The 72,089-nt window shown below is 35.0% G+C and overlaps 4 protein-coding genes across 4 annotated transcripts; 3 read left to right on the forward strand and 1 right to left on the reverse strand.

Moving 5' to 3' along the window:
- Nucleotides 1-679: 679 nt before the first annotated feature.
- On the reverse strand, nt 680-9,915 carry LOC147404356 (putative serine/threonine-protein kinase At1g54610). Its single transcript, XM_086440276.1, has 8 exons — nt 8,551-9,915; nt 7,249-7,533; nt 5,833-6,150; nt 4,555-4,782; nt 4,139-4,239; nt 3,125-3,230; nt 2,696-3,043; nt 680-1,378 (listed from the first exon to the last, which is right to left on the reverse strand). The coding sequence occupies exons 1-8, from the start codon at nt 9,013-9,015 to the stop codon at nt 1,232-1,234; spliced, it is 1,998 nt and encodes a 665-aa protein (XP_086296402.1). The 5' UTR covers nt 9,016-9,915; the 3' UTR covers nt 680-1,231.
- Nucleotides 9,916-11,922: 2,007 nt separating this feature from the next.
- LOC147404357 (uncharacterized) lies at nt 11,923-25,358 on the forward strand. The gene is made up of 5 exons (XM_086440277.1): nt 11,923-12,098; nt 12,216-12,317; nt 24,497-24,567; nt 24,661-24,726; nt 24,806-25,358. The coding sequence occupies exons 1-5, from the start codon at nt 12,029-12,031 to the stop codon at nt 25,097-25,099; spliced, it is 603 nt and encodes a 200-aa protein (XP_086296403.1). The 5' UTR covers nt 11,923-12,028; the 3' UTR covers nt 25,100-25,358.
- Nucleotides 25,359-30,332: 4,974 nt separating this feature from the next.
- Nucleotides 30,333-47,114, forward strand: LINC4 (crowded nuclei-like protein). Its single transcript, XM_086440278.1, has 8 exons — nt 30,333-30,686; nt 36,705-36,914; nt 36,999-37,252; nt 38,197-38,467; nt 38,685-38,768; nt 39,002-40,860; nt 40,995-41,349; nt 46,741-47,114. The coding sequence occupies exons 1-8, from the start codon at nt 30,447-30,449 to the stop codon at nt 46,756-46,758; spliced, it is 3,291 nt and encodes a 1,096-aa protein (XP_086296404.1). The 5' UTR covers nt 30,333-30,446; the 3' UTR covers nt 46,759-47,114.
- A 13,087-nt stretch (nt 47,115-60,201) lies between these two features.
- On the forward strand, nt 60,202-61,761 carry LOC147404359 (transcription factor RAX3-like). The gene is made up of 3 exons (XM_086437732.1): nt 60,202-60,441; nt 60,531-60,660; nt 60,788-61,761. Exons 1-3 carry the CDS (start codon nt 60,306-60,308, stop codon nt 61,551-61,553), a joined length of 1,032 nt encoding a protein of 343 aa, XP_086293858.1. The 5' UTR covers nt 60,202-60,305; the 3' UTR covers nt 61,554-61,761.
- Nucleotides 61,762-72,089: the final 10,328 nt, after the last annotated feature.

The following is a 72,089-nucleotide window of genomic DNA, read 5'->3' on the forward strand; positions in this document are numbered from 1 at the left end:
TTGTCCTTGGCATTTGAATGTTGAAGAAAATAAAGTTTTGAGGATGAAGAATAAAATTATTCACATTTCATGATTAGTCGATAAATCGACAATTAATTCCTTGGTTCGCTGATTGATTTAATTGTTAATTTGCACCCTAGACAGCATTAACCAAGACTTTGTTATGTATGTGTTGCCTTATGCTTTAAAAGACCCTAATAATCCATTATGAAAATGGTTACGAGACGACCCCTTGTATAATACATCCTTGACCTGGTATGGAAAAGTTCGTCTCCCTCTCTTAGTATGTTACAATTTCATGGACACTTGGATCATTGAACGAAAAATGCCACACGCCCACCCCATGTTTGACTCATCATCAACATCAAAGCTTTATACTAAAGATTTGGTATTGGTTGAACGAATTTTGTTACTCCATTCAATTATGTCCATAACATGTTGGACGTTCCAAAACTCGTCTCTTTTTTTAGCATTCTCATTATGGATCAGGATGGAACACCAGAGCTTGACCTGATCCGAACTGTAGTGGTACACCCCTATCACAGTAACTAGAAGTCGAAGTAGTGAACTATTGGATATTTCGACCTGATCCGACATGCAAATTGTTGTTTTTGCTGGTGCTTGTTCCCTAACTAATGCTCAACTTATTGATATATAATAGGACTCTTAGCACATGCAATTGTAGGAACTTCACCTATTTCTATATACTATAGTGAAGCTCTATAGGCTTCTGGAAATGTAGCACCTATGAAGCAGTTTGAGAAAGAAAATATGAAGTTTCTTGTTGTTGATAATATATATACATATAGATAGATGCTTAGGCTAATAAATTCATTGGAATTTGGGGAATGGCTTTCTTACATTACTTTGGTGAGATTGATCCCCCCATTGTTGGCTGTACAAAATAAATCCTCGGCTGCCCACAATGCACAAACCTACATGTTGTCACATAGGCTCTTCCTTTCATGAAATCTTGCAGACGTAACAAACTCAAAGCCTTCCCCCACAAATTGAATAGTAGATGATCATGGATTTTTTTCATTTACATCTGAGCCACGCCTGCCTCTCCGAAGCACACCTTTCCTTACATTACAAGCTAAACCCAAAGATGAGAATTGTGCACTTGTGTCGGAGCATTTGAAGTAGAGACATTGAGGCAGCACCAACTTGTGTGTCAAAGATCACCTGACATTGCTAGTGGTGTGAAGTGGGGGCATCAGAGTGGGCATTGTCACCAGGGATTGGACTTGTCAAGACGAGCTTTGCGGACAGCCTGTCGAATTTGCCTCTCATGCTCTTTGAGCATTTCCTCCATGTTTCCGCCCAGAGGCATTAGAGGTCCAGAGTAATGAATTCTATTCTTCTTGGGACCATAGCCCTGAAAACATAAACCAAGGCAAGTTTTTAAGTATATAATATAATTCTTCTAAATTGAAGATTTAACGGAAATTTATTTATTTATTTATTATGATTTGTACTATCAAAAAGTTTTTACAGGTTCCAACCACATTGTTTTAGCTGTGTGATGTATAGCCAAATTCATTTTAGATACTACCGACTCCTAATCATAGAAACTGAAATATTTCCTACTCAGTAATTTTGTGATGGATAAGATGTTTTCCTTTGTATTGAAATTCATGGTTTATGTTTTAGGTTGAATTTCAAAACTTATAGTGGGAAATTTTCCTGCAGGGTTTTTATAAGTGAGATTATATTGCCACACCAACTTTTGTTTATGCCACCCCAATGCATATGTAAATCAGCAAAGAATTAGCACACATCTTCAGGTGGCATTAGCAAAAGTTGGTGTGGCAATTGAAACTTTCTTTTATAACTAATGTTAAGAACATAGATATTTAAAACAAGGGAACAAGATACCAGAAGCAGCAGCAATGGAAAACATACAAATTTAACCAATGAAGAAAATTTAGTAAAAAATAAATAAATAAAAGTTACTTTGATAGAAAGAAATACTAAAACATGAAAAATAGAATATAGACAAGGGCAAGGTTTTCTTGAGTGTCACTCTAAAGTTCTATTCTTTATAGGCAGAGCTCTTAGAGAAACATGGCTGATGAAGCAAATCTAGATAGTCCATCCTCTGTATTGGTCAAGTGGGTCCCCTTCTCCAACCAAATTTTTTTTTTTGTTGCTAAACAGTCCCCTTCTCCAACTCATTCCTAACAGTTAGTGTACTCTTGTCCTCGATCCTACAAATGACAGCGATTGAATTTCTTATATTTTGACATAGAAAAAAGACAAACAAAACATGCCCCTTTTTGCCACATGAAGGCATCTTATTGGGGCCAGAATCTTGCCATATAGCAAGAAGAGGTTGAAGTGGCAAAAAAATTGTGGACAAATTGGAGAAATATGTAAGAAAATTTTCAAAGAGTTTTTTTTTTTTTTTTAAATAACTGTTCAGATTACACAACTATTCTTTGGTTGGAATCAACCAATCACTAGGATATGGTTTAAAGTCATATAAATTGACTTTCGAAAGAAACTTTTATTTCTTCCAGATAAAATTTTGAAATTTACCTCCCATTTCACTGGAAAAATCAATTTCCTAAGTTATAGCATTTGTATGCATATATTAGAAATCAAATATTTCAAATTCATGATTTAAAAAAAATTCAAAAGAGTTACCTAATTTGCCAACGAAAATAACCATTGTAGATTTCTTGCCACATACCTTATCACCCTTCTTGTGAGAAGAGGTTGGCCTATCAAGCGAATGGTGGTTCCATTCCTGCTTTTCAGTTGGCTCAGCATCGTCCAACTGATTGTATCTGGCATCGAATAACTGCTGCTCTGGCCAATGTGAATGAACGCTCCTCGATCTATGGCTGTCCAACTGTTTACTGCTTCTTGCCGCTACCAAACCAGAATAGTTAGACCTGTCGGTGGCCCTCTGAGGTATGTGAGATCGTTGTGTCCTCAATTCTGAGCCATTCTTTGAAGAACCAAATGTACTCGGGTGTATTATACTATTCTCTTGTGGATTGTATTTCTCACTATTGCTTTTTGGGTTTGCATGACCCTGCCACCACGAAAGTAAGGATTGAGCTGTAAATAGGAAAAAGCACAACAAACATATAAACCTTATATGGGTTGGACATACTTGTTGTAGTTCGGCATTTGCATCTTGTGCTGGTATTGCTTTGGAATCTCTTGAACCCCTTTTCCCTGATTCGGTTCCATGACCTTTAATAGCCGCTGCTCTTTGCCTGGCATCAATATTATAAAGGCATCATTTTTTGGAAATAAAAATCTATATTACCTTTCGTAGGTTCGCTCAGTTTGAATTAGGGTTTGTGTTTCAGAACTCTAGAACGAACCCGGTTGATAGGGGTAGACAAAGATGAGGGAATTTTAAGGTTGAAACTAAAAGTAGGGTAAAAAAGATGTTGAAGATGGTAGGTTTTGGAAAGAAAAAGATCAATTGTTTTTTAATTTTAGATGAAGATGAGGGTATTTGGTCATTCTTCATTAATCTATTAAATAAAGACAAAGGTCAAAGGGGCATGACATTCTTTAAAAGTTTAAGGGGTTATCTAAAAAATTATCAATATGGGGAGGGGTATATAAAATATTACAGTAAATTAATGGAATACACTGAGTTTGTTGCATTTCATGAACCCAGTGTGAAACATACCACAAATTGGTTTGATTTGAACAGGTTCGCATTTCGTTACCTCAATAACGAATTGGGTAACCCTGCTCTAAATCATACACAGCCTTACCATCTATTTTGGTGCACTATGTATCATGTTTGCATGGGAATGCACAGAGAGAAAAATCCAATATCTCACTTGCAGTACTAGAATAAGACCAGAAATAAATATTTGGTCACTTAAAGATTTTTATCAAAATTTCTTAAAAAATAAAAATAAAAATAAGTTTTTTTTTTTTTTTTACTTTGCTTCAAGCAAGGTGCATGCAGTAAGACATCAGAGATGTTGCTTTTAAATTATTCCATGAAGTACAATTTTATAGTGGAGCTAATATTAATTTCTAGTTAAATGATGTTTTGCCGATGATAGTAACAACCACATAAAAGTATTTTTTTCCAAAGCAAAGTGATTAACAAAGAAGGTACCTATAAGAAAATGTTAGAAAATCTACAATTACGTACCTTCTAGCTTCCTCATTTCGAAGCTTAGCATCAATCTCCTTGCTCGGTGGATATTTGGGCAAACTCAATGGATCGCATGGGTGAGGCTTGGTTGTGAAGAACTGGAAACGATTACTTAAGATTTAGAATAAAATAAATTGCAGAAAGAAAATCAAAGAAAACCTGAACTTTCTGTAGTTCACTTCTAACCAAAAATGCAGTTATATATAAATGTTGTACAACACATGTTTCTCATATCTACTGCCAAGCGGAGCACTCTACCTAGTATTTTTTGTTATGAACAACATTATCAACTTGGACAGAAATCATAGATTGGGCTCAAAACCTATTGGAAGCATTATCAACTTTGAGATTTCCAAATTTCCTAATGGCAAAACATAATTGCAATAAAGCTGACCAGCAAAATCCAAACTTACATCACTTTTAAGTGCTAAAGTAGCTGATCCTCGGTCTTCAGGTTCAATTGCAAGAAGGACATCCATGATGGACAAAGCCGAAGAAGGGAAGTCCTTGAAGGTCTCAGCAACACACCGCCTATAAGGATGTTGAGGCTTGAAAATTGTTGCGTGTGGCAATCTTGATTTCCTCCAGTAGCCCTCAGAGGGTGAACCACAGAGCTTAAAGATCTTATGCAGTTGCTCCACCTAAGAATGGCAAATAGGAAGATGTTGACGATCAACCAAATAAAAATCACACTACGGGTAGAAATTAATGCCTATATATATATATATATATATATATATATATATTGGAACCTAGTCAATTAATTCTAAGATCTAAATATATGTGGTTCACATGCCAATCAAATTCGGACCAGTTTAAGTTAACCCACCAACTACTCCAAGAGACCGATCTGTTGGGAGGGGGAGAAGTACGAATATAAGAGGGGCACGGGGCTTAACGGGGGTATGATTATGAATATAAGAGGGTCACAGGGCTTAACTGGGGTATGACACACCCGAGAGTGGAGGAAAATATACAGTCAACAGTTTAACCATTGAGCCATCTTTTTTGTAGGACATTAATGAAAATCAGACCAAGATATTCTTAAACTGATTTTATGTACTTTATAACAAACTGTTAGATGTCAATTTTGGCTTAGCTTTAGTAGTATGGTTGACAGCCACTATGAAGTCTCTTGTTCATCTTATTTTTTTCAGATTACAATCCATCCAAGATAAGGTCCACAAATCTGAATGGTTTCAAACAGGGCTACCCAATTCATTAGAAAGGAACCGATCCCCAAACCAGTTCGTTGTACGGTTTGCTGTGGGTTCGTGAAATGTAGCGACTTTAACAACTCCATTTTACTTTTTTTTAAATACCCTTCCACATGTTTGATAATATTTGAAATATCCCCCTAAAATTTCAAACTAATAGCACACCCCTTGACCTTGATCTTTACTAATAGACTAATGAAAAATGACTAAATACCCTCATGTTCAATATATAAATAAAAAAAGCTTGATTTTTTCTTCCCAAAATCTGCCATCTTCAATCTTTTTTTAAACCGACGTATTACTTCAACCTTCAAATGTCCTTATCTCTATCTACCCCTACGAACCAGGTTCATTCTCAAGTGGCAAACCATGAACCGCAAACTCAAATTCGAACTAAGCGAACCCACAAATTAGGTAACATAGGTTTTGAATTGATAAGTCGGTTGCCCATTCCAAGAAATGATGAGAGAGTACCTCCGTTCTCCCTGGCATGATAGGCTTCCCGGCAAGCAATTCAGCAAGGATGCAACCAGTACTCCAAAGATCCACTCCAACCCCATATTGTGTAGCACCGAGTAAAAGCTCAGGAGGGCGATACCAGAGTGTTACAACACGGCTCGTAAGTGGATGTTTTTGGTTAGGCTGGAAAAAGGTAGCCAGACCAAAGTCAGCTATCTTGAGAATTCCATTATTGTCGATCAAAAGATTTGAACCCTTGATGTCTCTATGTAGGATCCCACGACTATGGCAGTGTTCCAGCCCACGAAGTAGTTGCTGCATATAACATTTAATCTGCAATCCCAGCACATGTACCCCAAATGAGATCATATACGAACTGCAAGAGATGTAAATAAATGGATTCATTTACATTGGAAAGAAATACATAAAGGAAAGTTAAGGAACCTATCAGGTGTCCATGGATATTCTATCAATTGGTCTTAGCCATCTTTAAAAGTTTTGATTGAGTTGTAACAGTTTCAGGTGCTACAGACTCTAAAATGACTTTCTCAAATCATAATAAAAAAAATATAAATGTGATTGTGCCAACTAAGTCATCAGTTTTGAGGTTGATATGAACCAAGTGAAAATTCTTTTGATCCCACCAAAGAGAACTCATAGCTAAAATCAATTCAACTGGATCAGTCAGCTCTATAACAATTTTTTCTCTGATTAGTCTATTTTTAATGCTCTTTTTAGGGGTTAAAAAAGTTTAATAATCTTCTTTATTTAAAAAATAATAATAATAAAAATATTCTTACAACAAGTAAGAAGAAAAATGGCAAATGATCTACGAAAAAGTTAGAGAGCTGCTATTGGCACTCCAACATTTACTTATTACAACCCAATTTATTAAATTATTTATCATACCCCTATTAAAGATTAAAACACACTCTTCAAACATTACAAAGGTTTGGCTCAAATTATCTTCTCAACGTTACAAAACATTATAACACTCGTTCAAATTATTTCTGTTGCTGTTTACAGTTATGATTAGGCTCATACAAAAACCAAAACCCTAAAAATATAAATCTAGCAAAAAGAAAACAAAGTCATAGTTTCTATTGGCACCCCAACTTATACTTATTCTCAACCATTCACTTTTTCTTTATTTTTATTTGGGGTGTAATAAGTAAAGTTGGGGTGCGAATAGCATCCCTCAAAAGTTAATAAATGGGATAATTATACTCATCCAATTGATCAAATATTGACATAGGAGATCTCGTATGGGTGACCAATTGGGATAGTGGGCCCCACAACTGGCACATCAAGCATAATGCACCATCGATGACACCTCTTTCTTTTCCAACCCCACCTCCTACAAACACTTTTTTATATTCTACCCAATGGATATATTAGATTTCCCAAAACTAATAAAGGAGTAGCAAGCACCTGAGGTTCAGTGAACTTGACGTCAGGTGATGCCGCCAGCCCTGCAAGATCATGCTCCATGTATTCAAATACAAGGTACAAATTATCGGACATCCGTGAAGTGACTATACCCTCAAGCTTCACAATATTCGGGTGATCAAGCCTACGAAGGATGTAGATTTCTCTTGCCATAAAACGAACGCTCTCAGGATCCATATTTATAAAACGCACTTTCTTCATTGCGACAATTTTTCCAGTTTCAAGGTCACGGGCTCTGTACACATGACTATAAGTTCCTTGTCCAATCTGCATAAATTGCATGCCATTTGAAAAACAAAATAAATTATGGTGAGTGAAGAGAATCATTTAGACCAACCAATATTTTCCCCATGATAATATCATTCAAAAGTGAGAACCAAATCTCAGATATAAAGAATCTCAAATAAGTTTTACTTCAATTCGCACAATACACCTTAGTTTTCATGGCTTGAAAACTAGGAAGCTCGGGACAAGAATGCACTTCTAGTTGAAACTTATTTGAGTTTTAAGAGCTTATATTATAGTTGACTAATTAAATGAAAAAAAAAAAAAAAAAGAGAATGGAGCATGCATTGTTGTCTTAACTTTGAAAAGTTGCTAAATTCAATTTATCATGCCAAGTTCTTCAAGCACTTGTAATTCTTTTGAGTTTGAGAAAACTACACTAGCTAAAATCATATATATATATATTAAACAGAGATTAGATCATACCAATTACCATGTTCTCTCATGGTTAAATGACCTTTCAAAAGATAAGAATCGCAACTAAATCGGCTCTAAAATTGAAATCTATTTAAAATTTAATCATGGGTGTTATTTGAAATAAAGGCCAGAAATCACTACACGATAATTAGTTTCCAACTATTTGAAGAACACAAGAAACCAAACAAACAAACAAAAATCCTAAACTTTGGACTAAATATGTATACAATGACAAGGAATCGCCAATAGTTAGTTACCTCAAAACCTGCTTTAGGGTTACAGAAAGGGCAATTATGTAATACTTTCTTAAGGGTTTTCTATTTTTGGGAGAGAAACTTGTTTTTGTGCTCCTATTTTTCTAGAGATCTCTAGGGATGTAAAACTCGAAAGAAAATAGTGATTGGATTTCTAATCTAATCCGTGGACGTGGACACATTGCCAAACCACGTAAATCCCAGTGTTTTGTGTGCAAATTTCTGTTCTCTTTGCTGCTCCGTTTTTCACAGTTCGCAAGAAAAAGGAGTAAAAGAAACTTTTTTTTTTTTAAAAGGAAGGTTAAAGATTAAAAAAAACATAACTCACTTTGTCTAATTTCTCAAATGAATCTGCCCTTCTAGGCAACCACCCTTTGATCGCTTCTCCCGCTACTGATGTGAGCCACGATGGCCACCCAGGCTGCTCTCCCTCAACACCATGGGGCATACTAACTATCCTAGAGATCGCCCGCTCTCCTTCTCCATTCACCCCAATATCCATCATTGCCCGTCTTTGATGAAGGGCTTGTGTGTGCTTCCCACTAACCACGGGCTTCGTTTCCCTCTCATTCATCGGAGTGGGAACTACATTCCCTTGTGATGGTGGCTTTGATACCATCCTACTTGTTCCGATGCTTCCACCATTATTACTACCACCACCGGCCTCCACCATGATTTTCTCCCTACCCGAAGGAGCAACCAATGGTTTTGCAGACTTGCTAAATTCCTTCTCTCTTTGGCTATCAACATACTCATTTGCATCCGACACCCCTTTTGAGCAAATGCAGCCCATAATCCACCTCAATCCCCTAATACTACACAAGTAACTTCCCTGAAGATCTATAATTTTCTGCCAAATGCGTTACGATTGATTGTGCCTCATAGTGCATTTAAGCTATAAATTGACAAAAACATTCCTCTTGAAACTCAGAATTCCCCAAATTTGAAAGGCTGTTATAAACAATTCAACTGTACCATTCAGCAATGTTCCTGAAAATTAAATTTCTCTCGAAAAACTCAAATACAATAGTTTTCAATCAACCAGTACTGTGTTCCTTAAAACCTAAACATTATAAAATGAATTCCATCCACGAACACCGAACCTCAATTTCCTCTCCCATAAATCAGAAATTTCAAAAACCCAGATTCTCAAATCCAATAAAATTGATCCAATTAAGGGGAAAAAGACTGAATTTCCAAAATCCACTATGAAACACAAACAATTTAATAAATGAAACACGCGAACCCAAGGACCCCGTCGAAAACCCAGACCAGAAATCCAGAAAAAAAATACAGGATTTCAATCTAAATCCAAGCTTGAAGATGTCTATATTGGATTCTGGCTGAGAGGGAATTCTTACGGAATATTGGGGTTCACCATTTTCTCTTTCCTCAATCGATGAACAAAACTTCAATTAAACGAAAGAAAAAAAAACCTCTTTTTCTTGTATTTTCTAGAAATAGAGAAAAATAGCTGATTGACAACTCAAAATGTAAGATAAAAACCGTATCTTTTTTTCTTGTTCCTTGGGATTTGTTTGAGATTTGGGTTGATGAGCTGTGTGTGAGCGAAAGAGAGAGATAGAGATGAAGAGAGGGTTTTTCGGATCTAGAAATGCGAGTGAAGAGAAAAGCACGACCATCCCGTGAGGGAAGGAAAGAACGAATGGAAACTGCAACGATCTCAGACAGAGATCCTGCATTTCATTCGCACGTGTGATATTTGAAACACGCACGCTCTTTGTCAATCTCAAACAACGTTGGACGAACAAAGTCAAACATTTGACGAAGATAAGGTGAGTTTTGATAACTGCTATTGGCACCCCAACTTTACTTATTACAACTCAATTAAAAATAAATGAAAAATTTGAATGGCTGATAATAAATAAAAGTTGGGGGTGCTTTAACAAATCTTTCTCTCTCTCTCTCTCTCTCTCTCTCTCTCTCTCTCTCTCTCTTACTGAGAAATTTCCTAAAATTATGATATATTGTTCATTTTAATACCCAAAACATGTTTTTCCGGTGAATTCATTACTTTTATAATCAACGAATTTGTTGATAACTTATCAGCAAAATTTTAGGTAACAACAAGTTCTCTAATATTTTATTAGTGAATTTGTTGATTTTTTAGTTATGAATTCACTATATAAAAAAAAAAAACATGTTTTGGGAATTAAAATGAACTATAATAGAATAAAAAAATTTCATATTTAGCACACAAAACCATAACGTATCTTTTTTTGCTAAATTTCTATTTTTTGGATTTAGGATTTCATATGAGTTTAATCATAATTGTAAACAACTACTGAAATTGTTTGAGCAAGTGTTATAATGCTTTGTAATGTTGAGATTATATTTGAGTCAAACCTTTGTCATATTTGAAGAATGTGTTTTAATATTTAATTGGGATGTGACAATAAATTTAAAAAATTGGGTGGTAATAAGTGAATGTTGGGTTTTTCAATGGAAGCACATTTTGTTAAGAAAAAAGAGAGCTTCTATTAACACTTTACTTACACAACAAATTATATGTAATGAACCACTCAATTTCATTAAAGTTGGTGTATTACAAGTAAAAATTGGTGTACCAATAGAATCTCTCAAAGAAAAACTCATTGATCAAGAAACACTTGATAGAATTACTTGGAATCTCCATTTCATAACTGGTTCAAAAACCTCAAAAAGATTTGCACCATTAAGGCCATTTACCAATAACATAGAATTTATTTCAATCTCTATTTGTTTTCCCAACCAGGTGTATCAATTCAAGGCCTCTTGTAAGATTGTTTGAATCTTTTGAAACTGATTTTCCATCATCTCTAATGATGTACCCTTTTGATCCAAACAATTATTCAAAGAAAGGATTAATAATATAAAAGGGGATCAATCGTTAGGGTTAGAGTCAAGTTCGATTCCTCCATCTTTCTCCTCTTCTTCTCTCTTCTTTAAATCCTAAAACTGTAAACATGGTATCAAACCCACACACGTAATTGGATTTTTATTTTAGGTTTTGTTAGACAAGCGAAGGGTTAGTGGCTAATGGAGGTAAAGATGGGTTTACGAGAATTAAACCTAGGTCATATTCTAGAATAATATTCATGTAAGAAAAATGCTGAAGTAACATTGAAATTAATATCGTTTCACACATGGCTGATGTGGATGTGTGTACAGAACCATAGATATTTTTCTTCGAGATACAAGTTAGACGCATCTATGGTTCTATGCACACCATTGTGTGAAATGATGTCAATTTCAATGTCCCTACAACTCGACTTTTCATTTAATATTGATTTAATTTTATAAATATTTAAAACCATCATCATTAATAAACCCTATTAACATTTTTTATCCTTTTAATTGAACATAAGGTATATAATAGTAGCTAATCCAAAAATTAATAGCACTTCCTTCCTATATGTTTAAAATTTATTTTTCATTATAAAACAAATAATTTAAGAAATTGTAAACAACAACTAAAATTGATTAATAATTTCAGCCAAATCTTTGTAATGTTTTAACCTTTAATTGGGGTTTAATAAATAAATTTAAGAAATTGGAGTGTAATAAGTAAGAGTTCGGGTGCCAATAGCAGCTCTCTAAAAAACCACAATTAATTAGGTGAACCAACTTTAATAATAAAAAACCCGGTCAGACCACTAGTTCGGTTCGGCTTTAAAAACACTGACCGGAATGAATAACTCGAGTCACCCAAACTCAAGAAGCAAAGCCCATCAAAACATTCAAAACTGCAAAACCCTAAACTCTAAAACCCTTTCACTGCAAAGTTCAAACCCCAATTCCCTCCAATGGAACCTGCAACTACAAGCAAAGATTTGTTGGAGTTGGAGCAAACCAATTCCAAGTCCTCATCTTTAGGTATAAATTTCTTTCTCCTTTGATTGTTCCAATTATTTGTTGCTTCTTCTTCTTCTTCTTCTTCTTCTTCTTCTTCTTCTTCTTGAAGTTTAATTTCTTAAACTTTTGATTTTGTAGAATCAGCACTTCTTGTTTGCAAAAAGGACCCAATCTCACAAACCCTAAAACCCAACACTTGTGGTGGAAAGCTCGTCACAACATCCGTTCCAACAAGCCAATGTACAGTTTAATCTCAATCTTAATGTGCTTGTTTTGATTATTGTCGTTTTTTTTTCCAAATAAACTTGCCAATTTAGAGATTTATATATATGGGGAAGAATTATTTTATTTTATTTTATTTATTATTGTTGAATTATCTCCACGTCAAGGTTTTAAAACCCAGTTTTTTTTATCTGGCCTGGGTACCCACTGTAATTATATATTTATATAATAATTGATTTATATTATAAATTGGATTAATTGATGCTTAATCACAAAACATATGATTTAAATTCCTAAAAATCAATTATATTTAGATTTTCTTTTTAAAAAGGGCAAAACCGGTTGATGAGCGAGTTAAAGTGGATATCTCACTCGGATGCCTCAGACCGAGATGACTCATCCTACTCTTTCATCCTGTTTTCCACCCAAAGTATCCCACTTGTCCTCTTCCTCATTCTTTATTACCAGTTCATTGCTTCTTTCTTGAGGTGAATGTTGCCAAGGTAACCCTTTATTTACTAGAAAACCAAAATTTATTAAGAGAGGATGAGAGTACAAAGTTATGTAATAAAGTGAAGAGAGAAACTTCGACACAAATATAAAAAAAGGAAAAGATCAACTTCACATAAAGGACGATGTCTGTCTACTTGGAAATGGAAACCAAGTCTTTAAAGCAAGGATACTTTCCATATCACGATTCTTTATTGACCATCATAACAAAGTAGCCATTACCACAAATATCGAACTTTGAAGGTTGGGTCCTCTGGCTTCTAAGAACTTGTTGTTATGTTAGCTTCATAAATACCAATACATAGTAAAAGGGGGTTAAATTTCTGAAGGAACTAACAAGGAGAGAAAGTTTTGGAATACTAGCCTTTTATCAACTTGGATACATTGTTATGCATCACCCATCTAGTTTCCTAAGCTTGAAGAAAGAAAAGTCACACTTCTTAAGAGAATAAATCATGAAGGAGGTGGTCAAATGACTTTTCTTTGCCTTGCAAAGTGCAGATGTATTCACAATGGGCTAACATATACTTCTAAGATAATCAACCATAACAATCTTGTCAACCATAGTGGTCCAAATAAAGAAAGCACTTTTATATGGAATGCGTTGATCCCATACCAATTTTTTATGAAAAAGGAAATAGGATGAGATTCACATTTTGGATTGACGAGATCACTGATGAAAAGAATGGATTGGAAAAATACCTATAGAAATTCATTTTTGTCCCCCCCCCCCCCCCCCCTTCAAGGAAAAAAAATCCACCCAGCTAAGATTATCAAGAACGAACCCAATATCATTGATGTCCCAATTATTATTATTTTTCTATGACTCAAATCCCAAGAGCCATTGCTCCATTTTTTGTTAATCTCACTCTTACTAATCACAAAGCTAATACCTTATTTAGAATGTCAAAAGGATTTTGAGTCCTTTTGACATTCCAAACACTGGTTCCATAAGAAGATCTCGGTTCCAAAAGACTACTGAAAAAGATCATGCACGTCGTAATTGGCTTTAATCACCCTCCTACATAAAAATTCTTCTTTTCCATCGAACCTCCAAGGCATCACTTTCCAAAGAGCGCTTCATTCATATGTTTGAAGTGTCTAAAACTCAGCCACCCATATTCTTGAAAGGTGCCCTTTGCTCCGATCAACTTGGTGGTATTTAGATAAATCTTTCTTTTCATCCTAAAGAAAATCTCCAACCATCTTTTCAATCATGTTAGACTTGCTTATATGCATAATGAACAAAGATAAGCAATAAACTAAGAAGGTTTGATAACTTACTTATGGCTCCAATTGGGGGTGAGCTTCCGCCTTTCAAAAAGATTGATTTGGAACATGACTACTTTTGCGGTTAGTTGGGGTACTTGGAATGAAAGAAAAGCTAGAAATTTTGAGGGAAAAGTGCAATCTAGCCAAGAGATTCTCTTATCAGTTGTTGGGCTCTTATTCTTCTAGTGTAAGATCTTCAAGGAGTTCAAAGGGTTTTTCTTCGAGGATTTCCTTTTTTCGTTGGGAAAGTGTTTGTTCTATTTCTGGGCCTTAGCTCTTTCTTTTTCTATTTTCTGTTTTCTTTTTCTGGGCCAGTCATCTCGACCTTCCCTTTTGTCCATTGTAATTCCCCTTTTATCAATAAAAAAAAAGAGTGCTTTTGACAACTTTGGATGGTAAGATCCATTTCCAAGTTGTCAATCTCCCACTAAACTTCTCAATTATTGCGCCCCATGTACCTTTAGATCTGTAGTTAGCACCTGAAAGAAGGCCCTGTTACAACTTTAGAGTTATTCAATTTTCCACCCCAAGCAATTCCTTATATGAGGTAATTGAATCTCAGAGATAGCTTGGAAACACAATATAAAACCTCAATATGGTTAACTGATTGGATGGGACTTCTTTAAAGAATATAACGTCATAGATGAATCTGGTTGGACCCTTCAATGATTTTGAATTCCTCATCCGTATGAGATTTCTTTTATTTTCTTTAATGTCTATTTACTCATAGCTCTAGTAATGATAATTATTGGAAATAATTTAGTTAGTTGCTATAGTTGCTTTCCAGTCTCAGTTACTTATTAGTGATAGTATTTTATTTATAAGGACTTTTCTGTAATTTAACATTTGTTATTAATATAAATTCCTGCCAAGCTCTCATAAGAGACTTGACACAATTATTCTCAAATTCTTCTTGGTATCAGAGCCAAAGAATTTGTCTCCTTCATCTCTTTCTTCTCTTCACTTGCTAAACCCTAATTTAGAGTAAATTTCATTCGATCCTCTCCCCTTCGGGGGTCTTTAAATTTTTTTGTTGTTTTCGTTTCATCACATGCTGCAATAATGCGCTGTGCTTCCATCCTATTTTAGGGTTTGTCTTTACATAACAGAAATTGCTCTGTTTTTGGGTGTACGAAAGCAACTAGTGGCTGTTTTTGGTGCTCAGCCACAATTATCGAACCCTGCGACAACCTGAAATAAGACGACAGAAGTTCTTGTGTCGTTTTGGTCCAGCGAACAAACCTAAGTACTTCGTTTTGGTCCTACGACAGCCCTAATGGCTTTGTTTTGGTTTTGCGACAGACGTAGCTGCTTCGTTTTGATCCCACGACACCCCTAATACCTTCGTTTTGGTTCTGTGATAAGAGTAGCTGCTTTGTTTTACTACGACGACACCCTAAGATCATCTGGATCTACAGGCGACTGTTCTTTTGGTTTCGTTTTGGTTCTGCGACAGCAGTGGGTGCCTCGTTTTGGTTCCACGATAGTTCTATTGGACCTTGTGGAGAAGTACGACAGGAGTTAGCCTCTCTGTGAGCCTTGCGACAGTCTGTTTTTGGATTTTTTGGTTCGTTTTTTGGTCCAACGACAAATCTGGTGAACCATGCGACAGTGTTGCTTGGTTTTTTGATTCCTATTTTGGTCCAGTTACAGTTCTGGTAGACCTGCAACAGTGTTTCTTGTTTTGGGTTTCATCTTGATTCTTTTGTGATCCTGCGATAGGCCTGGTTGACCTTGTGGAGGAGTACAGAACTAGTTGGACTTATTTTTTTGCGACTTGCAATAGTAACAGTGGGCTATTGGTAGAGTTCGATTACAGTTTGGCCATTGCTCTACTCTTTGGGCCGCTATTTTTTCCCAAATAATTAATTAAGTTCTAATAATTAATTAAGTTTCGATCTCCCTTCAAACCAAATCAATGTCTTCGGCACAAGGAATTCCACCTTCCGCAACAGTCCTTGGATCTAATTCCTCAGCTCAACGTATTACCACTGCTCTTCTCGATGGTCGGAATTTTCAGTCATGGTCTCGATCTGTGCGTCTCTTTATAGGGAGTAGAGGAAAATCTGGATGGCTTTCTGGGACTGTTACTAAACCACCTCTAACTGATCCTAAATTTGAATCATGGGAGATCGACAATTGCACTATCCTTGGGTGGCTGTTTAACTCCATGGAGCAGCGTATTTATACCATGTTCATGTACCATGAGACAGTTCCATCTTTATAGTCAGCACTTACTCGGACATACGCACATTCCAGGAATGACTCAAGGATTTATGAACTTTATCGAGACATTGCTCAGGCTACCCAAGGGACTCAGACTGTAGCCGATTACTTTGGATACCTTCAATCACGTTGGGAAGAACTTTCTCACTATGAGTCTATGACTGAATTGTCTTCAGAGGTAGCTGATTATGTGGTCAAGCGGATTGCCCGACATCAAACCTATCAGTTTCTTATGGGTCTACGTCCAGAATTTGAGGCACTTCGAACACAGATCCTCAACACCACTCCTTTACCCTCTTTATTTGAGATATTTGCGACCATTGACAGTGATGAGCGTCGTCGCCGTATTCCTCTTCCTCAGACTCAGGTCCCTGGTATTCTTTCTGCTCCAGCTACAGATCAGATGGCATTAGCTACCAACTCGAGTTTCTCCGATCTCCGTACCTCTGGACCAGGGAATCGTGGTCGGGGTAACCGTGGTGGGGTTAAAGGGAGTGGCCTTATTTGCAATCATTGTGGGAAGACTGATCATGAAAAGGCTCGCTGTTTTCAGCTCTATCCTCATCTGATACCACGATCTTCTTCCACTTCATCTTTGGGACATTCTGCTCCTCGTGCTGCTACAGTGGAGTCATCATCTACTGATCCTCCTTCACTTGGCACGATTGACTTGCAACATCTACAGACTCAGATTGCCACTATTGTCCGGGATCAGATTCAAGCTCACACTAAAACTTCATCGACTGCGGCTTCAGGTATTACGCCTCCAGGTACATCTTCTACATTCACTGTCACTCAGTCTAGCTCTACTCCACTGACATGGGTTATTGATTCTGGTGCCTCTGATCACATGACCGGTGAGTCTAGCCACTTTATTTCTTCTTTATCTTCCACCACCCATGGGGAGGTTCGCCTTGCTGATGGCTCTCTTACACCTATTCACAGCAAGGGTATCATCCCTTTATCCTCTGGGATTTCTCTAGATTCTGTGCTTCATGTCCCTCACCTATCTCTTAATCTTTTGTTTGTTAGCAGTATTACTAAGTCTCATAATTGCTCAGTTACCTTTTTTCCTACTCATTGCATTTTTCAGGACCTGACTTCGAAGATGATTTTTGGCAAGGGGTATGAGAGGGATGGGCTGTACGTGTTTGGATCTCAGCCTACTGCTGCTCCGGCTTCCGTGCTTCCATCATCTGGCAGTCACATTTTTACTTCTCAGACTCTAGATTTATGGCATGCTCGCTTAGGACATGCCAATTTTCAACACTTGTGTTCTTTATTTCCTGTTTTAAAAACTGCTTGTAAAGGACATAAATTTCAATGTTCTGTGTGTGAACTTTCTAAACACACACGTACTTCTTATATTCCTCGTATGCATAGGTTTAATGCGATATTTGATTTAGTTCATTCTGATGTGTGGGGGCCTTCCCCTGTTACTGCCTTTAATGGTCATCGTTATTATGTTACATTTATAGATGACTACTCTCGTTGCACTTGGGTTTATTTGATGCATTCGCGTTCTGAAGTGCTTCCAATTTTTGTTAATTTTCTTAAAATGATTCAGACTCAGTACAATATTACTGTTAAATCCCTTAGGTCTGATAATGGGGGGGAATATATATCTGATGGTATTCGCACCCATCTTCATGAAAAGGGTATGCTTCACCAGTTGACTTGTCCTTATACTCCTGAACAGAACGGGGTGGCGGAACGCAAGAACCGCCACCTCATGAACATTGTCCGCTGTCTTCTTCGCGGAATGCATGTTCCAAAGACTTTTTGGAATATGGCTGTCCTTACTACGACTTTTCTTCTTAATCGGGTTCCAAGTCGCACACTTGAAGGGCAGGTGCCCCTTCATGTCCTTCAACCTGATAGCATTCTCTTTCCTATTACACCTCGTGTCTTCGGATGCATGTGTTTCGTTCAAGACAAGACCCCCAATCGGACGAAATTGGATGATAAAGCTATTCGATGCATTTTTTTGGGTTACTCCTCTATGTCCAAGGGGTATAGGTGTTATGATCCAGTTTCTCACCGTGTCATCCGCACTCTTGATGTTACCTTTTTTGAAAATGTTTCATACTATCATGCTACATCTACTTTGCAGGATTCTCTTACTTTGTAGGACTCATCTCCTATTGCGCTACCTTCTCTAGTTTTTCCTCCGTCTCCGTCGCCGCTTCAGGTCTACACTCGTCGCACTCACCCCTCTCCACCCCTACCAACCTCCTCCTTGGATTCAGGTATACCCTCTTCTACCTCCACACATATACCCGCTCTTATTCCGTCTATTTCTGACTCTCACTTACCTATTGCCCTACGCAAAGGTAAGCGGGGGTGTGTTACTGATCATCCTATTGCCCAGTTTGTTTCCTATCAGGGTCTTTCTTCCTCTTATCAGGCCTACCTTGCCGCAACTGATTCCATTCGAATTCCTCGGTCTGTCTCAGAGGCACTACGAGATCCTCAGTGGACAAAAGCTATGACTACTGAAATGGATGCTTTGCAAACCAATAATACCTGGGAACTTGTTCCTCTTCCGTCTGGGGTGCGGACTGTTGGTTGTAAATGGGTCTTCACAGTGAAATATCTCGCCGATGGTACTATTGATCGGTATAAGGCACGACTAGTTGCTAAGGGATTTACACAGACCCCGGGAAAAGATTTTGGTGCCACGTTTGCTCCTGTCGCCAAACTCTCCACTGTTCGCCTTCTTATCTCCCTAGCTGCGTGTAACTCCTGGCCCCTTCACCAACTTGATGTGAAGAATGCCTTTCTGAATGGTGATTTGACTGAGGTTATTTATATGGACCATCCTCCAGGGTTTCGTCTTCAGGGGGAGTATTCTGGGAAGGTATGTCGCCTTCTTAAGTCTTTATATGGCTTGAAGCAGTCCCCGCGAGCCTGGTTTCAGCGATTTTCTGAGGTTATTCTTTCTATGGAGTTTTCTAGATGTCACTCAGATCATACTTGCTTTGTTCGTCGAGGAGTGGATGGTCGTTGCACAATTGTTTTGGTCTATGTGGATGATATCATTGTGACTGGAGATGATACACAGTGGATTGATAAGGTTAAGATGCTATTAGGTCGTGTCTTTGAGGTTAAAGACTTAGGCCCACTCAAGTACTTCTTGGGGATAGAAGTGGCTCGCTCTAGACGTGGTATATCACTATCTCAGCGAAAATACACATTGGATCTTCTTCAGGACACTGGGATGCTTGGTTGTCGTCCTGCTTCCTCTCCTATGGATCCGAATCATCGTCTTCAAGCTGATTCTGGTGACCTTTTATCAGATCCCTCTTCTTATCAGAGACTTGTAGGCCGTTTGATTTATCTGACTAACACTAGACCGGATTTGTCCTTTGCGGTCAGCGTGGTCAGCCAGTTCATGCATACTCCGCGTACATCTCATCTTGAGGCAGTTTATCGCATTCTTCGCTACTTGAAGTCACGTCCTGGACTTGGGCTTTTCTACTCTTCCACTGCTAAGTCACATTTGTCTTGTTTTACAGATGCTGATTATGCTGGCTCTCTTACAGATAGGAGATCTACCTCTGGTTTTTGTACCTTTTATGGTAATAATCTTATCTCGTGGAAAAGTAAGAAACAGAATGTGGTATCTCGTTCTTTTGCTGAAGCTGAGTATCGTGCTATGGCCCTTGGTACATGTGAAATAATTTGGCTTCGGTCTTTATTAACCGAGTTGGGCTTTCCTGTTTCTGGTTCTTCTACTCTGCTCTGTGATAACAAGTCTGCTATTATGCTTGCTTCTGACTCAGTTCTTCATGAAAGAACTAAGCACATTGAGGTTGATATTCACTTTCTTAGGGAGAAAGTTCGATCTGGTGACCTTCAGACAGTCTTCGTTCCTTCTTCAGAACAGCTTGCCGATATGCTTACGAAGTCTGTTGGTCCATCTATCACTAATTCTCACATTGTCAAGCTGGGTTTAGTTGATATATTCTCCCCAGCTTGAGGGGGAGTATTGGAAATAATTTAGTTAGTTGCTATAGTTGCTTTCCAGTCTCAGTTACTTATTAGTGATAGTATTTTATTTATAAGGACTTTTCTGTAATTTAACATTTGTTATTAATATAAATTCCTGCCAAGCTCTCATAAGAGACTTGACACAATTATTCTCAAATTCTTCTGAACAAAAGTGTGCATGAGAGAGAGAGAGAGAGGATCCCTTGTTGAATCCCTCTAGAGCTTTTTTGGAAACCAATGAGAGATCTAGATGAGAATAAAAAAAGCAGTTGTTGTAATGCAAGTTTTGAATCTTCTTTTTCACCTATTACCATAACCCTCTTTTTTACAGCATGTAGTCCAAGAAGCTGCTACCATAGTTACTAAGTCAAGTCTGGGATTCAACCGACAAGGGGAAATTCGGAAAAAAAAAATGGGGCTAAAGTTAGGATTGTGTACTTGTTCCTACTAGCTGGTGTTCCAATATTATATCATCAAATCCTATATTAAACTATAATAATGAATCACCAAACCCCGTATTGATATCATCCAACAGCCACAAAAAGTGACCACAGGTGCATCACACATTTAAGGTTTATATTGTTCAAAATATAAAATGATTACAATCACAATCTAGGTTAGGATTCATCAACTAACAAGAATCACTTCAATGTCATCCTCAGTCTTTGACGCTTACATCTGTAAAATGGTCTCCACCATCTTCATCAAGGTCATCTCCTCTCACTAGTTCATCATCTGGGACTGGTCATCCCCTTTTTCATGTTTCCAGGTTTAATTGCAAAGTTCATAAAAATTGTGATTTATTGAAAATGTCTCAATCAAATTGCCAATAAATCAAAAGGAAAATATCACGATTTATTTGCGACTTTTTCAATATGTCATAGAATGTAGTGACTATGGCTGCAACTAACATGGTTGCAAGCTTTTTACAATATGACTATGTTCCCTTAATTGAATTGATGCACTCATTCTCTATGAGAAAATCCTATTCTAGATCTTTCTCCCCTTCATAAAAACTCCTTCAAAGAGGAAATTATTGCGGTCATTGCCTCTTCCATCCTTGTAGTGGGAGCCTTTGAAATAATTTTGCACCTATTAAACTTATTGCATGTTATATTTGAAGGACTCAATACCATCTTCTTTAGAACGAGGTGCTTACCGATAGTGTGCCAATAATCCTTGTCAAAAGCCAAAGGGCATTGGCTTTAAGGGACATTCTAATCCCCAGCTCCCTCATAGCAGCAACTATTTCCTCATCAAAATCCTTGCCTAGCCATTGTCTTTGGGTACTAAGATAATCCAAGTCAATTCCGTTAATTGTCGGTCTCCATTATATAATATGTAGTCGGGCCTCTGTATATTCTTGATTTTTTTTTCCACTATTCCAACAAGATTAATCATTTGTTATTCTCTTTGCATCATCTATTTTGTGAATTAATCTAGTTTTCCTTCTTTTTTTTTGAAAAGTTTTTTACACCTCTTAGCCCTTGTCTCTGTTTCTACCTTATTTCTTCAAGCTTCATGTGTTTTTGCTACTCCATCTTGAGCTCTACTTTTGTCTTTTCTTCTTCCTCTAAAATCCTCCCTTCTTTGGAATGATCAGTGTTATTTCATTCATGATTTTGTCAATTTTAAAATGAACTCTACCAGGCCTTGTTCCATTCTCATATATTTTCGTTTAGATCTTTTAAGTTTTTTTTTTTTTTTTAAACTTTCCATTAAGCATAGCTAGCTTGCCATTGTGGGGAGAACAGTCTCCACCATTCCTCAAAATTTGTCTATGAGACTAAGTCTTAGAACCATATCTTTTTCAAAGTAAAAGGGATTTCAATATGCGTGTGCCGTCAACATCCAATATTATGGGGATGTGATCTGAAGCTGGCTTGGGAAGGGATTCTTGTGATACATCCATGAAGTTGGTTTCCCAAATCGAAGATATCAATTATGTATCTAATTGGCACATAAATGGGTTTCCTTGAAAGAGTTCTTCTCGCAAAGTTTCTCATGGTCCAAAGTGTTCTACAGCTTTCGTTTTTTTCTTTTTTCATGGCTGAATCTAATGGCATTCAATTAGCCCCTGAGCACCACAGAGGATCCCACAAACCTGTCACACGTCCAACTCCACCCAAAGATGCTTTCTCATATATTTTTTGTTGGAACCATAAACCCCGGAGACATCCCATCCAAATGAGTTATTTCTATTAGAACGCAGAAGAGATAAAGGGTAAGCTAGATTGGAGAATCATTAACCTTAACCAATTCCTTGTCCCATGCTGAAAGGATCCCTCCGGAAGCACTAAGGAGGGTAAAGTTCATTTCCAAAGTCATTCCTGCCACATATTTCTCTAATGGTCCTCATCTGATCAAGGTCCATTTTAGGTCCTTGAAGAATATATGTCGATCTTCCACTTCTTCACCCAAAATCTCATGTTACTCTATCTTTCATGTCCTAGTCCTCTTACTCTGTAGGAAATCCTCCTAAGCTCCCTTCATGTCAGATAGGACAATTTAAGGAGATGAGTTGTTTTACCCTTCTTTGCATCGTAGGTGAAATATTCAGCATCATTATTCTCGGTTTTTAATAAGAGGAATTTTACAAAAAGTTTGCCACTCTCTTGTAGCTTTTTTAATATTGCTTTCATTATCATCATCATCTACCATGTGCTTGGATTGATGCCTTGATAAGCTACTATGGTCTTTCATTTAAAAACAAAATGAACACAAGTATGCAGACATGATTGTCTTTCAAGAGGGGGACTCATACTAGTAACAAATTATGTGAAGGTTGAACTTTTGAAACAATGCGATGTATTATACTTATATTTCTTTATTTATATATCCCCTTAACCCAAAAGCCCTATAAACTCACTTTCCAAGAACATACTACCCTATAAAAAAACTCCCAAATTCAAAACCTCCTAACACCATGTCTCGTCAGAAAACAAACATATCAACTCTTAAACACCTCAATTCCATGTGCGTCCACATGAGAACTTGTAAACAAAACCCTAAAATGCAACAAACACACCCAAACTCCATATAATTCTAACCTAACACTTCATGAAAAACTAATAAAGAAGATGTTGTTACATCGTTACCTCATTTAGGGTTGAACTTGAGGTTGATATAAAAACCTGAAATATAGCCCTAGGTGGTTGAGTCCTTGTGGATGTAGACTCTGTCGACATAAAGGAGTTGGAAGGAGCATCATTGCTGTTTTAATCATGATTTGGGGAATGGGCTGTTAGTTATTTGTTAAAAAAAAACTGAAATTCAATTGGAGCACTTGTTAGTAGACTTGAACATGCGGCACATGGGTGAGGGATCGGGGATGATGGCTCTCACTTGTAGGAGAACTATTTCAAGCTGACAAAATCAAGTAATTATTTAAAAAAATGATACGTTTTTCTTTGAGTGATAGATCGGGTGGTTACAAACTTACCAAATCCAACTGAATCAATTTTTGGCCTTGGAGATCTTCCAGCAGGACCCATCAAACGTACCTCATCTGGTTCCTTGCATACCTTGTTTCCTGGTTATTTTAGAGAAATTCTATCAGCACCCCAACTATTACTTATTACGCCCCAATTATTTAAATTATTTTTTACTTCCCAACTAAAAGTTAACACACCATTTAAAATAGGTATTAACATTTACACATCAAAATTTTCTTCATAATACTTTCACAAGATAAAAAAGCTATGAATTGCCACTATCAACAATAACCCATCAAAAAGAACAAGTTGACATTAACAACGATAGTCTACTACGACCTCTTGATGTTGATCTCATGCTCTTCGCTCTTTGATATCTCTCCATCAACGAGAAGAAAATATCCAGACCAAACGCTCTTTCCTAAAAGTGAATGATATTGTCACCCTATTAATTTTTATTCTTTTAAATTTAGTGGGAGTGAAATAAGTAAAAGTTTGAGTGCCAATAGAAGTTCTCTTATTTTAGAGTGTTGGGTACTTCAATTTTTAGTTAAATGCCACATCTTTGCTGTCAAGGCTGTATCCGTGTGGTGAGTCTGGGTAACACAGCTTGCATGCTCATCACTTGCCATCAATAGGTTGTCCTTACGGTTATGTTCTATCTAGAGGGTATGTCAGATTTTTGCGAATTTCGTATATGGAAGTGAAACAGGAAAACCTGGTGCTTTCATGCTACACCCTAACTGCTTGCCTTCATCGCAGTTCTTGGTAAAGTGAAGGATTTCTTAGGAGTTATGGCTAAAGATAATAAAAGGCTGCATCAGGATGCGAAGGTATATCTGCCGATCTCTTAACATAAGATAATCTCCATTATAAATTCCTTCTCTCTTAATTCCTTATGTGATGCATTGATCTTTCAAATGTAGGAGAATTCTAGTGAGGTCTATGACATTGAGGTGCTCACGGGTAACGAAACTGAATACATTGAAATGGTAAATGAATTTGTTTTCTCATTTCTTAGACCATCCAAAATGCAATAAAATAGTGTACTTGATGGTTTATTTTTTGCAGGATTTGGTTTTGGGTGTAACCGATCTTCATACCCCAGAGGCAGTTGCAGCTGCTGAGTCAGCCATGGCCGGTGTCCAACCTGTGGTTCCTTTGGCCACTGGAAATAGCGGGTCTGACACAGGAAGCAGTGACAACGACGATGATGATGATGATGATGATGACGACAACGAAGATGAAAACGACGAGGAAAAAACATACTCTCCAAACAAATTTCAGGATTCGAAGTTGGACAAAGATGATTCTTTGAGTAATGGTGGACTGAAAAAGCGACAAAAGATTATTGAGCTCCTTTGAGATAGCTGCTGGTTTCTTCTGTTGTAGGGTCGCAATTGTCAAAGACCCCAATTTGCAAATTGCACATCTGTGGAGTAGCTCCAGAGAAATGTTTTAACTCTAAAATTAGGAGAATCAAAGTGGTTACAGCCAGAATTGAAGGAGAACGGCTTCTGTTTTATTAAGCTCGTGTGCCTCTCCTTGCCATGTATCGTATGTGCACAGGATTTAACTGTTGATTTTTTATATATTTGCAGTATAGACATTTAGTTCGCTCGTCTATCTTTATATATCTTTCGTCAGATATTTGAAATTGGAGGAAAATGGCACCATGGGGTTTTATCCCATTTTATGCCAGGTTTTTTTTTTCTGATTTGTTTAATTCTGAAGATGAGTAAATCTTTAATAATTTGTAGGTAAAAAATTTGTTTATAATTCATGAGTTATTTGGAGAATTGCCTAGTATGGACAATCCATACGATAGACACTAATTTATTCTTATTAAAACTTTGCACAAACATAAAGGGCATTTCAGTTTTGGCACTGTTTTGGGTAAAAATCCTGGCCTGGGATCCCTCGAGTCAGATTTCATTCTGTTTTTTACTTGTATGGAATTAGGTCCAAATGATGCAAATTGACTCGCGACGATATGATTCTAAGTCATGTTCCATTCCGTCATGGGTTGAAGACAAGCATCATGAGGTTTGATAAGTTTTTTTTTTTTAAAGAAAAATGAGTGTCATGGGTTGAAGACAAGCTTGATGAGATTTGATAGGTTAAAAAAACTATCTTAGATGTTGGAGACAATATTTTTTGGGGAAAATACAATTGAGAGTTTTTGTCACGAGATCGAAGATGAGAGCGTTTTGGGTCATTTTGTTCTACTCTCGCATGTAAATACCCTAGGCAAGTGTGTAATCAATTTGATAACAGGGAGAGGTATCCCTAATGTTCACCAAAACTTGAAGGTTACCTCAACATTAATCTAAATCTCTTTCTTAAGTTTCATAGAATAATGTAGGATTCCTGTAGTTTACAAGGATTGTCCCCCAATATAGGTGGTGAGACTCCCTACAAATTGATACAACACCATAGTGTTTGATTCTAATTTAAATATAAGTTGGAGACTATCCAAAATGTATTTTTGATCAATAACTTTTCGAGACAAACATACCTCACAAGTTGCAGCTTTCATAATTTCTAGTATTGCAAAGTAATGTACTACGATCTCTTTTATTTTTTAAGTTTAACGAGAAGCTTTATAAGCACTGCAACCGAGCTTTTGGTTACAACGCGGAGCTGGAAGCTTATTTTTTCAAAAGTGAATTAGGGCAAATGTGGATAGCATAGCCAAAAGTACTTCGGTTAAAGAGTTGGAGTTGAAGTACTTTGGGACATGATATGTGTTTGGAAATCAAACTCTGTGAATTACCATCAGAAGTACTTAAGTGCTAAAATGGTATTTGGGAACTGTCCTGATTTCTGTGCTCAAAAGTCCAACAGTTCATTTATTTCTAAACATGTCAACTTATTGCAAAAGAGTTAAACACTATAGAATCCATTACTTTAGAAAGGGCTATGGACAACCAACTCTCCTACAATAAGGAGACTATAAAAATAAAAATAAATGTTTTAAAATCATTGTTTAATTGAAACCAGAGATATGGGAGATAAGAGGTACACATACTCTTTTGTGAGATATTTTGGAGAGTAAAATTGAAAGTTAATAAATAAAGATGTAAAATTAGTTTTTAATTAATAACAACTAAGTCTAATTAAATTCCTACAACTTTCTTTGAGGTAATTATACCATTTCCTAATTAGACCCATAACAGATTTCTCAACTTGATTTTAATTGATTTGCTTCAATACCAACTACAAATCATGCCTAAAGATTATTTCCTTTCAAACTAATTTAATAAACTTGTTTCAGCAACAAAACACATCTCTATGTTCTGTTACTTTCTATCCATCTACCATTAATTGTCTAACAAAAGAGTAACATTAGAAGTTCCTACAATATTGACAGTTTTGATTAGTTTTATTGAACTCATTAACATCAATTATACTACATTTTTTTATGTGATCTTTAGACTTTTGTCCACCTATCCTCAAGGTAGAACTCATACCACACAACTTGACATGGAAGTGGATAGGAACCGTAGATGCTTTTTCACTTGTATCTCGAGAAAAGTATATGTGAGGGGATTTTTTGAGATACATGTTACAATAGGTGGTTAGATATTTCTTGATATCAATGTTACAAAGAATGATAAATTCCTTCTCAAGATACGTATTTTAATAATGGACCATTCCGATCGTCTTCTCTGATGAAGCTTCTAAGTTTCTGTTGCAATTTGGTGTTACCTTAACTTAAAAAGATACCGATGGGGTACTGGCCAAGGAGCCTCCGATGATCAAGTTAAATCTTAATTAAATTGTAGAGCAAGAAGAAGAGAACTAGTGTAAGAGTATTATGTGTGGTTTGTGCTTCATACCTTGAATGTGAGAAGTCTTCTTATTTATAAATTGGACTCATTAAATGATTTAGTAAACTTAGTTGTAACTACTCACCCAGGTTCTCTAATATTTATGGTAATAAAAGCCCATAATGCTTTGATGATAATGAAGACACACTCCTCATGGTTCTTGTAACCTCCACGAGGAGTAACCTTAAATATGTAACTGGTCCAACTCGATGACTGTTCAATTTTTTGAGTTGACTCAGTTGAGTTATGTGTCTGCAACTTTATTGAGTACCATGCATGTGTTTACCTTGGTGGTAGAGCATATTGCAATGCTTTTTGCTACTTGGATAACTTTATGGTAATTAATTATAGTACTTTGTTATGTTGTTACTCGGGTAACTTCACATAATTCCCTTAGTGTATCAATCTTCTTAGAACAATTTTCAAAAATCGGAGTAGTAGTAATAACAGTAATAGTATCAACTACTAGGCAAGAGCATGAGAAGAAATAGCAAGAGTAGCATAAGCTGCTAAACATGAGTAGGAGGAAAAGAACAAATAGTAGTAGTAACTATTTAACAACAACATAAGAAGAAGAAGTAGCAGCAATAATTACTGAGTAGGAGCAGAAGAAGAAGAAAAAGTAGCAGCAATAATTACTGAGTAGGAGCAGAAGAAGAAGAAAAAGTAGCAGCAACAATAGTTGTTGACAAAACTTGATAGAATCACTTTAGTGTTTGAGAGTAAGGTCGGATGATATAGCAAAGGGTTGGCTCCTTGAGGAGACCGATCCTCTTTTAAATGAAAATAACAAGGGATCGACACTTTAAGGAGTCCAAACCTCCTTCGAATGAAAATGACTTTCAGATGAAAATATTAAGAGTCGGCTCTTTGAGGAGTCCAAACCTCCTTCAGATGAAAATATTAAGAGGTCGGCTCCTTGAGAAGATTGAACCTCATTCAGATGAAAATACCAAGGGTTGGCTCCTTGAGGAGATCGGACCTCCTTTAGATGAAAATACCAAGGGGTCGGCTCTTTGAAGAGGCCGAACCTCCTTGAGGTTTGGAAGAGTGAAGGGGTCAACTCCTATAGGGAGGTTGAACCTCCTTGAGGTTTGGTTGAGTAAAGGGGTCGACCAATATATAAGTTGAACCACCTTGGGTCATGGTTAAAGGGTCGAATCCCTTTTGGCCTAACCGCTTGGGGTATGGGTTGGACCCATGGTACTTAGTTAATTAGATTTGGACTGGTTGAACCATGTCTGAATGCCTTCATTTGGCAACTTTATTAATCCCAATGAGTGGCTTTTTTGGTTCCTACAATATCTATGGTTCCCATACACTTTAACGTCAGGTGTGCGATGTGAAGTCCAATCTTGAAGTCACTTCAACATTGTTCTTTCGTAAATTACTATTTTTTTTAGTTCAATTGATTTCACTCCCAAATCACACATAACATATTTATTCATGTCTTTCTCTTTCTCAAATTTTTTCCTAAGAATAAATGATTTTTTCTCCTAAAACTCTACAATCTTCAAGCTCTTAAACTTCTAGGATAAAATATTGGAAAAATTACTTAAAGGACCACCGCAAAGGGACTTCTTTCTAAATAGTCCCTAAGTTTTTAGCGATTGCTTGGCAAGACATTTAGTAAACTTTTTCTTTCTAAATAGTCCTTGGACCTTATCTCCCATATTTTTCACGATTGAATGCCCTAACTGTTCAAACTCATCGTTTTCATTCAAAAATTGGATTTTTAACATCTCAATCGAGTTTTGGAGATTTCATTCCGTTAAAAAGGATTTAAGAAAGAAGAAGAAGTCATTTTCAAGGGTTTTTTCAAATATTTTGAAGATGTATGAAAAAAAACTAAGATTTTTTCACCTTTTTTTCTTAGTTTTTGGATGAAAATAGATCAATAATGGTTCTTTTGTGTTGAAATCATTTAAACAAGTTGTTATCTCAAGTTTTTAGTCTATCTTTCCATGTATTTTAATTGAAAAAACTTGAAAATTGAAAATGGGTGGGTTTTACTAGTGTTGAGTTCAACAATAAAAAATGTGAACTCGACACTAAATAAATAAGCATCGAATTCAACAATAAAAAATATGAACTCGACAGTATAAGGGACTATTAAGAAAGAAAAAATTTACTAAATATCCTATCAAGCTAACAAGCAAGACTTAGGGACTACTTAGAAAGAAACCCTTTTGTGATGATCCTTTAAGTAATTTTCCCTAAAATATTATTAACATATTTTACATTTTGTAAAATCCTCATAAATTTTCAACTAAAAATCCCTCAAGTCTTACATCCCAAATATTGTATCTTGTACTTGAGGTCGAGGACAATAAAAGAAGATGACTAGTTTTGGGAAACAAATTGTAGATGAAGGGCACTTATATCACTTCTACTAGTCTTTCATAATAGACCAAGGTCAAAGGCCATCCAAACATCCACCACCAATATATGGAGGGTATGTCTAAATAGCTCAAAACAATTTTTTGGTTTTTACAGATGGCAATCAAGAGAAGTGTGGCTGGACAAATCTTTAACCACAGCTCAGCCACACCCAATACTAAATTTGAAATAAAATCTCGGATTCTTAGGCGGCTTTGTTGTTTCGCGATAAGCCACGGTTTAAGTCTGTCTTACTTAACACTCAATTAACAAAAGCACTGAAAGAGAAAGAAGTGAGTGAGATTCGAGTTTCTAAATCGATTCTTCAAAATTTCAAAACTCGGTCGACTCGTCTTCTTTTTTCTCTTTTTAAATCATAAAAAATAAAGGTAAATTAAAGAACACTTTCCACATACTTTCAATTCGCACTTACACAGAGAGAGAGAGAGAGAGACAGAGAGGAAGAACAGAGAAAACTAGGGTTTCTTAGATTCAAATCGATGGCTAGCTCTCAGAAAGAGAGAGTGGCTGTCACTCTTGCTTCTTCAATTAAAGCTGGATCAACTCCTGTTTCTAGGGTTCTAGAAGCTTCTACTCCTGCTAGTTCGAGAAATGGCGGAAGTCCTCTTACAGATGAAGCGATCTGGATGCGACTTCGTGACTCTGGTATCGATGAGGAGTATATCAAACGGAGGGATAAAGCAGCTCTCATCGCTTACATCGCAAAGCTCGAAGCTGAGGTTTGTTGATTTTTGATTTATTTTCTGTGTTTTTTTAATTCTTTAATTAGTTGATCTTGTTTTATTTATTTATTTATGGGTTTACAGATGTAGAACTGTTCAATTCTTTTATATTTTTCTCTGTTTGGGTAGTGTTGGATTAATGGAAAATTTTATGGAAAAAAATGGAATTTTCCATCAAAATCTTGAATTTTGTAAGACTTACTTCTTGTATCGTTTGAGATGGACCAATGCCCATAATATGAGCATTAGAGGGATAGAGGTTGTCGACCTGAGGAGAATAGATACTGGACTTATTGATTATCCACGACAAACTTCTTTCTTTCTTTCTTTCTTTAGTGGCTCCCTAATTGAAAGAGAGATGCCCTGATCTTAAAAAACAGTCAATATGTTGTGTAATATTGGTTGATATTAGGGTGAAACAATCAAGAAGGTGCCGACTTAGCTAAGTTGGTAAGGTGTGTGGAGTATTGATCCCGTGACATGGGTTCAAAACCCGTTGAACCCATCTTCACGCAGACCTCTAAGGCTCTAACCCCTCACTTATGTAGGAAAAAATGAAAAAAAGGGAGAAAAAATCAAGTTCTTAGCTTTAGGTGAAGTGAAGGTTTTCAATATTAGGACTAGGAAGAGACATCAATGATTGACAATGTTAATATGTTAGCTTGCTTGAGATTAGGGTGAAACAATCAGAGAATCTTCTAGAGAAGTATATGTTTATTCTCGGTTCATTTCTGTTGAAGAGGTGAAACAATGGAATTCTAATTTTGAATAAGCTCCCTTGAGATTAGGGTGAAACAATCAAGTTTGCATATTTAAGTGAGGTAGAGGTTGTTGATGAGAGTTATATCTTGTTCTTACATTTGATTTTGTCTGAGAGATGAATCACTGAAAATGTCAATATGTAATATAAGATCAGTCTCACTTGACATTAGGTTCAAAATATCGAGTTCTTAGGTGAGGTATTGTTTTTTTGCCAAGAATGCTTAAGTGCCCCTAAATGTCAATATCTTGAATTGTGAAATATCATTTTTGTGGTAGAGAATGGCATGTAGGATGAACATTTCCAAGCCTTTGTACAAGCTCTACTGAAATAAAGGAGATGATATCTACTTGATTATATATATATGTATGTATGTATAAATTTAAATATATCTCAATCTCATGTTTCAACTGTTGATACCTTTTATCAAGTCCCAATAGTACCCAAACTTTATTATAAAAATTAACTACTCTATAACCTAAAACTATTGGAACTTGGATTTTTCCCTCTATAACATAAAGCTATTAAGTTTCAATATAAAAAGTATAGTTAAACAAATATATTTTACATCCTACCCTTCCAGTCATGATTTTGTTTACATATGCTCTCTTCAACCTAAATGGTGCACTCCCAAATCCTTAGAGAGATTGAAGACTCAATAGATACAAACATACCCAATTCAAATTAAAATTCTTGCACAAATATATGATTTTATCAATTATCATTGTATTTAACCTTTATGAAAAAATCTGAAGAAAGAACAACTCTTTTTCAATTTATATTCCAAATAAAATATTTGCACAAATATATGAACATACACAATCCACATACCATTCACATACTCAATACCATTTACAATCGAAACTAAATGCTCATACATATGCTTGCTCTGGTCAACCAAACTAGTATATTTAATTTTAAGAAATTTTGAAGTGAAAGAAGAGGAAAATTTCCTTTTCAAGAAAATATTAACTATTATAAAGAAGTGCTAAGAACCTACCTTTCAAGCAGATTAATGATCTTTGACCGAAAGGCAACCTGACTCTTCTTCTTCTTCAACTTGTTTTCAAGAACTTTAGGTTCTTGACTGTTTTATTCCTCTTTTCTTTCCACATTTTTTTGGAGATGATCTTTTAAGAATCTATAACTTAGATTTAAGTTAAAACTTGACATGCTATAGGGAATGAGGTATATTCTTAATTTCGAGGACAAATTTTTGTCAAGTGGTAGGTTGTAATGGCCTAAAACATTATTTTGAATCTTGAGGAATAAATTCCACTTCAAAATTTTGATAGAGATATATTTTAGACATTTTTGTACTTCACTGTTAGACTCAAAAGCATTGAAAAACCTAGTTTAGACTTTAAATTTGTTTACTTCTATTATCGAATAGATAATCAAGGATTCTCAAAATTCATGCAAGTGGCCATTGTATAGTGAAATTTTAATAGTGTTTCTCAATAATCGGGTTATACCATTGCATTTGTATCAAAATTTTTATCACACTGGTATATTGGACTGCCAAAATTTGATTTATAGATATCTAGGTATTAATAAAGAAATTCAAGGTTGATTGAGTCAACCAAGCTTGACTCAAGTTAATCGACTGTTGTGGTAGTTGACCTATATGACTTAGATCACATGTTACTTGTTAAGCATGTAGGCATTAGATAAAAAAGGCTTACACACTTTGCTGTTTGTTGGGGCCTTTGGTTGGAACATAACAATCACATTTTTGTAGGAAAAACTTCCAACTCTCAAGATATCGTCCTTTCAAAGAGTTCAAATGGTTTTTCTTTGAGGATTTTTTGATCAGTTAGGATATCGTTTATAGTAGCAATTGTACTTGGTTGTTGTTTTTTTTTTTTTTTTTCTTTTACTGTTTTTGTTTTGTTTGGGGTGGGTCATCTCGACCGGTCTGTTTTTGTATCTTTTTATCTTATCTATCAAAGAAGAAAAAAATCTTGGGTCTTTTGTTTTTGTGGTCTAAAGTCTTCAAAGAGCTTAGGGGTGTGAGGTTTGAAGACTTTGTAGCTAATTGGGAAGGGGTGTGTTGTATTACAAGAGATTAGTGTCTTTGTCTTTGTATCTCACTTGGTTTGTCACTTTGTCTGACCTTGCTTTTGTTTCATTTAATGAAATTCTTACTCATAAAAAAAAGATAAAAAAGGAAAGAAATTGGTTGCAAGGCATAACATCAAACATATATGTTATCTATGTTAAAAATAAAACTAAATTGGAATCTTAGATATTTTTAAAAGAAATATCTTTTCTTCTACCAACTCAAGTCTCTTGTCAACTTTTATGTGTAAGATAGGCTTAAGGAAAATAAATTGGTTATACAATAAAAACATCATTAATTGATGTTAACATATATATGATAAATCTAAGTAAAGCAAGCAAAACAAAGGTAGAGGAAAGATTCTTTGGAGGTTTATCCCCTTCGTTGTTTGTTGGGGCTTATGGAAAGAAATGAATAAGTGCACCTTTGAAGGGAAGGAAAACCCTTGCAGGACCTAATTATGAGCATCCTCAACTTGGTGTTCTCTTGGTGTAAACAATTTAAGGAGTTTAGAGGGTTATTTTTCGAGAAATTTTTGTTGAGATGGGATCCTGTTTGTAGTGCGATTTTATTCATGTGTATTCCCCCTAAAGACACCTTGTCCTCTTTTCAATAAAGTTTTCACTTATAAAAAAAAGCAAACAAAAAAAATTCGTTCTTTAGCTTTCAAACTCTACAGAAAAGTTTCAAATCCTTTATCACACTCAGTCCATTGTAGTTTAACCATCTTCAAGCTTTAACTCAAATTTAAGTTTAAAAGGTTATCTCTAAGAAAGTGTGGAAAGAAAAAAAGGAATCAAGAACCTAAAATTCTTGAAAACAAGTTGAAGAAGAAGAAGAAGAAGAGCTCGGTCGTCTTTCTGCTAGAAATCATTAAATCTGCTTGAAAGGTAAGGTCTTAACACTTTTTTAATAATAGTTTAGATTTTCTTGAAACTAAAATTTCCTTCTTCTTTCTCTTCAAAATTTCTTAAAATATGTATAGTTATTTTCTTTATATTGTAAATGGTGTTGAGTGTGTGAATGGTATGTGGATTGTATATCTTCATTCATTTGTGAAAATATTTTAATTGGATTATAAATTGAAAAAGGATTGTTCCTTCTTCAGATTTGCAGTTTACGCTTAAAAGAGAATACAAATATACACGAAGCATTTTTGGTAATCTATTAAAGAGTCTGCGAAGGTGTGTGACATATATCGTGTGGTATCCATTTTGGAGTGATACTCTATTTTTGGATAACAGTAGAGATGGTTGATCTCTTCTGTAGTATGAGATGCATAAGAACACAACTTCACTCTTGGGATCTGGGCACTTCATCCCTATTTTTAATAGAGAATAAGATGTAAAGATAGTTGTATGATGGTCAATATTCTCCAATTTTTCACACCTTGTTAGGTGTCAAAGGCTTTCATGATAAAGAATTCCTAGTGTGTGATGGTCAAGTTTTTTCCTTGGAACTTGGATCTTTGTGAAATATAAATGATTGGGAGATGGATGATGTGGTTATGCTTGAGGAGGTAATAGGTGGAAGAGGGAAAGAAATACAAAAGAATGTGGAAGATCTGAAAAGGAATGCTTTGCTGAAGATTGGTCTATCGTCTCTTTCTTCATTAGCATGAGTCTTTTGGTTCAAGGTGGTAATTTTTAGTGCATCCCTTGATTTGGATCTTTTGATTAGTAAGAAACATATTATTCCTTATGTTTAAAGCTGATGCAGAGTTAGTCCTTAATTGTTGGTTTATAGGAAATATTTGAGGGGTTTTTTCAGTTCTTTGGCATCAGCTGGATTATCCTAAATTTCTTGTTACAGCTTTTGTAAGGGAAATTCTGGATGCGGTGAAGGGGTTGTGGTACTTAGTCTCCTTCCATTTGCTGTTCGTTGGGCACTATGGAAGGTAGAAACCACTACATCTCTGAAGAAAAAGAGGAAATTCTGGAGTCCATCATTCTATGGTCAAAGTGTTGTCCTATTTTTATCACTGTTATTATTTTTGATCGGTAAGGCTTGTCCTGTTATTTGGTCTTCAATTATTCCAGATATCAGGGGTTTGAGGTTTGGGGATTTAGGTGACAACAGCTTGTTCACTGAGTATTTGTGGTTTTTTTCTCGTCTCTCGTCTCTTTTATCTTTTTTGGTTTGGTGAGGCAGGTGGTAGTCTTCCTCTCTGCCATGTTCTTTTCATAATCATTGTAACATGGGGTTCCCCCTTTCTCTCTAATCAGTACAAGTACTTATCATCACCATCTTTGCTTTATCCCAAATGTTGTGGTCGGTAATAATACATTTTATTCATCAAATAAAAAACGAACTTAGTTTGGGGTGTAGAACAGATGCCATTTCCCCTTTTTCAGTTTTTCGCAGTTTTGAATCCATTTGAAACTAAATAAACCCTACTAAATTGTAGGTATTACTTTGACGATTTTACTCTGTTTTGTCATTCAACTTGTTTATTTTTGAATAAGCAGTCAATCAGTTCTTTGTAATAGATCCAGATGACTGGAAGCATTCTTCAGAAGGATTGTTAGTTTAGAAATGCCTCCTCTCCAGTAAGTAGGAAAGAGATCAGCCTGCCTTCGTAAAAGGCAGATCTATTGCTGTAATATTCTATCCGCCCTTCCTTTCAAGTGGGCCGCTTGAAGTAACAAACATAAGAAACTTTGAAGTTCGAGACGCTCTTCTTTTGCTTTCAGTCAATTATTTTGAAAAATGTTTCACAGGTGGTGTTACCTAGAATCATTTTGGGAATCTTTCTGAATAATACTGAATATATGACTGAAGAGAGAAAGGGGACGAAGGGGTCTGCAAGAGGCAACTCCAGGAGCGCCTGATCGTAGAGCACCGTTGTGCTAACAAACTAGCAAGAGCTCTAACCTGATCTACGGCCACTGTTGTGCTAACGCGCAACCGTTTTCTTGCTGGCCCTGGGCGGTTTAGATTTATTGTTTTTCCCATACTATTATGTATAGGCATAAATCTCATTGATTGATTGAAAAAAACTCTTTCAATCTAAAAGTAACGAAAAATCGATAACAAGAAAGTGGTGGTGCTCTCATTTCAATGTTTTATCTTATAACCTAATCATTTATGCTGGTTTAATACTATCTGAAAGGGTCATCTTGGCTGTCCTTGTTCTTTATCCTTTGTGAATGTTTTGAGATCTCAGTACAATTTTTATTTAAACTTTATGTAGATCTTTGACTATCAGCACCACATGGGTCTTCTTATATTGGAAAGGAAGGATTGGACATCCAAGTATGAGCAAGTTAAAGCCTCTTCTAATACTGCTGAAACGACACATAAACTTGATCACGCTACACATGTATCAGCTTTAGCTGAAGCAAGGAAACGAGAAGAGAGTCTGAAAAAAGCTTTAGGGATTGAAAAAGAGTGTATAGCGAATGTAAGGTTATCATATTTGTTTTTAAGTTTGTTCTATTGTTGCATCTTCTTGTTCCCCAATTTGATTTTCTGATCTCTTCTGTAGATTGAGAAAACCTTACATGAGATGCGTGCTGAATCTGCTGAAACCAAGATTGCAGCCGAGAGTAAGATGGCTGAAGCACGTGATATTATGGAGGATGCACAAAAGAAGTTCATTGAGGCTGAGGCAAAGTTACATGCAGCAGAATCATTGCAGGCAGAGGCCAGCCGGTATAATCGTGCTGCAGAAAGAAAGCTACAGGAAGTTGAAGAACGTCAAGATGAACTTAGGAGACGTCTCATATCCTTCAAATCTGAGTAAGTTTTGTCTCTATTCAATTTTTAGTCATTTTTTTGATAGCTGCCTATTGGCTTAACTTATTACATACCAATTTCTTAAATTGTTTATTACACCACAAGTAATGATTAAAAACACACTTCAAACATTACAAAGATTCCGCTCAAATTATAATCTCAACATCACAAAACATTATCATACTCGTTCGAACAATTTCATTAGTTGTTTACAGTTATGATTTAGTCTTTAAAAAAAAAACAAAAAAACAAAAAACGAGAGAGCTACTATTGGCACCCCAACTTTTTTTACTTATTCTCAACCATTCACTTATTTTCTTTATTTTCAATTGGGGTGCAATAAGTAAAAGTTGGGGTGCCAATAGCAGCTCCTTTTTTCTCTCTCCCAAGCATAGAACAAGGTCTATTATATAAGAACAATTTGCATAACCGATGCACATACAAACTAACCTGATGATGCCTACCCATTACTATTTTATCTGCCTTTCTGAATTGTAGTGCACATTTGAGAATTATAACGTGACATGCACGTGTCTTTAATAACCTTTATTTTTTTTGAACTTGTTATGAGTAAAATTCACTTTTAAATCATTTTGACCACAACTCACTCTACTCAGTCACCTTGCATTTTAAGAAATTAATGGCTAAGCCAGGCACTTCGTCAAACAACATAGGAGAGCTCTGAAGAGTCTAAGATGTCTCTTTAACTTACATTCTATTATATTATGTTACAATACATTTTTTTCTAACATCAAATAAAAAGTTTCTTGAATCCTGAACCATGTGTGGATAACAAGGATTTCCTGGCATATAATTAAAAGCATGCCTTAGGAGTTATTTCTAAATGTCTTAGTCTACTTTTAATTTCAGAGAACTTGTTACTTATCAATGCACCTCATATTGTGAGGTATGAATTTGATTTGTTATATTCTCTTTCAAAATGCTAGATGTGATGCCAAAGAGAAGGAGATTAGCCTTGAGAGGCAATCTCTTTCTGAACGACAGAAAATTGTGCAGCAAGGACAACAAAGACTACTTGATGGACAGGCCCTGCTAAACCAGAGGGAGGAGTACATCTTTGGAAGGTCTCAAGAATTAAGTCGGCTTGAAAAAGAGTTGGAGTCTCAAAAAGAAAAGATTGAGGAGGAGTTTAGAGTCCTTAATGAGAAAAAATTGAATTTGGACCTGAATTTGTCAGCTCTTTCTACAAGAGAGGAGGTGCATATGTTTATACTCTCATATTTATATTTTTGAGTAAGTTAGTGTTTTGTGGTCAGTGGTGAAGGTTTTGTAACCAAGTTTATGCTTTCTGAACTCACAGATTTCAACAGCTTAGCAAGTAGGAACCTTTTGTTTATGAGTTTGTCATTGTTATGGCTTAGTGCTTTCTATACTAAAGGCTTACGTGCATAGTTTACCCGTTCTTTGCATTCAGGCTGTTACAAAAAGGGAAACACTGCTTGAAAAGAAAGAGCAAGAGTTACTTAATGCACAAGAAAAGCTTGCGAGCAAAAAATATGTGAGTGATAATAATCTTATTTTCGTGTGGTGTACTTGAATGAATGTAAAACAGTTTTTTTATTACTTGAGTTACAATTTTATCTTCTTTTAATGAACATCAACTTCTGTCTTCATTCTGCATTTGGCTTTCTATATGATACGAGTTATTGTGGGAGAGTTGGTACTCAAGCTTTTAATGCAAAAATCTCGGACTTCCACAAATTGATGTATAATTTTTCATAAACCATGCAGGATGAGATTCAGAGACATGTGGTTGAACATGAAGCTTCTCTAGAAATGAGGAAGTTTGAATTAGAGGCAGAGATTGAGCAGAAACGCAAATCAATGGAGGATGAGATGGAGACCAAGAGACGGGCTTGTGAGTTGCGGGAGGTTGATATTTGTCAGAGAGAGGAGTCGTTCCGAGAAAGGGAATATGAACTTGAGGTACAATTGAGAGGGTTGGTTGAGAAGGAAAAGGATGTGACCGAGAGGTTAAAATCAATTGAGGAGAAAGAGGAGAATCTCCGAACTGCTGAAAAAGCTGCAGAATTGGAGAAGATGTATATGAAAAAAGAAAAAGATGAAATAAAAAATATGAAGCTAGACCTTCAGAACTCCATGGATTCACTTGAAAACAGAAGGAAAGAAGTAGAGGAAGCAGAGGTGAAACTGGAATCCTCCAAAAGTGAAAGAAACGAGTTGCTGGTTCTAGAGATGAAACTGAAAGAAGAAATCGATAGCATCAGAGCCAAAGAACTTGAACTTATTGCTAAAGCTGATGAGTTGGAAGCAGAGAAGTCTAAGTTTGAAATTGAGTGGGAGTTGATTGATGAGAAAAGAGACGAGCTACGGAAAGAAGCTGAACGTGTTTCTGAGGAGAGAAAAGCAGTTTCCAAGTTCCTTAAAGATGAACGTGATAGTCTAAAATTAGAGAAGGATGCACTGAGAGATCAGTTCAAGCGTGATGTTGAATCCCTTTCTCGTGAACGGGAAGCTTTTGTTAGTACGATGGAACAAGAGCATTCTGAGTTGTTCAACAAGATTCAGAAGGAACGGGCTAGTTTTGTGCAGGATATTGAGATGCAGAAGAGAGAGATGGAGAATTGTATCAATAAGAGGCGGGATGAGATAGAAAGCTATTTAAGGGAACAAGAGGGAGCTTTTGAGCAAGAAAAGGCGAAAGAACTCCAGTATATCGCTTCTCTAAAGGAAATGATTGCTCAAGAACAAGAACAAATTGCATTGGAAATGAAGAGGCTTGATAAGGAAAGAATAGAGATTACCTTGGACCGAGAGCGAAGGAAGAATGAGCAAGACGAGCTGAAAAAATCCATTGAAGAGCTTCAGATCCAAATGGAGAAGCTAAAAGAGCAACGGGAATTACTTCATGTGGATAGAGAAAAAATTAATTTTCAAATCCAACATCTTAACCACTTAGAGGATTTGAAAATAGCCTCGGAAAATGTTGTTCTTCTGTCTGAGATACAAGAAGCAGAAAAATCTACCATACGGAACCTTCCTTCCAGACAAGGTTTGAATTCACATACTATTACTATGGATGGTTCGAAAGAGAGTCCCAGTGATTGTGTTGGAACTACGTTGCTTTCAAAGCAAGCTAACGATAGTGCTTCAACTCCTAGCACTGCTCCTTTCTCATGGATTAAACGATGTACTGAAATGATATTCAAATATTCTCCTGAGAAGCTCCCGATTAACGTTGGAGAAAAATCAGTGATAACTAAGTTTGAAGAAGCAAAATTACTGGAGGACAAATACTCTCAAAATGAAAAGAATGTTGTATCAGTACAAGTAAAAAATGTTCAGGGCTCATCTGATGGGACAGATGAAATTTTCAGTGGGATACAGCGTTTGTCTGTTATTGAAGAACCAAGAGTGATACTTGAAATACCTTCAGTTGGTGAGAATGTAAGAACAACAAAAACAGATATCACCAAAGATTCCATTCACTCATATCCTGATCAAGGGATTCTTTCTGGAAGAAAAAGACGTAATTACTCTTCCTCCCCTGATAATTTAGTTGCCCCATTAAAGCCAAAGCGAAATTTTAAGAAAAAGAAGCAGCGCAGACATGCTCCTAAAACCCCTTGGTAATGCTCATAATCTTTCTCTATGTTCCTGTTAATAAATTATAAATTGAATAAGTTATGTATTGCTTCTTTTTCAAGAAAACTATAAATTCTCAATCCTTTGTCTTTATTTCACACCTTGTTCTTGTTGGCAGTGCGGTTTTGACACAAACTATCATAGCAGAAGATGAAAATGGTTTGACATCATTCGACCAGACTTCAGAAAACCCAGAACAGATCGAAAACCTTTTAAAGGAGAACCATAAAACCCTGGATGATGATACCGAATATAAAGGCACTGGCACATCTGCTGTACAAGCTGAACAGTTATCTCCACAAAACACATTGGTTTTAGAGCAGGATAATGTTCAAGCTGGAGGTTCAGATGGACATGCATATTCTCCAAGGGAAGGCAATGGTGTAGCATCCCATGGTTCAGAGGCACAGAGAAAGGTACAGGGACAAATATCATTAGAAGGCGATGAATATCCAGGAAAGGAGAACAGCCAGGTAACTTTCTTTTCAAATGCACTTTGATAAATTTATTGAAACTTGAATGGAAAGTCTACATTCTTCATATATTTTTATTCTAGAAATCATTTTTATCATCTAGTTAGTTTTGGTTATTGAAGTTATCGTGTCTATTAATAATTTCATTATGCTTTTGAACATATGATGCTTTTGAAATTTTCTAATGAGATGGGCATTGAAGTGCAATCTGTCAACTTTGAACTGGTTACCATGCAATTCGTAATTTGACATAGAAACCATTTCTTATTGAACTAGTTTTAAAGTGATTTGGTGTTGCAAGAGCACATGATGTTGAATCTCATGGAAATTGTAGGAAAGGGTGCTTTATATCTGATGAGACTGTAATGTGCAATCTGATGACTATCGCAGTGATGCCCTTTTGTATTACAAATTTTCTAGTGGAGCTTTGGATGCAATGACAATTGCAAGAGATATCAGAACAAATATATCTCTATGGGAATCTTCATCCTATTTTGTATTTTAATTTTCTTGTGTGCCATTTTAGGTTAATACTTAATGCATTCTATCTAGTTCATTTAAATTGACATTTGAATCCTACGGTCTCAATTCTAAAGATAATGATGCCCAAGAAGATTGGAAAGAACTCAGAAATACTTATTGGATGATTTTTTTTTCTTTTCTTTTTAATGGGTAAGCTAGACTTGAACCTACAAAATATTTTAATAAAACATTTGATAATCTAATTTCATCCTTCAAATAAATCATTATGATATATGCCTGTGGATCTATGGATTTATGGAAGCTATGGTCGGCAATCAGGACAATAGGATATTGTTTCTCATAACAACCCATCAAAAAAAGAAATATTGTATCTCGTAACATTAGGAAAAAAATGTTTAGAATTGGTAATAAGTTCAATGTATAATCTGTTGGAAATAACTAGAAAAGGAATCTTTTTTGTATTTCAAATTTCCAATGGAATTATCGAAAAACATGACACTATTGGAAGAGTTTTCTCTTGGAAGCATGTGATTTCTATAGAAGTAAAATCTCTTGCTCAAGAAAGAAGAGAAACCCTAAATGGCTTTCAAGTTAAGAAGCTAATTGAGCAAGGTTGATTTAGGGAAGGCATGTGATTATGTGATACAAATTCCTTAATTATATGCTGTGGATGGGTATTGGTCCCAAATGAAGGAAGTGAATCCAAATGTGTATCCTCATACTTGTTCTCTTTCCTAATTAGTGGAGCTTCAGTTCAATGCTTCAAAGTTCAAGAGGGTTGAGAATGTGAGGTCTTCATTCACGATTTCTTTCATATGGTGATTAAAACATTTAAGTAATGCGGAACGCAATCGATGATGATAATTACTACAATTTTATTTCCCCAATGGCGAAATCTTCCCTGTTAAGGAGAATTGATGGTGACATTAAATCTTAAAGAGTAGATTTTAGCTTTTTATTTAGATTTCTGTTTAAGGGCTTTATTTTAGTGTTTATGATGAGTATTTGAGGTTATTTTCATGTTTTATTAGCCTATGGTGTTAGTAGAAGTATTTAGGGGCAATTTGATAATTTTATATAGCCTTTTTGCATAGCTTTTTGGGCGACTTGTTTGTTCTGGTTTTACTCATGACATTAAATTTAGATTTGGGTCTATTTGAAAATGGACGACCATTAAACTCCCTAATTTAATATTTAAATCCAATGGTGAAAATTAATTTTTTTAAATTTCTGTTGCTTTTGGGATAGCCCCATAGATGGGTGGTCACCAAGAAAAAGTGTTTTTCGAAATTTTTTTTTGGCACGAAACATTCTTGATCATTAGAGACCCCAAAAAGAGTGTCATGTGTCTCCAAGTGAAGGTGCTTTACATTGTTAAATTTCACAAAATAAAGGACATTTGGGAGTTCGAGACATGCTTATCTTCCTCTCTCCCATTCTTTCATTTGAGCCCTAGGCAAGTATATGACGGTCTCACTTTATAACTAGAAGTAAATGCCACAAGATCGACTCTCTCTCTCTTTGGCCACATGAGCAACTCTCTCTCTCTCTTAAAGGTAATTTTTATATATATATATATATATATATATATATATATATGGGGATGGTTGAGGAACGTTTGGAAAACCGACTTGGAAACAGATATTTTTGGGGCGTTGGATTTAGTGGGTCTAACGGCGTGGATTGCAGGAGACGTCAAGTGCGATCCAGCTATATAAGAAACTCGTTTCTTATAAAAAATTTGAAGTATTTGGTAATACCTCCTACTATTTTTGTTTTTTTAAAAGGAAATAAATCTCTCACTGTCTCACAAATTTTCAAGTTTCTTCTCCCTGTTTCTCTCGATCTGAAATCACAGAGAATAGAATTTAGCCCATGCTCTCTCTCTCGATCAACGGCTTCAAAGAATCGCCTTCTATAAAATTTTTATTTTCTTCGATTTATATTGAAACCCATCAAGGCTTCTTCATCTTCTCCTTCTCTTAGCTCTTCTTCTCTGCAATCCATCGAAGACCTACGGATTGTTGAGTCAATTGAACAAGGAATTGGTTTCTTTAAGCTCTACATAAGAGCACTCCCCCGTTGTAACCTTGAAAGTGAGTTCTATTCCAGTCTACCTAGCAGACGCCCTTGTAATTTTGTCAAAACTTTGTAGTGTTTCATGGAGTTTTTGAGGTCATGGAAAACTGCCCACCTTCTATTGTTGAACTCCAATTGTATATCGAGCGAGTTTACTCGGAAACAATAAAACTCTTTGACTAAAGGTTGGGTCTAACTAAAAGGTTGGTAATCCTGCCAAGTTGATGTTGTAACCTATAACCTTTTAATTTATTTCATTCTTTTGAATAGGAAAGAAAGAGTGTGGCAAATGGCCATCTTTGGGGAAAAAATTATAGATTGAACACGTCTTTGCGACTTGGGGCTCTTGTTTAGGTTGGTTTGATGGGAAATATACATCATTTTGAGCCTACATTCTTGATAGAAAGATGGGTTTGGTTTATTAACAATCTCACAGGTTAGTTTTTTTTTTTTCTTACAATAATCTTGAGATCTCAAGATCAGTCATCTTCAAGCCTTGATTTCTACTTCAGTTTTCAACCTCAAGGCAAGATATGATTTTTGGGAAGTAGAAAGAGATAAGATTTTTACGATAATCTTGAGATCTCAAGATCAGTCATCTTCAACCCTTGATTTCTAACTCAAGGCAAGACATGATTTTTGGGAAGTAGAAAACGATGGAATCAGTTTCGTCAACATGTCATCAAAACCTTTGATATATTTTTCTTTGGTAGGAGATCTTCTATGGATTGTAGAGAAGAAGAGCTAAGAGAAGAAGGAGAAGATGAAGAAGAAGTTTTGATGGGTTTCTCAATAGAAATCGAAGAAAATGGGAATTTTATAGGGGGCGGTTCTTTGAAGCTGTCGATTGAGAGAGAGAGAGAGGGTTAAGTTCTATTCTCTGTGAGTTCAGATCGAGAGAGAGAGAGAAGAGATTTGAAAATTTGTGAAACAGTGAGAGAGATTTATTTCCTTTAAAAAAACAAAAATAGAAGGAGGTAGTTCCAAATACCTCAAATTTTTTATGAGAAACGAGTTTCTTATATAGCTGGATCGTACTTGACGTCTCTTGCAATCCACACCGTTAGACCCACTAAATCTAACGTCTTAAAAATATTTGTTTCCAAGCCGGTTTTCCAGATGTCCCTCGAACTGTTCTCATATATATATATATATATAACTCTTGAGATGGTTGTTCCTTTCCTTCGAAGATTCTAGCATTTCTTTCCTTCCAAACACCCCAAGCGATCACGAACGGAGTTAGGCTCCAAATCAACCTTTTGGAAGATTAAAACCCATTTCCTAATTGAATCCATTCCCCAAATACCTCTCTCACTGTTCTCGGCACACAAGATTCCATTCCAAACAAATAGAAGAAATGAGCCCACACCTCTTTTGCCAAGCGGCAATGCAATAGAAGGTGATTTACTAATTCCTCGTCTAACGAGCACATGCAACAACAGTTTGGGCCACAAAAACCTCTTTTTCTCAATTGATCGATCATTAGAATCCTCTCCTTCATTGCTATCCACACAAAGAAAGCCACTTTAGACGGCACCCTTGGGCCCCACACAGCCACATGTGGGAAGGTTGGATCCCCACTTCTATTTAAGTCGTTATAGAAGTCTCTCACTGAATACAACCCTTTGCTCTCAGTGTCCCAAACTCTCGAATCCTCTCATGTCTAAATTCTTGGCACATTGTCTAGGCAAGTCAACAATTCTAACATCTCCGGCTCCTCCCAATCGTTAAAAGGTCTCTTGAACCCCAAGTCCCAACTAGTACCACTGATATCAAACCCACGAAAGCTAGTCATTGGGAGGTTCCTTTTTCTAGAGATGGCAAAAAGTGATGGGAATCTCTCCTTCAAAGAACTCACTTCATACCATGAGTCTTCTCAAAATCTAACCTTGACACCCCTTCTTACTAAAAAGATACCATTTTCTTGAATTGTGGAAGAATTTTTAGAACACCTTTCCAAACCCCATACCCATGAGAACTTTTAGTCTCTTCACTCTCCCACCCGAGAATGTCCTCCCCAAATTTCGCCACTATAACCTTATGCCATAACCCTTTCGGCTCCACTCCAAACTTCCAAAGCCATTTCTCTAGCAAAGCCCATTCAAGACTCCCAACCTCCCAAATCTGCGGCCCCCCAAAACATTGCCAAGGTTTGGCTCAATTTATAATCTCAACATTACAAAACATTATAACACCCATTCAAACAATGCAGTAGTTGTTCACAATTGTGATTGGGCTCATATAAAATCCCAAACCCAAATAATAGAAGTCTAGTGGAAAAAAAAAACAAACAAAAAAAGAGAGCTTACCCCAACTCCTACTTATTCTAAACCATCCACTTAGTTTCTTTATTTTTAATTGGGGTGTAATAAGTAAAAGTCGGGGTGCCACTGCCAATAACAGCTCTCTAAATTTATAAAGTCTGTGTTCTGCTACCTTGTGGCAGTCTCAATCTTTTGCATATTAATCTGGTTTAAAGTGAGGTTTATGGACTTCTTGTGGGGTGGGGGAGCGGTAGACAGTTGGTATTTAGCAGTTAATTTGGATGTGGAGTGGGTAGCTTCCCAACAACATATTTTGGCTATCTGTTATGGGCCAGCAGTCACTCTAAGGCGATTCAATATCCTATCATCAAAAGTAATTTCTCGTTAATTGTTTTCATGAAGCTACACTGCAACATATAGGTTGGGACTCCCACCCATGCATAAAACTACTGTTCTTACTTTATCAATTGATGAAATATATCATTAGTGGTTTTCCTTCTTATTCAATTTTGTAACTTATTTGTCAAATCTGGCTACTAATTGGATGTTGTTTGGAGTTATGCAGAATATTGAAGGTCGCTGATATATTCAAATTGAGCCTTAGCTGGTAATTCAAGAGCCTTAGTCATGCAGGTACAAACATGTAAATGATTCAGTTCTTTCTGATATGCAGTTATATGTAAATTCGGTTTCCATTGTCTTTTGTTCTTGCCCGAGTTGGAAGTGGTGTTGGGTGGTGTTGATATTCTTAGGTGTGTTGGGTCTCTTTGTAACTTGGAGTTCCTATCTCCAATTATACCTTGTTGTCTTTCAGCTTTTAGTGATTGGATACAAGTTTAGGGAAGGTTTGCAGAGGTGATTGAAAAACCTAAACCACCTTGGAAGATAGGAACTTGTTACTATTTTCTGAGTTTGAAATGGTTATTTCCTGTTCTTAAAGATGAGAGTGGATTCAACAGATTTAGCAGAAAGTAAGTTGGCTTGGTTGGCATGAGACTACAAATTATGATGAAACTGCTTAATTAAGGGGTTCATCATCCATCACTCTTTACAATCTGAAAGGAAGGAGGGGTGAAGGCAAATAAATATTTTTGAAGAATCAACAATATGGAGATTGCAGGACGGGTAAAGCTGTCTTGGGTTTTTTTTTTTTTTTTTCTGTTCCCAGAAAATTTAGGAGTCCGACTAGCCTTACTAAGTTAGTAAGTATTTCACCGTTACTATGGGTCCTTGGACTTAACCTGTGGCATCTAAAATCATGATACGATACTTTAGGGTTGTAGAGGACAAAGCTATATGGAACTTTGAAAAATTTTTTCCCCAAAAAATGTTATTTTTCACTGTCAAGTTTTAATTTTAAAATTAGGAATTAGGTGGAAGTTTGGTAGCCATCCATGTTCAAAACCTTGGATCAAGTCCAAAAGAAATGTTTTGTTTTTTTGGATCTGAGTTTTTCGATGAAATTTAGAGGGCTGTGGTGTTGGATTGCTAATGTGGTAATCCATTTGTGCAAAATGACTCCTAGGAAGGAAGGAAGGAGAGTGTGTTCAAAAATTTATCGCTTTGTTCCTGGGCTCTGGAGCAGTTTGGTCTTGTGAAAGTTGAATGCTACTTCATGTTAAGCAATGGGGGTTACTGTGTTTTTATGGTGGGTTCTTTCTATTTATTTATATCTCCCACTTGTATGAAATCTGAAATCATCTTTTGATCATGGTCAACTGATGGAGGTGTAGGGACCTCTGAGTGAACGTCCCTCTATGTAATGGACAAGATGACCTAGCTTGATAAGCCTTGAATTGGCTTTGGTGGAAGGAACTCATCATGGCAAGAGAATAAGAGATGGCTCTATACATTTGTAGCCAAGAAGATCACACCCGCCACCCGTGGATGGGTATGAACTGAGATTTCCATAGCAAATAATTGCTAGATTTGGCAAGTCCTATATATATATATATATGGTAAATTTGATATTTGGAGAGTATCAAATATTAAATTAATATCGTGTTTAGGTTAACAAGGGTGAAATATGGTCATATCGCATTTATATTATTTTATAAAAAAAAATCATAAAGATGGAAAAAGTTGGGTTGGTTGTGGATCTGATTGTGCTACCAGACTTTAGTAAAATGGATGTAACTTTCGACTTACGTGTCAAATTGATATAAAATTGGACTCAGCTTTAAATGTTTTGTGGAATCAGACCAAAAAAATGACGTTTATTAGGTGATATTTGGATTAAAATTACTGTTACACCTTTTGTCTGAAAATAAATAAATAAATAAATTAAGATTTGGTTTTAATAAGTATGTTATTAATTATTATTATTGTCCAGAAATATTTATTTCACTTACATCTTCTCTCCTTTGAGACGAAGATAGCTTCAACTTCATCCCTAGTTTGGGATGAAATCAGCTATTTAGTGGATTTTTTCAACAAAGGTTCATCTTCAGTTATATCACAAAGATAAGTGGATGTAGGAAGTTTTGTTGTTGAGATCAATTGCATAAAAAACAAACAACACTGCAAGAGAACAGAGAACAGGAGAGAAATTTGTTTACTCAGTTTCATAGCAAATTCCTCAAAATCTCAAAAGATGTTTGAGTTGGAATCCCTTTCTAAGGATTCTTGCAGTTCTGGAGAATCCAACTAATAGGAATGAAGAGCTTTCCCAACTTTTCTGACCATAAGCAATCAATTATAATCAATCACGTGTTGTAACTCTGAAAACTATAGTCATCCAAATAAGAAAATCCTGTCATTAATTATGAGTTTTTTTTTTCTTTCATTTGAAATTCTTTTACTAGTCAAATAAAATTGAATTTAAATCATGCCAGATGAAATGATTGATGGGTCTGGTGAGTTGTACTAAATTGGAGTTCTAGGGGCCCAAAGCCCATGGATTTATTTGTTAAGTAGTTGCAATGGGTCAGGATCCCATTCACTTTTGTATTAAATGATTTATGTAAGAGTTTTTATTTTTTGTTTACTTTGTATTTGATATTTGAATAGGGCTTAAAGAGCATTTTAAATAAAGAATCATGATTAACTCACTCGATTTTTTTTCACTCGGTCTGTACTCGGTTGACATGGTAAGGACACAAAACCATAGGTTGTTTCCTTTGGGACACACAAAGAAAATATCAACTGTTTTCTGTCTTTGCCACGTCAGCCAAGTATAGACAGAGTGAAAAGAATCGAGTCAGACAATCATTAGCCTTAAATAAACTAATTAAGTGAAAGGTATGATGATGTAAATACTCTGATCTAATAGGAGTATTTCTATTTTTTATTATTTATTATTAGAAGTTTAAGATTAGGCTGATTTTTGGTGAGCATGATCTCCTTCCCATAAAGATCGTCTTCAAAAATCAACTCATTTAGGACAAAGCATGGTGGACAAATAGTTGGCCCATCTACGCTCTCTCTCTCTCTCTCTATGTCTTTTTATATATATATATATATATATATATATATATTGTTTTGTCTTACATGGGTTAGAGGTTTTGGAGAGGACTGATTTTTTTCCAAAGCTTTTGGTTATGGAAAGACTAAAATAAATAATTTTTAATTATATAAATAACCCCTTCAAGATCTAGTTATTTAGCTTTTCTTTTTTTGATTGGGTAAGTTGGACTTGAACCCACAACCTCAAAGTTGCTTTGCAATTAAGATTGTGGATTCAAGTCAAGCTCTGGGTTTCCCAATTCATTAGAAAAGAATCGAACTGTGAATCGGTTCAAATTGAACTAGTTCTCGGTACGTTCGTGAAATGTGGTGAATTTAGCGAATTGCATTTTACTTCAATTTTTTAAAATCCTCTTCTACATGATGAAAGTATTTGAGATACCCCTCCGTAGAATTTCAAACTATTAACATACCCCTTTGACCTTGGTCTTTACTAATGGACTAATGAAAAATTATCAAATACCCTTATGTTCAACATATAAAAAAATTGATTTTTTCTTCCCAAAATCTGCCATTGTCAATTTTTGTTTTAAATCCTACTTTTTACTTAAACCTTCAAATGTTCGTATCTCTGTGACTCTGTCAACCCCTACGAACCGGGTTCATTCTTGAGCGGTGAACGACGAACTACGAACCTAAAGTGGAACTAAGTGAACCAGCAAATCAGGTAACATAGGTCAAGCTTAACCATTAAAAAAAACTGGATCCAGAATGGTTATTTATATAATTAAAACTCACTTATTTTAGGGTTTCCGTAGCCAAAACCGTAGGAAAACAATTTCAAACTTGGAAAACAAGATGACATTTGTTCCAACTGAGGATCAATTCCCAATCCGAGGAAACAAGTAACAACTCCATCGATTTACACTTTTGAAATCTTGAAAAGTTCCAGGTAAATTTTTTGTCCTAAAATTCCTTTATTTAGGATTGAAATAATTTAGCATATTTGTACTCCACGAACTATTTAAAAAGCCATAACTGAGAGTTTAAGCTTGGTAACAACCAAAAATCATATAAAATCATTTTAGGACACCACCTACCCAGGCTTGTTCCAACAACAAATTATTGTATGGTGAAAAAACACCAATATTAGCTTATTTCCCCTCACTTCGAATTATTTTAGTATACTATCCTCAATCAATTCTATACTTTGGATTGATAAACGGTTAATGCCCGTAGGTCGTGAGTTTGATATCCAATCTGAGCATTAAATCCTCAGAGGTCACCCACAAGGGTGCACCCTTACTTATCTAGTATGTGGCCTTTACACGTTCCTTATTCCTTAGGACTAATCCTTAGACAAGACCATAATTTATGAATAAGGGCAAAATCTAAATATGGTCCGGTCTGCTGTCTACAATAACATCTGGTTGTCAAAAAAATAAAGGTTGTGTAAATGAAGAATAAGAATAGGGAGTACGGATATACATATCAAAGATACATGGCGAGGTCGATCAAACAGCTTGTTATTAAGCCCTAGCTTGATCTAGAGCTTGGGAATTATGAGCCCAACTTTACCTTGTGGGATCAAGATCAAAGTTTTGAATTTATTTTTGCCTAGGCATGCATGTTATATTAATGTGTCAGCCTGTAGATTACCAGCACTAATTTTTTTTTTTTTTTTTTTTTTCTTCTAGATAAGTAAGATAGATTAAAAACAAAGAAGGGGAGAACCCATTTACATCATTCTCAAAATTGGGAGACCAATTAGGTTTCCCTCGAAGACAACTAATTACAACCACAAACATAAATCCTATTAATCTTGATGTATATAATTGGAATCCATTTTCAATAAACTTTCTTTTCAATCATCATCAATTGAATTCCAACCAAAAAGTAGAGTCCCTACAATTTTAAAAGTTGGAAAGCTACATCAATCAATCAATCACGACAATCATTCATTGTTCCATTGCCCAAATTACGCCATAAACGAGCCGCCTAACCTTTAAAAAAATGAGAGTTGTTCTGAACTAAATAAGTTGTGAACTTTGAGAAGATGCATGTATTGGAATAATTTTGGAGTTATTTCAGTTGTATTCTTTGTCAGTCAAATTCTTCATAAGATTAAAGATATTTTTGACTTTCTTTCTTGGTTTTCAATGGCTAGTAGTAGAAATACTTAAAGAATCATTCAGGTTCAAAGGCTCTGAGTGAGAGAGAGAGAGAGAGAGAGAGAGAGAGAGAGAGAGAGAGAGAGAGTCAAAGTCCAATGTGTCAAACATCCGATATAATGAGGACCTGGAGATTAAAGTTGGTTTTAGCTGTACTTAGAAGATTGTCAAAAAAGATGATTTCATGTAGTACGTAGGTCAAGAGTGGATGTTTGAGAGAGAGAAAGAGGAGGAAGGTTCCAGGTGGTAACCTGGTGATTTAAACAAAGCCCATCCTTGTTCTGTTGAATATTTTAGATACCCCTTCTATTTTGAAATTGATGACATGTCCCTTGACCTCAATCTTCTCTTATAGACTATTGAAAAAGACTTAGGTGCTCTTGTCCCTCTACGCAAGAAAAAGGGGCCAAGTTCTATCTAATTTTGATTTACCTTAATCGACCACTTTTTTCACATAGTGATCTTCAACCTAAATATTTTATCTACTACATCTTTCAAGCCTTAACCTTAATCGCGTAATGGTGCTTTACGATCAGCCATTGCTTGGATCATATACTTATTCAAGGAAGAGTTAGACTACTACAGGAACAACAAACGTTCAAATTTTTTTTTTTTTTTCTATCCAGGGGAAAGGAAGGATAGAACGCTCCTCGTTTTTGTTCAATTATAAATAAATAATCACTTTTTTTATGGAGATTTGTAGCATCAAAGGGTTGACGAGATAGCCAAGACAACAAAATAGAGTTATTGAGTTCTAATCATACATTACGGTTTACCCTTAGAGATTTATACCAGAAATTACATGGTGTACATGGGGGAGGGAGGGGCTGCATGTGCACCAAGATTAGTTGATTGCTCTAATAGGCCCAAATAGCTTGATATCACAAAAAAGAAAAAAAGATAACCTTCAAACCTCAAGAACAAAATCCCATGGAATTTTCAAGGGGTAAATGTGAGGTTGAAATGATTGATTGAAGATGCGTTCGAATAGAGATTAAAATTATTTGTTCTATAGATAATATGTTGAGACCCAAACCAATGTTCCAAAAATACTTAGGTGTCAATAGAGCGGAAAGTTTAATTCTTAATCTAAGGATCATAACATACACCCACGCTTCAAGGCCGACACCCTTGTTGGCCCACTCATGGTGAGTCCCCCCCGCTACTTGGTCTTCTTTCCAAGTATCAAATGCCATTTTCTCTTTTTCTATGATTCATCCCTTCTCAAACTAATCACGGTGACCTACTATGACGGACCCCTTCCATATCTCATACTACTCCCCCTCCCCCTTTTTTTTTTTCTAACTCCCCCCAATTGCCTCCCTTGACTCGATCCTTGGATATGGGTTGGCTCTAATATCAAATGTAAAGATCCAAACTAATGTTCTAAAAATATTTAGGCATCAATGAAATGAAAATTTTAAATCTTAATCTAAGGATATTGTAACATTGAAGAGTTTGAAGATAACTGATTTTGAGAGAAAGACTCGTGTATTTTCGGTTAGAGCTTGTAGATGAGGTATTTAGGTCATTCTTCATTATTCTAGGGAGGAAGAACAAGATCAAGGGGTATGTCCTAAGTTTGAAAACATAGGTATATCTCTAATATTCTCTAAAACGTGGAGGGGTGTGTCTAAATCACCCGTGGTGACCCAGGCCCACCAAGAAGACCATTTCCTTCTTTCCGTGTGTTAATGTCTCGCGACCTTTTATTTTTTAAACTTTATTTACTTTTTGACACTTAAAATCAACAGCTACTTCTTGGAAAAAGTATATAAATCCAATCTTGACTTTTACTGTTTCCCATCGATCTAAGTCATTCCTCTGGCAAAAGGTTTTGATACTTTAATGTTTCATGACATAATAGTGTTCTTATGTAAGATAAGAGATTTGATTAATATTATCGGAAAATGAAGATAAATGATGAGATGTGCAGGATAATGATAGATATTTATAAAATCATGATCAACTTTTGATGAAACTACGATTCCAGTTCACTGTTCTTTTTAATTATCAAAACATGAATGATAACGATATTGGAGATTATAAAGACAATTTCGCTAGTATCAAGTGACTATCTTGCAAGTTTTGCTATTTTTAATGAGATTAATTGTTACTATACAAACCAACGAGATTATCACTTTTGGGGAAAAATCACCGAATTTGTCACTTTAAATCTACAATCTCGTCACTTGAAAAATCTGCGATTTCGCACATTCACGTTTTGGTAATTAAAATGAACAGTTAGTTAGAATCATAATTTCATTAAATTTGACTTACGATGATATGAAAGTAACAAATCAATTGATAGAAGTAGAAAATGTGTGCCGAATACTATAAAAAATCTGCCTAACACAGGAGAACCTCAATTATAATCTCAAACAAAAAGAAAATTTTCTAGAAATAAGGTTTAAAGAAATCTATAAATAAAATTAGAATAATGTCTCATTTTCTAACCATTCTTTAAAATAGATCCCTCCCCCTGGCAAAAACAGAAAAAAGAAAAAAAAAAAAAAAAAAAAAGAGAGCAAACAAGTGGAATCATTATGTGACGGATTCAAATTAGATTGGTTTTATCAGGAACCAAATCGATTAAAGTTGAATGCAATCCTAATTGGATTAGATCTCAACATTTGGATCAAAATTTGATTTGATATCCAATGTTCAAGCATTGCTTTTGAGTTTTCTTGGAGAGAATCTAGCCGGGCAGCAGATTGACTAGAAGGGTGCTTTTGGATCAGATGAGATTACTTTGATAGACATTGTAAATGTTTCTCATAAGATGTGCCTAATCGTATCGGAGGACTCGTACTTTTTGTGTGTGCTGATTTAGCCTCTTGTTAATGAAAAGAGTGGGGCTCTTCATAGCCTCTCCCTGCAGATAAAAAAATAATAATTATTGGCTTGAAGTTGGGTTTGACAGTTTATTGGTTTACTTTGGGTCCCTATTGGGTATCAATATGGATCCAAATAAGACCAACTGATAATTTGATTGGGAATCGATTCAATTTGAGTAGATATGAGATCTAATCCGATACTTATTAGACTAGATAAGGATCCAATTCGGTAATTTATTGGATTAGAAGATGGTTGAGTCAAAACTATCTTATTTAGATTTTATATTCTCAATCCAAATCCTAAGTTTTAGGCTTTCAAGTTGGGTTGATTTTTGGATCAATTTTGATCCATTTTCAACCCTAGATAGGATTAGAGTTGGTGGGACAGAGAGGATGAATTTTCTTTATCATTATGTGTGAAGGATTTTTTGGGTCTCCTACTCCTCGAGATCTATACTGAAATTAATGCTTCTATCCGATTTTCTTCTAGGTTTACGGTTGTCTTCTCCGATGAACCTTCATTTTCTCGATCGTCTTCTCAATTCAAATTCTAAGTTAATACTTGATGAAAATTATAAAACAAGAAGAAGAAAATAAGTGCATTAAAGTTTTGTGTGACATGTTTCTTAGGTTTGCGTGGGAGAAACCCTTTTATTTACAGAGTAGACTTTTTAATGGGAGTAGTTAATTCAATGTAATCACTCATCTATGTTCTCTAGCATTTATGAAAATAAAAATTCATGATGCTTTAATGATAATAAAGACTTATTCTTAATGATTCTTGTAACCTACATGAGGAGTGATCTTAAATTTGTAACTATTCCAACTCAGTGACTATTCAATTCCTCAAGTTATGTGCTTGTACTTTTTTTAGACACCGTGTGTGTTTTACCTTGATGATAGAGCATATTGTAATGATCTTTTCTACTTGGAGAACTTTATGGTGTGTTTTACCTTGATGATAGAACATACTGTAATGATCTTTTTTTACTTGGGGAGCTTTATGGTCACTAGTTATAACGATTTGCTATGTTACTACTTGGGTAGCTTTACATAATTTAATTGTATTCTTCTTTGTAAACACTTCTAGATTTAGTAATTGTAAAAATAAAAGAAAAATTCTACACACTCAAACAATATTTGAAGAAATATATATCAAATGGACGCTAGATGTTGGAATGTATGTGTAAGAATTCCTTAGATAAACAAATCTTTAAGAAATGAGTTCTAATCTTGAGGAAATCTGTTTTTTCTTCTTCCATCTCATCCTTGCATTTTAATGGTCTGCCACAATCGTGGTTTGAGGTTAGAAAAGTCCAAAATAACAATTAAAACATTAAAAAAAAAAAAAAAAAACTTTTAATCCATCTTCTCATTATTTTATCATAAATATTTCTTATTCCTTGTTTTCCAAACTAGTCTACAATTGAAAACCATCCTCAAATATACTTTTCTATCCTCATGGTTTCTTTTTAAAAAGAGATACTTTCTTTCCACATGATTGCAATATCAATTGGTGCCTACCTTTCTAGAATCCTTCTATGGTCATTAAATTTGATAATTTCTTATATTTGTTTTTGTCAAAATCTCTTTCCGTGGGACTCGAAACAGTGGTCGTACCTAACAAGATCACTGGTGCATATAATGTCAAATCATATATATATATATATAGGGTCCCTATCCGTGGCCAACAGTTTGGCAAACATTTTGGCAAACACTTTTTCAAAACATGGGTTAGAGGTCTTGGAATGGGCTGATTTTTGGTGAGGATGATCTCTACGGTGAGGAGATCATCCTCACCAAAAATCAGCTCATTCCAAAACTTCTAGCCCCATTTTACAAGTTGAAAAATCGTGAACCGTCCATTTTTTGTAAACCATTTTTGATGAGGTTAGAAGTTTTGGAATGGGCGGATTTTTGGTGATGATGATCTCCTCACCATAGAGATCATCCTCACCAAAAATCAGCCCATTCCAAGACCTCTAACCCATGTTTTGAAAAATGTGTTTGCCAAAATGTTTGCCAAACTGTTGGCCATTGAACGCTACTCATATATATATATATGTATGGGATGGATCATCGGACACGTGTAAAAACAATGCAATAATAATAAATTTTCAAAATATGAGTTAGAGGTTTTGGATTGAACTGATTTTTTGTGAGGATGAACTTTATGATTAGAAGATTATTTAAAAAAAAAACAATTAGTCCAATCTAAAATTTTTAACCCTATCAAAAGTGATTTAGAATTTAGATCGTCAAATTTTTATCAATAATTTGTAAATCACTTTTAATGGATTTACAAGTTTCAGATTGAGCTGATTTTTTGTGAGGATGATCTTCTCATCATAGAAAACAGTTCAATCCAAAACCTCTAACCTATATTTTGAAAAACCATTATTTTTACATATATCTCATGATCCGCCCCATATATATATAGGGGTAGCGTTCAATGACAAACTTTTTGGCAAAACATTTTTCAAAACATGAGTTAGAAGTTTTGGAATGGACTGATTTTTGGTGAGGATGATCTCTACAGTGAGGAAATCATCCTCACCAAAAATCAGTCCATTTCAAAACTTCTAACCCATGTTTACAAGTTGAAAAATCGTGGACTGTCCATTTTTTGTAAACTGTTTTTGATGAGGTTAGAAGTTTTGGAATGGGCTGATTTTTAGTGATGATGATTTCCTCAACCGTAGAGATCATCCTCACCAAAAATCAACTCATTCCAAAACCTCTAACTCATGTTTTGAAAAATGTTTTGCCAAAAAGTTGGTCATTGAACACCCCCCATACATATATATATATATATATATATATATATATATATATATATATATATATATATATATATATATATATAGGGAAATGTTCAGCACCCTAAGTTTTACCACACACTTTAACAAACGTTTTTTGTCCTACATGGGTTAGAAGTTTTGGAATGGGCTGATTTTTGGTGAGGATGATCTCTATGATTAGCAGATCATCCTCCCCAAGATTTTTGGTGAGGATGATCTCTATGATTAGCAGATCATCCTCCCCAAAAATCAGCCCATTCTAAAATGTTTAGCCCCATGTTTACACGTTGAAAAATCGTGGACCGTCCATTTTTTGTAAACCATTTTTGATGGGGTTAGAAGTTTTGGAATTAGCTGATTTTTGGTGAGGATGATCTCCTCACCATAGAGATCATTCTCACCAAAAATCAGCCCATTCCAAAACTTTTAATCCATGTAAGACAAAACACGTTTGTTAAAGTGTGTGGTAAAGCTTAGGGTGCTGAACGGGACCCATATATATATATATATATATATATATATTTGCAACCCCTTGGACCAAAATTTAGCTTGATTAACTAACCTTAACCATTTGATGTATAGACCCTTTGTAGATGATCACACAGTTGTTATTTCAAATGGGATTGGACCCATGCGATAAGAAAGTTATTTGATCTGAATGCAATTGGAATAGTCGTTTTTAAGTCCGTGCAGTCTGATATGATATGTGTTATTCCAAATTCAATTGCAATCCAACTTGATTTGACTGATAAAAGCATATTTAAAGAGTCGTGCTAAACTAACTTAAAAAAAATACTTAAAATTCACTCAAGTGCCGTGGCAAGTGCATAGAACCATAAACTTTCTTCCTTGGGATACACAAGGAAAATATCTATGGTTATGTGCAATTGAGTGAATTTTGAGTATCTTTTTTTCGAGTCAAATTATCATTTCACATACTTAAAATATACAATATACACCATGTATCTTAAAAAAGTAAAAATGCAAATCAGTTGTATATTTCAAACACATTGTCAGATTGAGATAAATCGTTGATCCAAAACCAATTCAACCAATTACCAAATGGTCTCATCAAAATCCAAACCCTTGATCACAACTTTTGATTATCGGATTAGAACATATTAGACTTCGGGTCTAATTCAATCATGTGACAATCCTACTTAATTAGTTCCCAATCATGAGAGTAAAATTTAGAAATAAGAAGAGATGAAATTGAACTACTTAATTGTTCTTCGTGAGATTTTCTGATCATTTTTCCTAAAAAGACTTTTTCGATCAAGTCAGAAGGAAGACAATAGATCTAATTTAAGTTGGTAAAGACGAAGATTTTGTACCTTACGTTATATATAAAAATCCTATTTATAGATTTTTGAGAATACTTATCAAATTGCTTAATACATTTCTTAATCTTGTGTCATACCTCGTATTCGCCACATACTTTGCCCCTTCTCATATTGTGACACGCGCTTATTTCGAGACTTCGATTTGGTTCCTGCCGTGTCGATGCTGTGTTGGCCCTCACAACTCAAAGTCATGACCCTTTGGCACCCGCTCTTGGTTAGATAAGGACACTGGATTTCGGGATTAATTACGTCTTTACATGACATGATGGGTCGGGGCAAATTGTCAGTCCATACGCCCTCCAATAGCGATTATTTTTGCCTATCCATGTGGTTTGGGGTGACCTCATCCTTCGAGATTACTTCTCCGGAGCCTACCTTAGTATGTACATACACGTGAGTTGCCTGGGATGAATTGAATAAAATATGATAACTGCGATTGGCACCCTAACTTTTACTTACCACATCCCAATCTCTTAAATTATTTATCACACCCAAATTAAAAATTAAGACACACCACTCTTCAAACATTACAAATGTTTAGCTCAAATTTTAATTTCAACATTACAACACTCATTCAAACACTTTCAATTATGATTAAGATCATATAAAAAAGATAATACTTTCATTAATACCCTTTACTTATTTTCAATCATTAACTTATTTTCTACATTTTTTTTAGGTGTAATAAGTAAAAGATGGGTGTCAAGAGCAGCTCTCTAAAATATATTAAATTTATAATTTTTTTTTTTGTTCTCCACACAATTATTATATATAGCCAAATAAGTTGGATGCATTTGCTAACTCGGCCGAGTTTATGAGTTGATTTAATATTTTTTTGAGTTGAATGCTTGTGTTGATTTCACCAAGTTTGGGACCCAGTCACAAATCGATTCAAGCAGATTATTGTTGGGTCATTAAAAGTGTGATTCATACGACATAATATGATATTAATTAGAGTCATGCTGGAGTGACGTCAAGATTGAATCTCATATGCACATCTTGATGTGAAAGTAGATAGGAACCATAGATCTTATATTTTGAGGAAAAGCATTATGGTTCCATACGCTTCACGGCAGGATGCACAATGTGCGTCTTGAGGTCACTTTAGCATTATTCTATTAATTATTAGAGTGCTGATTTTCAAATTAGTAAGTGTTCACTGGATCAATATTCGGCCGACATTGCACAAATGCAGTTATAAATCCCAAGGAAAAAAGATCTACGGCTCCTTATCCATGCCACATCAGCCGAGTATTGATCGAGTGAGAAAATCATTTTTATTAATTTATTAATGTTAAAGTGACATCTTACACAATATATGATAGATTCTGGACTAAGCAAGACAAGAAGAAAACCCCTAGTCTTCTCCTCTGGCATGCTAAATCCACCTCTCTTTTTTATTCATTAAGGGTCATCCTTATGCCACACCCCTTTTGATGTGGTGACTATTCCAGGAACCATACAATATTCCACCAATCATAATCTCTCTCTCTCTCTCTTTCATATAGACCATTAGCATCAACAATTGAAGAAGATAAGCTAACTTTAAACCTTACAACAGCACAAAGAAATCATGGGGAGAGCTCCTTGTTGCGACAAAGCGAATGTTAAGAAGGGCCCATGGTCACCTGAAGAAGATCACAAGCTCAAGACCTATATTGAACAGCATGGAACCGGCGGTAACTGGATCGCTTTGCCACAGAAAATTGGTACTAAACAGAAACAAATCTTCTCTTTATTTTTCTCTTGTAAGATGTTGAAATTTCAAGTAAACTTATGTGAAAATTTCTTGGTTTAGGCCTTAAGCGATGCGGGAAGAGCTGTCGTCTCAGGTGGTTGAATTATCTCCGCCCGAATATCAAGCATGGAGGATTCACAGAGGAAGAAGATAACATAATTTGCAGCCTTTATATAAGTATTGGAAGCAGGCAAGCATTCTTCAATAATATTACCTAAATTAATGATTTTTTATTGTATTTTTTGGTTCAAGACTTCATATTAATTTGTTTATGGGTTTAAACTGATCTAAACATGTTGTGTTGTTTGTATGATCAGATGGTCCATTATAGCAGCACAATTACCAGGAAGAACCGATAACGATATAAAGAACTATTGGAATACAAGGCTGAAGAAGAAGCTCTTGGGTAAGCAGCGAAAGGAACAACAAGCTCGTAGAATTAACTGCATGAAACAAGAGACGAAGAAAGTGAATGGAGATTGTATGGTGGCCATGACCAATAATGTTTCACAAAACCCTTACTTGCCAGAACCACCAATACCCATTTCCATGCCGTTCCCAAATCAAAACTCTTCTTCCTACGATCATTCATCGATTAGAAAATTATTGATCAAGATTGGAGGAAGATTTTCTAATGATCATCAACAACCCAATGACAATGGAATGAGTCTACAATGCCCAACTAACTTTGATGTCTCCTCTACTCAACAACAATTTTATGAGAATTCATTATCTCCTTTGGCCTCCATGAATTCCTTGAACAACAATTGTTCTAAATTTCCTAACGAACAGTGTAACGTCGAGGGAGTGAATATTGACATGTTGCAAGGACTAGAAAGTTTTACATTTGATTTTGATGAGATGGTTTATAGCAACCCACATAAATTAGAGGGATTGGAGTGTCTCTATGGAGTAGAAGACATGATAAAGGGAAGCACTACTGGAACTAATTCAGCAGAAACCAGTAGTTGGGTTGATATGGGTTCTTCAGTTTACCCTCCTATCTCCAATTACTCAGGTTTCCAGCAAGGGGTGCTACATGAAAGTGATTTTGTGGAGTCAGCGTACTTCGGATCGCAGTAACTGGTCTGTACAAGGGTGGTGAAAACTTGTACTAATAGTGAGGATAGTGTTTCTTTTAGTATTCCCTAATAAAACATCAGAGATTTGTTTGTTTTTCCCTTCCATTTACATTAGTGTTTCTTATATTTACTTGGTTTGCGGACAGCTATTTGAACATGTTAACTGTTTCTTTGTCCTAAAGAGTTCTCTTTCATGGTATTATCCATTATACTATAGATCATCTGATGGTCATCCAGATTTGTGTAATGTGAATCCCAATGACCAGAAGTGCTTCAGGATCTACTAAGGAAGAATTCTAACACTCCACTTATTGTTATTTCTTGGACTAAATTTCTAATGCTTGATTTTGAGTAGGGAATCTTTTGGAACTTTAAAGCCTAAATGTGAGAGTATTTGACTGAAATATATTGGGTCCATTTTTCCGGCATAATGAGGAGAAGTATTGTTTGAGTTTGTTCTTCTACTGATTATGATAGTGTTGGAACTTTGAAGAGCTTTTTAATTATTGTTTTTCTTACTTTTGACATAAATGGTATGCACTTTCTTTAACACATGGGCCTTAATATATCTGTCACAAAAATGTTCCTTGGAACCCACATGGAAAGGCACTAAAAATAGAAAAGGTTCTTTGAACTTTTGGCTACAACTTGATCAGCTCTAGCAATAAGGGTATCCAAAAATGTTTGCATTCCTTTATAGTTATCCTCATGTATTCAACAATAATAGGAACTGTGCAAGTACATCTCATTATAAATACAGTCTCTTTTATAGCTCCATTAAAGAGAATAAAAGATGGGTACCCATGAAATCAATTACTACATTCTACTCTATGGGTATTCTGTTGGATTTTTCTCTTTATGTTTATTTTGGATCTATTTTTCCACTCACAATATCCATTGATTGTATGCTTTCGATCTATTATGTATGTGCCTTGTACTCTCTTTGTAGAATGGAATATACATTAGGAGTGACTCTATGCATGGGTCCAGCTTTTACCCTAGGGGCAATTTCATCTTTGTGCAAAATATAAATTCACAGTAAACTCATTTTAGGACTTCTCTAAGGGAGATTTTCAGTTTTACTAGGAGGTATTGAGATTGTAATCCTGTTTTTCATGGAAATAGTGAAAGAATCTCGTCACCGCCTGTGGATGTTGGCAATCTTGCTGAACCGCAAATTCTAAGTCATGTTCTTTTTATTTTGATTTGTGTTTATTAATTCTTGTCTTTCTTTCTCGTGCCAACTATTTTCTTCACTTTCTTTCTAATTGTCTTGTTCCTTCACCTGTACATTTTCACTTCTTTACACTGGACTTGAAGGGGTGTACATGTAAATTACCACCAATTTCTATAGTCGATCTTTCTTGGTGAGACGACTCAATTTTATCCGAGACTAGTGTTTTACTAAGGAATTGGAACTTTTGTGTTAATCACATGTAGTAGTAAATGTAAAACACTTGAACTCACCTAAATCAAGATTCAATTTTCTTGAACTATGATGAAGTACTGGGTGTATATCCAAGTTAGATTTTGTAACCCCTTTCAATATTAATTAGAAGCACAAAGAAGCCAAGTAAAGTTATTGGAAAATTTCAATTCCTCTCTAAATCCTAACCAATACACACTACAAGGTAGTGGTTAGTAATTAGTAGGTGATAGTGAGTTTTGAACCAAGTCAAGGTATCAACACTTGGATTTTAACCAACTTAGCTAAGTGACACCTTCACCCAAATGCTACTCCATTTCCTACATCTATATGCTATTTTTATAAATGAATGGTGGATTTTAAATAAGATTCCTTATCCTCAGACTCTTAAATTATTTATTTATTTTTTAAATACCCAAAGCTTCCCTCACTACTTTGGCATTGAATTTACCCCTTTTTTGACATAGTAACCTCATACTGAATTATTTTCCAAGGATTCTAAGATAGAGATTTAGGTTTCAAATTCCACAATATCAAAAGAAGATTCTACATCCAGGGGGAAGACCACATGAATTTGTAGATAGATTATCCTCCAAATGCTTTCATACATTAATTAGAAATCGGGTGTACAAGATTTAAATAATGCAAAGTTCTTCGATTTAATACTTAACAAATTTGTTGTAGGCCTAAGTTCTTGAAGTTTTCAAAGTTGGTTTTGTGAGGTCGTGTGTTCGATCCATGCTCAACATTAGATTACCATTGGTTTGATTGGGTGTCCATGTGGATCCCATCATAGTGCCACACAACAAAAAATACTCCTATTAGGAGTGAGTGTCAAGCTATAGACATAAGGAGTGCTGTTGCACTATGAGTAGTGCAATAAGATGCTGACGACATATTAGAGAATTACATAAATTCTCTCGTCTCCTATCTTCTCTCAAAGCTTGTTGGGTATTCTTCGAGTTTCTATTTAGTATCCCTAGGGTGGTCTAAGGCGTGGATACAAATGTCACTTCTCTAGTAGTATTGTTGAAGAGGAATTTTGGGTTTCTTTGATATCTGATGACAACTATATAATTATTACTAGATCAGATGATAATGAATGTCTTAGAAAGTTATTAAGATAAAACTTAGAAGTTTTCTATTGGCACATTACAAAAAAGACTTTAGACATCACTATATTTTAAACAAACATCAAATTTTAAATCTAAATTGCAATTTTCAAGGATGGAGGTTACCAGCAAAAAGGTGTGGGACTTTAGACATTGATTTATATTTGGAAAAACCAGTGTCTAAAAGCCGTCTTTTACATGTACTTTTCTGTGTAAAGAATTGACATATTTAAAAGCAATGTCTAAAGCCTTTTCTCTAGTATTAACATAACATTGAGGATAACCTATACATGTAAAATGCAATTTCAATAGTCATAATGCAGATAAAATGTTTATAATTTCTTGAACACTAAATTTCTTGTTTCTCAGAAGAGCTTATATGCATCTATATGGGTTGGGTTCTGTTAACTCCAAAAATGACAAAAGAACTTAACCATGTAAGGAAAAAAAAGAAATCTGGAGGTTGAAAATTATCCTTGAGATAACTATCATCAAGATATGTATTGTTGAGATACACATAAAATCTCAATTATAGGTTTTCTTTTTTTTTTGTATGGTCAATATCTTATAGTGTCATTTCTTGAGGGAACAAAACCTAACCTATAGACTTGTTAATAAAGCAAACCTATATAATAAAACATAACTGTAGACCCACTTTGCTACAGTTTTGTAGAGAATAAATGTTCCATCCAGCTAAAGTTTGTGAGATCCACTCTTATCATTTTATTGCATTTTCTTTTCACCCTTTTAACTTTATTATCTATCATCTCCCTCCCCCCCTTTGTAATAATATCCACCTAATTTTACTATCCTTCATCTTCTACTCATTTTTCAATAATACCCCTCTAATTTTACTATCTTTCCTCTTAACTCTTTTTATTATCTTTTCTCATCTCTCCTTTCTCAATGATATCTCTTCAACTTTATTATTATTAATTTTTACTCTCCAAATTCAAATTATTTTTGATAATATCCCTTCAATTTTCTTATTTTTCTTTTTTTACCTACCTTAACCTTAAAGAGGATTCTTGTGTGCTGTTTACAGGCGAACTCTAGTGTATTACTGAAGGAGAAAGTTCTGGTCCATCAATTAGGGGGCATGCCCCCTACAATACAAAATTACCTTCTTATGTAGGCCAATCCAAGCTTCTTACTATGGTAATTAGAAACATAACAAATAATTAATCTAATGCATCAACACCACTTTAGATTTATTGTATGATAAAACGTGTTCCGAACTCAGACGGCTTCTACAAATGCATGAATGGAGTACATGAATTTTGGAAAATAAGGTTCATACTTTCAGTCTTCTAAGGTGACTGAAAGTATTCGTATGTTTCCAGATCTATGACACTTTTATAGGTTTCAACATCATCTACAGTAGGAGCAATATTTGTGCTTTAGTTTTGAAAATTCACTCTTTACTCATTCCTAAAATAATACGATTAATTGTCTGTAAAGAAAAGGGACAAGTCTTGGTCAAAAGGATAGAAAAGGAAGGAAGCCATCAAGCTCAAGAACATTGACCAAGTCTTTGTGAAGTTAAGGTATCCCTACGAACTGCATGCCTTCATCTCTCTCCCTCTAGGCTAGATATGATAATGACTAGGTCCAAAATGTGGAAATCATGAAGTGCTAGTATTTAACCTTTGATTGAGTCAACACAGTACAATGTATGAAATGTTTAGGGGAATGGGTTTGATAGTACTTCAAACCAAACTTGATTTTGTGGTTCTTGAGTTACCCGTTTATCTTACATTGTGGTACCAACACTTGATTACTTAATGCATCATGTTTAAATGGTGGTGTAATTTTGGTGTGTATTTCTTGATTATTTACATCAACATCATTCAAATGATAATATCGAGGGAAACCATGTTGAGGAATGTACATGTAAGGGGTATCTTAAAGGTACAGAATGTGAATTTTAACATATGTTGATTTTCAAAATTGTAAAAACTAATTAAATTACCTAGGATTTTCTATAAAATTTTGATCACCCAGTGCTGAAAATAAACTTTATTGATATTTCTTGGATGATTGTTACATGAACCTTATAGGATAGTTATAGAAACTATATCAACCAAGATATAAAAAATAAATCTGACACAAAATTCCAAATTAACTTAAACCACTCATACTATTTAAGGTTAAATATCCTAATTATCAATATTTTTAATGCGTTTTTTTTAGTATATATTATACGAGTTAAATATATTATTCTCCACTTCGCTTTATCATTTGTGATGAGATACATTGATATTGATACAATGTATCCGTGATGCATCCTATTCTCTAACATTCAGATTTTTACAAATATCTACTATTTATTTAAATATAAAATCTTTATTGTTGAGTTAAATGGTATGGAGTTAAGGCCCTGATAGATACTATTCATCAATTAATTAAATACCCAACTTGGGGTTGGGGGGAGGGGTTCATAGGTGTTATATCTGGAGCTGTTCCATCTAGGCTGTTGTAGGGAGTGGAGCAACCTAATCCAACAATTCTAATAGGAATATTTGATGTAAGGGAAGATATGGTACATTGGAATTCAGGAGAGCTAATTTTGGATTAGAACCGTTATAGGATTGGAGAAGTAAAAGACCACGAAATTTTTGATAGAAAAATTTAAGATTTTCTACATGGGGGATAAGAAGAGGTTGAAAATGATGGATTGAAGATGAGGGTAAAAAAATTTATATTATAATGCGAGAAGGTAGGAGTAAATTATTTCGACACCAAATTTGGAAGACCAATTGAAAATGCCCTCACATGTAAATTTAACCTTAAATTGGTGAGACTTAGTCTCCCTCGGGCTCACATTGAACCTGCAATCCCGTGTGTCAACTAATCTAGAGGTTGCACTTCATTTCGAACTCACGATCAAGAGGAACAAACTCTTGTCACTACGCCTTGTTGTCGGGCCAGACCCCTTACTGGTATTTAACCTTAATGTCATCAATGCCATTTTGGTTAGTTATTTAAAATTAAAAAAATATCTTTTCATAGTTTTATTATGTTATCTTTAAGATCACCTTAGTTAATATATTGAATTACAAAAAGGTCCTTATCATAGTAAATGATAAAATATAATTTAAAATTAAACTACCTATTTGAAATTTTAAAATAATCTTTTAAAGTAAGTATGTATAAAAAAATTTAACCATGTATAAATCCTAATTTTTGTATTAGATGTGGCATAAAGGTTTAAGAGCTTGATATTGACAGATTTTGGCTAGAGGTTGAAGATGAGGGCATGCATTTAGGCCATTTTTCGTTAGTCTACGAAGAAGACAAGTCAAGGGAACATGTCACCAGTTTGAAAATATTGGGGGTATCACAAATATTCACCCAAAAGTCAAGGGTTATGTCTAAAAACATATCTATGATCATAAATTGTTCCCATGATTTCCATCAAATGTACTATTTATTTTAATGCTGACTTTTCACTTTCTAAATTTGTTAGGTAGTGCAAGATCATGATTTATTAGAATCGGTTGACAAAATTGTAAAGTTGTTGATCTTTTCCAGCTATTTTGAAGTTGAGTCCCAGGGCAAAGCCGACTCTCAAATCAATCACTTAACATGAGAGTATTATTTTATCTCCTTAATATATGGGGAGGCTGGGGAGGGGATCTTGTTCACCAATTTTGTATCTATTATGTTTTTTTACTTGGTTTTGTAGGACCCATGCATCTCATGAATTCTCATGGAGATATGTTGTTGATGGATGTTTGGTAAGGATGATTCTTGGCCATGGATATCATCCTCACAAAATTCAGAACATTCTAAAACTTGGAACTGTACCAAATTTTGACATAGAAAATTAAGTCTACCATGCATGGTTTAGAATGTTATGATTTCTAATCCATTTTAATTAGTAATAAAAGTTTCTAAATTAGTTGATTGGTTTACAAGTTGAAGAATCGTGGACTGGAAATTTCTAGTGTTAATTTGTTAATTACTTTTGGTGGAGTTAGAAGAGTTTTGGAATGGGCTGATTTGTTGTCCCTTGAACGCAATCCATATATATATGGATAACGCTCAATTGCCAAAGTCCTAGCCAAAGTGTTTTGTCCTATATGGGCTAGAAGTTTTGGAGTGAGCTGATTTTTTTTTCCGAGGATGATCTCTATGGTGAGGAGATCATTCTCACAAAAAACTAGTCATTTCTGAAACTTCTAACCCCAATTTATAAGTTAAAGAATCGTGGGCCCATTAATTTATTGTTAGTTTATAAACAACTTTTAATGTGGTTAGAAGTTGTGGAATGGATTGATTTTTTGTAAGGATGATCTCCTCACCATAGAGATCATCCTAAAAAAAAAATCAGCCCACTCTAAAACTTTTAGTCCATATAAGACAAAACACTTTGGCTAGGACTTTGGGAATTGAACGTTGTCCATATATATATGGATTGCATTCAAAGGACAACAAATCAACCCATTCCAAAACTCTTCTAACCATATCAAAATTTATTAACAAATTAACATTAGAAATTGACGGTCCATGATTCTTCAACTTGTAAACCAATCAACTAATTTAGAAACTTTTATTACTAATTAAAATGGATTAAGATGTCAAAAGTTTCTATTTTTCTTGTATTCCAATAGCAGAGTACAAAGGTATTTATAGATACATAGGAAGCTATTCTTAGAAGTACTTGATCTAAGGCTATAATTATGGTTGACCCTTTAAGTAAGAGATTTTACAAAGAAATACTTTCTATAAATAATCTGATTTGGTTTGATCCTTTTACATAGTACAGCTCATGCCAACATAAAAATCATAACATTTTGAACCATGTATGGTAAACTTAACTTTTTATGTCAAAATTTGGTATAGTGATATATATATATATATAAAAGGAACCATTCAAGTGTCAACTATGCCAACACATTTTTTTCTTACATGTGTTAAAAGTTTAGAGATTAGCTGCTTTTTGGTGAAGATGATCTCTATAACAAGTCCCCCATAATACTATTCAAGTAGTAAAGGTAACTATAACATATTCTATCACCAAGGTAAAACACACATGATACTCAAAAGAGTTGCAAACACATAACTCGACAAAGACAACTTGAGAAACTGAATAAGAATCAAGTTGTAGTTGTTACATATTTAAGGCCACTTCTCAAGTAGGTTACCAAAATCATGAGGAATGAGTCTTCATTATCATTGAAATATCATGAGTTTTTATTATCATAAATTCTAAATAATATGGGTGAGTGGTTATAATTGAGTTTAATACCTATAGACATCCTATTTTTGCCTAGGTCGAGTCTAAATGCATTAAAAATCTTTTGAAAAATAACTTGACCTAAGGAAGTTTTCAAAAAATTTTAAAACCCAATTTTTGAGAAATTAGATGGTCTGAAGGCCATTTTCAGAGGAAATTTAAAGAATGGCTGAAGCATACCTTCGGTTAGGCTAGGCCATATTTAATTTTGAAATGACCTTACTTACGTTAAAGGCAATTTTTGGTATGGTTGAACTTTATGTTTGACCAGGGTTAAAATTTTTCTTGGCCTAACCTAAAGTTCAGCCAGACTTCATTTTTGCTAAGACCCACTTTAATTCTCCAATAATTTCATCAATTTGGTATTCTTGTAATTGATCAAGGTTTAGAAAATCTTTTCTAGAACCTTTATTGCATGAACTTTACAGATAAATTACATATTAAATCCCCTTATTAGACATAATGCATGGTTAATTCATATTTATCATTGATTTCAATTTAATTATGTATTTTGAAACTAATTATTGTTATTTACGTGTAACTGAAAATATTCGTAAAGTTTTAAGGTGAATCAGAAAAATCCGAAGTTACTACTGTGATCCAAAATCCAAAATAAGACTGTATACCAAAAATCAAGTCAATTGGGCAAAATTATACTGTGGCGTTATGATCAATGGCAGCGACACGATCAACATAGAAAGTCAAGCCTTGAAATTCACATTGAATCTTGGTGGCTGAATACCATTCGTAATATACTAGGTCTTAGTATTTTTTGTAATCACGGAATGTCTTTGAAATCTTAATTTTCACAAGAAACCTTAATCTGATATCTCTATAAATAAGATATCAGACCAATAGTTAAAACATCTAGATTTTAAAGAATTAATATTATTCGTTTTTATGAAAATTGTAAGTAGGCTTTGCCAATTTCAAAATTGAAAAAAAAAAATACCTTTATCTCATTTTTACTCTTTCTTTTCATGTTTTATTTATTTTATTTGTACTTTATTGTTCTTGTGATAATTATTGGCTAAATCTCCATTAAATGGATTGAGGAAGTCAGAGCAAGATTTTTCAGTGTTTTTATTGTTCTCGTAATAGCTTCAAAGTTTTATTGTGATAGTGTTAGGTATTTATTATTAGGTTAAACATTGAATATTTCTCAAAGTTTTGATAGTTCAATAAGAATCATGCTTTACAGAAAATAATTAATGTTTACCTAATAATCTTGGTTTAATTTATTGCATACTTTTGATTTTGTTTATATTATAACTGTTTGATTTTTCGATTCACAAACATTAATTTTTTTAGTGGATCTAGATAAATAGAAAATCAGAATTCCCTAATAGAGCTTGTGAAGGTGGATCCGATTGATCTATACTTCTTTATTGTATTTTTTAAGTTTTTCTTTTAGTAGTTTAGTTCAGATAAATCTCTCTTGAAAATTATTTTTAATTGGTTACATAAACTTGAATTGGATTGGATGTAAAAATATTTTAGATTAACGTTATCTCTGTGGTTTGACCCTTTGTTTGTCAATGTTTTCTTTTGTTATTTATTTTATCATCATCTACAGCTCGAACAATAATTTCTCGAATCTTCTAACAAAGAATTTTAGTCTTGTTTGATCCCTTACTTAAAGTCAATTACCAACTTTAACCTTGGTTTGTTGGGACTTATAAAAAGTAAATCCTTCTTCTACCCTTCTAAACTTTTTCAAAATTCAAAGAGCTTCCATGGCATTCAATGCGATTTTATCAAGTTCAAGTACGTATGTTACTTTTATCCATCCTAGATAATTCTCTAGAATTTGTGCCTAATGACCATTTAATCCCTAATTTGTTAGAAATTCTCTTTGAAGGAAGTGACTAAAGAGATAAAAAAACCTATCAATTATTTTCATACAACTTGGTTTGGTTTCCTCACAATTGACTTAAAGCCAAGATTTTAGGACTACTCTATCATTTTCAAATAATTCTCTAGAACTTTTTAGACTTTTATCATTTTACCTATCGATAATTATGATTGATGAAACTCATAGGTGAGTAAAAAACTATCGAGGCCAATAAGATGAATAATTGTGATTTTTCATGAAGGTTTTAATGAAATTATAAATAACTTGAAGATATATGATCAATTTATCCTAAGGGTCTCCCAAAATCCTATAAATAGGACCCTTCCAAGACAAATGAAAGAGCTCTTTTGGTGATCCAAAATTCTACCCAAATCCTTTCCTATTCTCTCAAACCCCTCCCAAAATTCATATAAGAAAAAATCAGGAAGAAGAGGGAAGAGAAGAAGAAGACTAAAGTGAGGTCAAACCCTCCATTCTTCCCCTTCTTACTATCCCCCTCTATTTATTTTAAATACTTTTCCTATTTGCAAGTTTAATTCCATGCTTTCTAATGTAATTTCCTAGATCTTTAGTCTAGAGGCTTGGAGAGAGAAAATAATTCCTCCTAGAGGTTATCACCCCAATAAGTCCTTAATAAGCTTCTTAAGAGTATTAGGTTAGGATGTTTTACTTTGATGTACCTTCATGCAATTTAAATTTCATAATATAGTTGTTTTACATTCCATTTAATTTTCTAGCAAATTTAATTTCCTAGACTAGATGTGTATTTTTTTTTTCTTTTCTTTGATGACAATAAAGTTAGAGAGTAAATTCTCTTAGGAGGTAATCTTCTCTTGATGAGTCTATCACATGCATACATTTTGCACACACTCACTTCTAAAATAACTATAAGTAAGAGTATA

The sequence above is a fragment of the Akebia trifoliata genome, chromosome 4 (assembly GCF_017979445.1).
Source record: "Akebia trifoliata isolate Shusen 1 chromosome 4, ASM1797944v1, whole genome shotgun sequence".
Lineage (NCBI taxonomy): Eukaryota > Viridiplantae > Streptophyta > Magnoliopsida > Ranunculales > Lardizabalaceae > Akebia > Akebia trifoliata.

What these genes read in the sequence shown, in the direction of transcription:
- LOC147404356 (XM_086440276.1), bottom strand. Translation starts at nt 9,015, where the DNA reads ATGGGCTGCATTTGCTCAAAAGGGGTGTCGGATGCAAATGAGTATGTT. An exon ending in CATTTGAGAAATTAGACAAA is followed by an intron (nt 7,534 to 8,550) that starts GTGAGTTATGTT and finishes CAATTTATGCAG; the next exon opens with ATTGGACAAGGAACTTATAG. An exon ending in CTTTAGCACTTAAAAGTGAT is followed by an intron (nt 4,240 to 4,554) that starts GTAAGTTTGGAT and finishes AATCGTTTCCAG; the next exon opens with TTCTTCACAACCAAGCCTCA.
- LOC147404357 (XM_086440277.1), top strand. Translation starts at nt 12,029, where the DNA reads ATGGAACCTGCAACTACAAGCAAAGATTTGTTGGAGTTGGAGCAAACC. An exon ending in TTCCAAGTCCTCATCTTTAG is followed by an intron (nt 12,099 to 12,215) that starts GTATAAATTTCT and finishes TTGATTTTGTAG; the next exon opens with AATCAGCACTTCTTGTTTGC. An exon ending in ATCCGTTCCAACAAGCCAAT is followed by an intron (nt 12,318 to 24,496) that starts GTACAGTTTAAT and finishes CCTTCATCGCAG; the next exon opens with TTCTTGGTAAAGTGAAGGAT.
- LINC4 (XM_086440278.1), top strand. Translation starts at nt 30,447, where the DNA reads ATGGCTAGCTCTCAGAAAGAGAGAGTGGCTGTCACTCTTGCTTCTTCA. An exon ending in AAAAAGAGTGTATAGCGAAT is followed by an intron (nt 36,915 to 36,998) that starts GTAAGGTTATCA and finishes TCTCTTCTGTAG; the next exon opens with ATTGAGAAAACCTTACATGA. An exon ending in AGCTTGCGAGCAAAAAATAT is followed by an intron (nt 38,769 to 39,001) that starts GTGAGTGATAAT and finishes TAAACCATGCAG; the next exon opens with GATGAGATTCAGAGACATGT.
- LOC147404359 (XM_086437732.1), top strand. Translation starts at nt 60,306, where the DNA reads ATGGGGAGAGCTCCTTGTTGCGACAAAGCGAATGTTAAGAAGGGCCCA. An exon ending in CGCTTTGCCACAGAAAATTG is followed by an intron (nt 60,442 to 60,530) that starts GTACTAAACAGA and finishes TTCTTGGTTTAG; the next exon opens with GCCTTAAGCGATGCGGGAAG. An exon ending in TATATAAGTATTGGAAGCAG is followed by an intron (nt 60,661 to 60,787) that starts GCAAGCATTCTT and finishes TTGTATGATCAG; the next exon opens with ATGGTCCATTATAGCAGCAC.